The sequence below is a fragment of the Henckelia pumila genome, chromosome 1, assembly GCF_033568475.1.
Source record: "Henckelia pumila isolate YLH828 chromosome 1, ASM3356847v2, whole genome shotgun sequence".
Taxonomy (NCBI): Eukaryota; Viridiplantae; Streptophyta; class Magnoliopsida; order Lamiales; family Gesneriaceae; genus Henckelia; species Henckelia pumila.
Genome location: NC_133120.1, coordinates 124,365,514 through 124,437,602, shown reverse-complemented (window position 1 = coordinate 124,437,602; position 72,089 = coordinate 124,365,514). Strand labels below are relative to the sequence as shown.

Here is a 72,089-nt window from a genome sequence, read left to right as displayed (position 1 = left end):
TCAACACCTCTAGTTAGGAAAACACTAATCCCAACATTGTGCTATCACATTCTAACATGAATCTCGCTTTAAGATACTCCAGTTGGCTCAAGTCTATACTTCAACGTAGCTGCTCACAATGTTCCCTAGACTGGTTACCCTCCCCACTCTCCCTGAAGCATAACCGGCTTCCCAAGGAATACTGGGAACTTAAACCATCATGTCTAGTACATTCTGCTGTCCACGTTTCTTAGTATAATCTCAACACTGTGCCCTGATGATAACTATCATCACTTGCAATTCATGACGCTACGTCATCTCCTAGCCATTGGCCTGCGAAATCACGCATACATTGCAATGGAAGTCATCTCGCCTCTGATGGTCTACATCATCTCGATCATAGGTTATTCACCTCATGAATCCCAATCGTTGGACATCCTCCTGATAGTTATACATACTCGCAATCACTGTACGCACATCAAGACTAAGGCAAGCTCCCACCAATATGCTCGACTGGGACATTCCACAGTGCACAGACATATGGAAACGCTTCCTATTCCATCTCGAAACTCGACAGTCATTGCACCTGGTATAACTCAACTCAGAGTCTCTGATAATACCATCAGCTCATACCAATCTCCCAAGGTTGAACATACTGATCCTGGAACTAAATCCCAATGGATTCTCAATAGTCAATTCGCTCCCTTGCCAAATGCATCAGTCTCAGCACTGAACGATCTAATTCGTCGATTCCCTAGTCAATCCTGGGAAATACTTGTGCTCGAAGTAACTTGCCACACAATGCGTCTCTGATTGTAGTTTATTGCTACAACGCAATATTCTTTGACAAACAGTCTGCATAGATGTGATTCACTGACTCGATAGAACAAACTCGATCCGTCACGATCTTGCGAAATCTTCAATCCCATAGGCAAACCTCGTTGGCTACTAAGTCGATCCTTGACTATCTCAATCACATATCGCACATCACTCGCTGGAAGATTAGTGACACATCCTGCTGGATCTCAAGAATTTGACCCCAGCTAATGTCATACCTCACGATTAGACAACTAACGTTCCTTGCTAATGTCCATTAGCATTTCTAACTACTCGTCGGATCTAAACACAACGGTATACATAGATGTCATCACTTAACCGAAATGTCCGGTCAACAATCTCACTATTGTTGTTCAATGGAAAACTCTCACATGAAACAACAACATGATCCTTTCATGACCTATTGCTATCACTAAGCAATTGATTGGATCAATATCAGCTTCCTTCTTAAAAAGAATGCACCATACCGGAAACTACCAACTCCCTTTCTTGTCTCCACTGTCAAGTTAGCACCTAACTTGATCATACAAGTCCAATTGCAATCGTTCCAGATTACAGCAATCCCAGAAGATTCATCTCTGGTGATCATTGAGACTAAATAACTCAAATCTCCGATTTCTCTGAGATGGTATTCAGTACTCTTCCCATAAGCATTACTCGACAAAATACTATCCCAAGTATTTCTTGCATGCATATGCTCTGATACCAAAATGTAGTGACCCTACCCGGATCCACTAACTAATCAGAGTTAAGAGCATAATTAAACATGCATTAAATAAATCGCTGCGGAAGACTTAAATAAAAACAGATCGGCAGAATACAACCGGTTAAACCAATTCGATTTATACAACCCAATCGAATAAATAGCCTAAAGGCAAAACCTACAGCTAATCCTGCTGTCTTCACTGGTCACTGGCTACTCCAAGCTCCTGGTGCTCAATCCTGCACCTACACCTGCCCCGTCGAATGGGGTGTCTAGATACACAGAAAAGACTGGACGTGAGCTCTAATCTCAATACGAAAACACTGGGTAAAACATACAAATATGATGCATGCAAATGATAGGGTATCCATATCTTGGATAACTGTATATAACTGCTCAGTAATGGCGCCTAGGACATGAGTGGTACAACCCGGGGAGCAAACCCTGTCGACACTGCTCATTCCTATAGGACGTGGACTGTGTCCCCAGATGCTAACTACCCATGACCCGTCAGTCACTGGGCCCTAGACATCAACCGTCCAGACAGGGCTGAGCGGCCCTACATGGCTCATCTCAAAAGATGGACAGGCACAATATGATATGCACATGCTGCACAATAATATGACACATAAATGCAACATATAAGCATGCAAACCCGCTGGCTATCTCAGTCTGTACTTACGTACCTTACTACAGGCAGTTCCTAGCAGTCTCACTCTAGGTTCCAAGCCTATATCAGCTCTACAATGCAAATACTCATGCATCAATAATTAAGCTCTAAAAGCCTTAACTAAGCTATTGCATACTCCTAAATAATTTAAGGAGACCATAGCTATACCTGCGTCTGTCGTCATCCCGCTGATGACAATTGCCTCAAAACTTAGGCACATCTTCGCCTCGACGTCGGGATCACTATGCCACTTCCGGATTCCCAATAGGATGCCTAGAACTCCCTAGATCTTAGTTAGAAGGCCTAGGAATTGAGAGAGGAAAAGGAGAGGTGCGAGTTGAAAATAAAATTTCGGACCTCTATTTATAGGCGAAGTTCGGGCCGTCCGAACTCGACTTCGGATCCTCCGAACTGGTTCGGATCCCCCGTTCCTGACTTCGGAGCCTCCGTTCCTGTTCGGAGCCTCCGATCCTGACTTCGGATCCTCCGAAGTCCCATCAATGATGTCCCCCATGATGCATTATCTTCGGAGCCTCCGATCCGAGTTCGGATCCTCCGATCTTTGGTTCGGATCCTCCGATCCAGTTCGGAGTCTCCTACCCCGGTTCGGAGCCTCCAAACCATCCGAACCCTCGGAACCTTTCCGACCATTTTCGAGTGTCCTGAATCCATTTCTGGACTCCGTTAACCTTTTTGGAATTTCCTTAATCATGTTTTACTTAATTTAAACATGATTACACGATTAATTACTCATTAATCATCAATTCTGGATACGGGTTACTACAAAAACACTGAAACTTAGAATTTCCAACAATTTTCCCTTTTCGCGATGCTATTAGTTTAGCAAATTGATGGCGATCGTTCAGTTTAGCTATGCGATTACAAAACACCGAAACTTAGAATTTCCAAAAGGTTGTGTTTAAACCTAACCCATATTTATGATCCTTATATATGTAAATAACTTTAGTAAGATAACCACATTAGACAATGATAGGATCGGCTGAGTTTGTAGAGGGGGGAGGGGGGGTGATTACACACTTAAAAAATATTTTGAGCTACAATAGCTCTGTTCTTGAAATATTGAGCACCGATAAATTAAATCGAGTTTGATTTAAATAACAAGCAAAAAACACTCAAAATAATCCTTCATAGAAACCGATTTAACATTTTGTAAGTCATTTGAATACAATGCAAGTTAAAATGATGAAACAGTTTGATTGAAGCTTTTTATCAAATATTTTGTATGCAACATTTAGGTATATGAAGAACACATAAAATGCTTCAACAATGCATCTTTAAAAAAGTGGTAAAAGTAAAGTAAATGCGATAAAGAAATAGACACGAGTTTGTTTATGGATGTTCGAAGCTCAATCTCCTACGTCACTTCTTAATCCTCTTCGGTAGGATAGCACTAGAAGACTTTGATTTATACAACCCATTTGTACAAACCCACTCCAAGACTAGGACTTACCCACTGCCTATCTTAGAACTCCTAGCCACTCGATTGTAGGCCGAAACCTCACAATCCGCATAATGTTTAATGTCTTTTATACCAAGACTACAAACACAATCTTTAACATCTTTGTGTTAAGACTCTCACTCAACTAATTTTTCAAAGTACATCTATCGTATGTGTGTGAGTGAGCTCTCTTAAACTGATATACAAAGATATTAAACATAGAAGAGTGCTCTAAAAACTTGATTTGGTGTGAAGAAGTTGGCAGTGAACGCTCATCTTGATTATTGTTCTTCACACCTTGGGTTTTGCTCTCATTCTAGCTAATTTTTTCAAGTAGGCTGACCATGCTTTTAATCCCCTTCAAAATATTGTATTTGATCTTCAAGATTTTTTATTTATAGGCTCCAAGAATGATATAGCCATTAGACACAAAAATAGAGTCGTTAAGAAGATTTTTGTACTGTTTCTGGAGCTAAACTAAACTTGGAGTACTGTAGTATTTTGGGTAGCAGTTGAGAAATCTTCAGTTTGGATAGGTAAACTGATCTTGGCCAACTTCAGTTTTGGAGTGAGACTAAACTTGGAGTTCAACTGATATTTGGTGAGAAAATGATCTTGAAGCTCAACTGAACGAAACTAAACTTGGAGCTCAACTGAATGAAACTGATCTTGGAGCTCAACTGAAGTACTGTAGCAGTTGAGAAAACTCAGTTTCGTAGCAGACTAATCTTGGCATGATCCGTTGATATCTGGGCAAAGCGATGAACATGAAAGTTTTAGCTCTTTATCTTTGATTTCCACAACATCAAAAATTACTCAATTTGGATTTCATATGAGATAGTTAAGCTTGAAATACCAGATCTGATCCAAAACAATTGAGCACAAAAACTGTAGTGATCCGCACCGTGATCACCTACTAATCAGAAGCTTAAGCATGCATTTAACTTAATCAAATAAAATATCAAAAATAACAGCGGAAACTTAAACAATAATAAAAATATTGTTTACAACCATATCGAATAAAACCAGTGTATTAACCCAAATAAAACTGAAACAAAAGCTTAGACAATAACCCTGCTGGTCCTCCATCGCCTAAGCTCTCCTGGAACCACCCGCATCATCCAGCCGCAGACCTGCCCCATGGAATAGGGTGTCCAAATACAACAAAGTACGGAACATGAGCATGATAAGCTCAGTACGAGAGTATGAGTATACGGTGTTATGTGTGCATGTATGCAAGTGAACTGGGTACCAAGACTCTCAGGTCAAGAAGCAAGCTCATAGACCGGGCCCAGGGTATATAGCACGCTGCGCCGTCGCATCAGGAGGTGGCTCATATACCCAGTGGATAATGGTGACCTGATACTAGTACATGTGTCCAACCATAAGGTGACCTGACACAAGACTTACGTATCCAACCATCCATAAACTCGTAGGGTGAGCGCCCTACTACAGGATACCTCTAAGGTAAAAGCTCAATATGCTCATGTATGCAACATACAGTCATGACATGCTGTATATATAAAGGCATATTGAAACATCCTAGACTTATAAATTTCTAAAATGCGGAAAATTTAAAAATTTTTCTTTTTCTTTTAATTTTAAAATAAATACTAAGTAAAATATTTATATATATATATATATACATATATGCCCATACATATATGTACAACCATAAAAGAGATTTAAAAATTTAATAAATAATCATGCAACATAAAAATAATTACTAAAGCGTCTGAATCATGCAATACTTAAAATAATTCAAAACAATTTAATCAACAGTGCATACCCTAAAAAGTTGCATAAAAATAATACTTAAATCTCAACACTGGAATAAAATCTTCAAATAAAATAGTGTTTAAAATATTCATGCATAGACCACTAGCACGATGCAGACTACGGTCACGGGGCCACTGCAGCTTCGCTCATACGTCCTCACCACCGGTAGGGGTAACCTGCTCCTCTACGTACTCACCTGCACCATATCAGTGTAGTGAGCCTAGAGGCCCAACATGCATACTAACAAGGGTTTAAAATAATTTAATACACTTTCATACATAATACTTAACCTATAAATGCATGAGCATGCCTCCAAAAATAATAACATAATTGTTGCTTAAAGAAATCACTGAATTATACGTAACATACATAATATCATACATACTTGAGTTGTTGAGCACTTATTTTCTTAACATCGAATGGTCCTATCCGTAAGTGTGACTCATACTTATAGTGCGACTGATCAGTCTAAAAAACCATCGTACGAGGCTGGTGGCGAACCACCCATACATAAATGGCAGAAACTGCCCATACATAAATGGCCACACTACTTCAATTTCCACCTAAAATATTTTATTTGCTCAACCATAGAACTTCAATCATAGCATAAAAATTGATTTCATGAATGCATGTACTTTAAATAAATTGTGTGTCCTTCATATATATTTAATTTAAAGTTCTTACTAACATATAAATATTAAATTACTTCAATGCATAAAAATAATTAAATATATATTCAGGACACATGCAATTTTCTCATGGATGGTCTTGGACTGCTGGCCCTAACACTCAAGCCCATTTACTTAAATCTGGCCCATTAACACTGAAACTGGCCCAATAACATACTTAAGCCCAATAAAATTTATTCTAAGCCCAATTAAATAATTAAAGCCCATTAAAACACTCTAGGCCCAATAACAACTTAAATTGGCCCATTGGGCCCAAAAAGCCCAAAGACTGGCCCAATAACTTTCATGGGTCCTAAAGCCCATAAAGATTAGTGGGCCCACTTAATTAAATTAATTAAGCCCACATAAAATTAAACATAACCCAAAATAATATTTAAAAGTGGCCCATACATTAATTAAATCTAGTAGTCCACATAAAAACCCATTAACTTATTAATTCATTTAAAATTAAAATACCCGAGCCCGGCCCACCGAACCCGGACCCGGACCACCTGACCCGACCCTAGACCTACCAGACCCGACCCTGACCCCAAGCCCCGACCCAGCACCCCAGCCCAACCCAAAACCCGAAACCCCCCCCCCCCTAGCCCTTCTACCCGCTGCGCGAGCAGCAGCCCTTTAAGGGCTGCTGCCGCCTTGCTCCGGCCATGGCTGGCCGGAGCGCCGCCGGCAGGACCTTCCCAGGGTCCTGCCGGTCCTAACCCAGGTCACACCCCGCTGGTCCATGGCCCTGCGCGGACCAGCCGAGCCCTCTTCCCCATAACCCTAATCTGCAACCACCTAGGACCAACACATGAACCCCTTCGAACCTTAGCCCATTCCAGCCTGAACCGTCTGACCCCAACCGACCCTAAGGCACCCTAGGACACCTCTGGACCGAGCCATCAGCCTTAGACCAGTCCATATCCAAAAAAAAACGTGAACATGAAACAAACATGGAAAAATTCGAACCCTTCAAACCATTTTCTGAAAAAATTTGAAAGTTTTAATGCATACACAAATCACACAAATTATAAAACTGATAGGCACGAAAAAGTTGAAAGAAATTCATGCCTTTCACCGAAAATGGAGAGAAAAACGGGCGTGAGACGACTCCGGGACGACGGGACGATGAACGACCAAGTTTGAAGCTTGAAGAACCGCGGCTATGGCTTCCTAAGGGTTTCTGTCAATGGAGTAGAGGAAGAGAGGTTGAGGTAGACGCTCGGTTGAGAGAAAAGGGGAATGAGGCGTGGAAAGGGGGTTTGGGCGCTTAGTTTGGTAGATTAGGATTATAATTTAGGTAGATAATATGTTAATAACTAATTAGGAGATATTAACAACCTAAAAAGATCTCCTAACTAATTTAAATACTAGCTAACTTAATAAAATATTTAAATCCCGAAATAAAGAATTAAGGGAATTTTAAAGATAATAAAAAGTCATTAAAATGGCTTAATTTGGATAAAAATGGACTCCTAAAATTATATAAAATTAAATACTTAAAATTTTGAGATAATAAAACTCAAAATAATATTTTAGGGCTCTAAAAAGGCTCATGAAATAAATTGGATAGAAAGTTGTCATCTCGTCCGTCCCTGGTCCCGTCTACGCGATCAAATAATTAAAATATTGAAAATCATAAAAATTACTAATTATGGGTTAAATGCTTAAAAAATAAATTAAATCATGCACAAATAATTCACATAATTATTTAACCCATAAATCTAAAATTTAAATAATTAAATATCCTAATTATGCATGTGGATTTACGTATTTAAAATACCGGGTGTTACAATTCTCCCCCCCTAAATTGAATTTCGTCCTCGAAATTAAAGTACTTACCCGAACAACTCCGGGTAGTGAGTCCTCATGTCTGCCTCGGTCTCCCAAGTAGCTTCCTCCTCTGAGTGATTCAGCCACTGGACTCTGACCATCGGTATGACCCGCGTCCTAAGCCTCCGCTCCTCCCTAGCCAAGATCCGCACTGGCCTCTCCTCATACACTAGATCTGGTGGCAACTGTAAGGGCTCGAAATCCAATACATGCGACGGGTTGGAGACATATCTCCGAAGCATGGATACATGGAAAACGTTGTGCACTGCCGCTAACCCTGGTGGTAGAGCTAAACGGTAGGCCAACGTGTCAACTCTCTCCAAGATCTCGAATGGCCCTATAAATCTCGGATTAAGCTTGCCTCTCCGTCCAAAACGCACTACTCCCTTCATCGGTGACACCTTCAGGAATACGTGATCACCTACAGCGAACTCCAAATCTCGTCGTCTGGCATCTGCATAACTCTTCTGACGACTCTGAGCAGTCTTCATCCGGTCTCGAATCTGAGTCACTATGTCAGCTGTCTGCTGCACAATCTCAGGACCCAGCAAAATACGCTCACCAACCTCATCCCAATGCACAGGGGATCTGCATCTCCTCCCATACAATGCTGCATAAGGAGCCATACCTATAGACGACTGAAAACTGTTGTTATAGGTGAACTCCACTAATGGCAGTCTAGTCTCCCAAGAGCCCCGAAAATCAATGACACAAGCTCTCAGAAGATCCTCGAGAACCTGGATCACTCTCTCAGACTGACCATCTGTCTGGGGATGAAATGCTGTACTGAACAGAAGCCTAGTCCCCATGGCCGTGTGCAGACTCTTCCAAAACGCAGATGTGAATCTCGGATCTCTGTCTGACACAATAGACACTGGTATGCCATGCAGTCTAACAATCTCTCTGATGTAAAGCTCTGCATACTGTGTCAAGGTATAAGTAGTCCTCACCGGCAAGAAATGAGCTGACTTGGTGAGTCTATCCACAATCACCCAAATCGCTGTACAACCTCTGGCACTCCTCGGTAAGCCAACTACAAAATCCATCGTAATATTCTCCCATTTCCATTCCGGAATAGGAAGAGGTCTAAGAAGTCCTGCTGGACGCTGATGCTCTGCCTTGACTTGCTGACAAGTCAAGCACTCTGACACCACTCTCCCGATGTCACTCTTCATCCCGGGCCACCAATACAATAGCTGCAAGTCTTTGTACATCTTCGTACTTCCGGGGTGAATGGAGTACGGAGATGTATGAGCCTCTGCTAAAATCTCAGCTCTCAACTGATCGACGTTCGGTACCCACATCCTACCACGGTACTGAACGATACCATCCTCCACTGTATACAAGAGATTCCCTCTAGCCTCATCTCTCTGTCTCCATCGATGTAACTCCTCATCAGTAGACTGTCCCTCTCTAATCCGATCTCGCAGAACTGGCTGCACCGTCAACACTGACAAGCTCGGTGCCTGGCCACTCGGATAACACTCCAAGCCAAAACTCTGAATCTCGCTCTGTAGTGATAACTGTACGGTCAAACATGATACCACTGACGACTTCCGACTCAAAGCATCGGCCACTACATTAGCTTTACCCGGATGGTAGCTAATGTCACAATCATAGTCCTTCACCAACTCCAACCATCTGCGCTGTCTCATGTTCAACTCCTTCTGTGTGAAGAAGTACTTGAGACTCTTGTGGTCTGTGAAAATCTTGCACTTCTCGCCATACAGATAGTGCCTCCAGATTTTCAAAGCGAATACCACTGCTGCAAGCTCCAAATCATGCGTCGGATAGTTCTGCTCATGAATCTTCAACTGTCGCGACGCATATGCGATAACTCTGCCACTCTGCATAAGTACTGCGCCCAAACCAAGCTTGGACGCGTCGGTGTACACCACTAACTCCTCATGTGGCACTGTCATAGCTAACACAGGTGCTGAAGTAAGTGCACCCTTCAGTTGATCAAAGCTCCTCTGACAATCTGGACTCCAAATATACTTCGCGTTCTTCTTGGTTAAGGAAGTCAAGGGTACTGCAATAGAGGAAAAACCCTTGATGAACTTCCTATAGTATCCTGCTAAACCCAAGAAGCTGCGAATCTCCGAAGCATTCTTTGGAATCCCCCAATCCCTCACTGCCTGCACCTTGGACTGATCAACTGCAATCCCATCTCTCGAAATAATGTGGCCAAGAAATGCCACTTGCTCAAGCCAAAACTCGCACTTGCTGAACTTGGCATACAATCGATGCTCCCTCAAAGTCTGCAAGGCTATCTGAAGATGCTGTCTATGCTCCTCGATGCTCCTAGAGTAGATCAAAATATCATCAATAAAGACTATGATGAACTGATCTAGATACGGCTGAAAGACTCGGTTCATGAGATCCATGAAAACCGCTGGAGCATTGGTCAACCCAAAGGGCATCACCAAGAACTCATAGTGTCCATATCGTGTCCTAAAGGCCGTCTTAGACACGTCTGAATCTCTGACTCTCAGCTGATGGTAACCAGATCGCAGATCGATCTTGGAGAATACCGAAGCTCCCTGCAACTGATCGAATAAATCCTCTATCCTCGGTAGTGGATACTTATTCTTCACTGTGACTCTGTTGAGCTCTCGGTAGTCGATGCACAATCTCATGCTGCCGTCCTTCTTCTTCACAAACAATACTGGAGCTCCCCATGGAGAAAAGCTAGGACGAACAAAGCCCTTCTCCAACAGCTCCTGAATCTGCTCCTTCAACTCTCTCATCTCTGTAGGAGCAAGTCGATACGGTGCCTTAGAGATAGGCACAGTATCCGGCAACAACTCAATACTGAACTCCACCTCTCTCACTGGTGGAACTCCTGCAACATCGTCAGGAAAAACATCTGGATAGTCACGTACCACCTCTATATCTGATAAAGATCTGCTAGAAACGTCTGAGGTAGTGACCACACTAGCAAGAAAGCCCTGACATCCATGGCGCAATAATTTCCTCGCACGAAAAAGTGATATCATCTGAGGAATACTGCTAGACTGAGATGCAAAGAAAGTAAACATCTCACCTCCCGCTGGCTTCACTGACACTGTCCTACGTCGGAAATCAATCGAAGCTCCATTAACTGACAGCCAGTCCATACCCAAAATCAAGTCAAACCCGGTCAATGGAAGAACCACTAGATCTGCTCGAATGGAGTGTCCCTGCAACTCCAATTCCAGGTCCCTGATAACACTAGTGGTAGTGATAGTCTGTCCGGATGGCATGGTAACATCGTAACCACAGTCGACAACCTCTGGTGTAATGCCTATCCGTCTGATAAAATCTCGGGAGATAAACGAATGCGTGGCTCCTGAATCTAGCAACGCAAACGTGGAGTTGCCTCCAACTAGAATTCTCCCTGCACGCAGAAGATTCCCAACAATTCATACCACTACGCTCCCAAGGTTAAAACACTACAATCCTTAATTCTAATCACAAAGAAACAAAATTCTTATTCTAGCATGCTGATAGTTAAACTCAAGTAACAGGCATTCAGATATAATCGCAATAAACAAAAGCAAAGAATTGAAAAAGTTCTAGGGGTTAGGTATACCGGTGATCAAGGAGGTATCTGGGTCTGCCTCCTCTGCCTGCATCACATATACTCGCCCACTGACGTTCTGCCTCTGCAGGCAGTTGGCAATCTGATGCCCCGGCTCTTTGCAACGATAGCAGACTCCTGCTCCCATAAGACACTGCCCGGAATGCATCTTCTGACACTTCGGACATACTGGATATCTCCCTGGAGTAGGGGCCCCGCCCCTAGTCTGCTGCTGTGGCTTCCCCTGAGGCCTCTGCTGATTCGGGCCCTTAGATGGCCCTGCAAACTGCTTCTTCGCAGGAGGCTGCGAAGATGGTCGCTGATACCCCGTCTGCTGAAACTGCCTCTTACCCTGCTGCTCTCTCTGGATCTCTCTCCGACCCTCCTCGGAACGCAAGGCCCTACTGACTGCAGACTCATAAGTAAGTACGTCTGCCATGCGAACATCATGCTTGATATCCGCCTTCAAACCTTCCACAAATTGCCTCAACTTCTCTGGTGGACTATCAGAAATCATAGGCACAAAGCGACAGCCCCTCTCGAACTGTCTCACATACTCGACCACTGTCTTGTCCCCCTGACGGAGACTCATAAACTCCCGGATCATGCGACTGCGCACATCCTCAGTGAAGTACTTGGCGTAGAAGATACGCCTGAACTCGGTCCACGTCAGTGTAGGTAGATGGACTCCTCTAACTGCACCCTCCCACCAAAGGGCTGCATCTCCTCTCATCATGTACGTCGCACAGCTCACCCTGTCGGTGTCTGTGATCCCCATATAATCAAAGATGGACTCAAGAGAGCGAATCCATCCCTCAGCCACCAAAGGATCGGTGGTACCAACAAACTCCTTGGGCCCCTTCTTCTGGAACCTCTCAGCAACGTCCTCCTCATGGGACAGTCTGGGACGTGCAGCCTGCTGCTCCAACAGAGCAGTAATACCCGCCATCATATTAGCATTGGCCTGCTCCAATGCTGATAAAGGATTATGCGGAGGTGGCGGTGGAGGCGGAGGTGGAGGTCCCCCACGTCGGTTCACTGGTCTGGGAGGCATTCTGCACCACCACATATTACTTTACGTAAATCGTCATGCATAACTAAGTGGTTTAAAAGTAATGCTAACTTAAATTCAAAGAATTAAATCATGCTATAAACACTTAAAACTTACAGACCGGTAGCGTGGATTTCTGAGCTAGCATAGCAGTAATGACCCCTCCAAGGACCGTGCTATGATACCAACTGAAACATCCTAGACTTATAAATTTCTAAAATGCGGAAAATTTAAAAATTTTTCTTTTTCTTTTAATTTTAAAATAAATACTAAGTAAAATATTTATATATATATATATATATATATATACATATATGCCCATACATATATGTACAACCATAAAAGAGATTTAAAAATTTAATAAATAATCATGCAACATAAAAATAATTACTAAAGCGTCTGAATCATGCAATACTTAAAATAATTCAAAACAATTTAATCAACAGTGCATACCCTAAAAAGTTGCATAAAAATAATACTTAAATCTCAACACTGGAATAAAATCTTCAAATAAAATAGTGTTTAAAATATTCATGCATAGACCACTAGCACGATGCAGACTACGGTCACGGGGCCACTGCAGCTCCGCTCATACGTCCTCACCACCGGTAGGGGTAACCTGCTCCTCTACGTACTCACCTGCACCATATCAGTGTAGTGAGCCTAGAGGCCCAACATGCATACTAACAAGGGTTTAAAATAATTTAATACACTTTCATACATAATACTTAACCTATAAATGCATGAGCATGCCTCCAAAAATAATAACATAATTGTTGCTTAAAGAAATCACTGAATTATACGTAACATACATAATATCATACATACTTGAGTTGTTGAGCACTTATTTTCTTAACATCGAATGGTCCTATCCGTAAGTGTGACCCATACTTATAGTGCGACTGATCAGTCTAAGAAACCATCGTACGAGGCTGGTGGCGAACCACCCATACATAAATGGCAGAAACTGCCCATACATAAATGGCCACACTACTTCAATTTCCACCTAAAATATTTTATTTGCTCAACCATAGAACTTCAATCATAGCATAAAAATTGATTTCATGAATGCATGTACTTTAAATAAATTGTGTGTCCATCATATATATTTAATTTAAAGTTCTTACTAACATATAAATATTAAATTACTTCAATGCATAAAAATAATTAAATATATATTCAGGACACATGCAATTTTCTCATGGATGGTCTTGGACTGCTGGCCCTAACACTCAAGCCCATTTACTTAAATCTGGCCCATTAACACTGAAACTGGCCCAATAACATACTTAAGCCCAATAAAATTTATTCTAAGCCCAATTAAATAATTAAAGCCCATTAAAACACTCTAGGCTCAATAACAACTTAAATTGGCCCATTGGGCCCAAAAAGCCCAAAGACTGGCCCAATAACTTTCATGGGTCCTAAAGCCCATAAAGATTAGTGGGCCCACTTAATTAAATTAATTAAGCCCACATAAAATTAAACATAACCCAAAATAATATTTAAAAGTGGCCCATACATTAATTAAATCTAGTAGTCCACATAAAAACCCATTAACTTATTAATTCATTTAAAATTAAAATACCCGAGCCCGGCCCACCGAACCTGGACCCGGACCACCTGACCCGACCCTAGACCTACCAGACCCGACCCTGACCCCAAGCCCCGACCCAGCACCCCAGCCCAACCCAAAACCCGAACCCCCCCCCCTAGCCCTTCTACCCGCTGCGCGAGCAGCAGCCTTTTAAGGGCTGCTGCCGCCTTGCTCCGGCCATGGCCGGCCGGAGCGCCGCCGGCAGGACCTTCCCAGGGTCCTGCCGGTCCTAACCCAGGTCACACCCCGCTGGTCCATGGCCCTGCGCGGACCAGCCGAGCCCTCTTCCCCATAACCCTAATCTGCAACCACCTAGGACCAACACATGAACCCCTTCGAACCTTAGCCCATTCCAGCCTGAACCGTCTGACCCCAACCGACCCTAAGGCACCCTAGGACACCTCTGGACCGAGCCATCAGCCTTAGACCAGTCCATATCCAAAAAAAAACGTGAACATGAAACAAACATGGAAAAATTCGAACCCTTCAAACCATTTTCTGAAAAAATTTGAAAGTTTTAATGCATACACAAATCACACAATTATAAAACTGATAGGCACGAAAAAGTTGAAAGAAATTCATGCCTTTCACCGAAAATGGAGAGAAAAACGGGCGTGAGACGACTCCGGGACGACGGGACGATGAACGACCAAGTTTGAAGCTTGAAGAACCGCGGCTATGGCTTCCTAAGGGTTTCTGTCAATGGAGTAGAGGAAGAGAGGTTGAGGTAGACGCTCGGTTGAGAGAAAAGGGGAATGAGGCGTGGAAAGGGGGTTTGGGCGCTTAGTTTGGTAGATTAGGATTATAATTTAGGTAGATAATATGTTAATAACTAATTAGGAGATATTAACAACCTAAAAAGATCTCCTAACTAATTTAAATACTAGCTAACTTAATAAAATATTTAAATCCCGAAATAAAGAATTAAGGGAATTTTAAAGATAATAAAAAGTCATTAAAATGGCTTAATTTGGATAAAAATGGACTCCTAAAATTATATAAAATTAAATAATTAAAATTTTGAGATAATAAAACTCAAAATAATATTTTAGGGCTCTAAAAAGGCTCATGAAATAAATTGGATAGAAAGTTGTCATCTCGTCCGTCCCTGGTCCCGTCTACGCGATCAAATAATTAAAATATTGAAAATCATAAAAATTACTAATTATGGGTTAAATGCTTAAAAAATAAATTAAATCATGCACAAATAATTCACATAATTATTTAACCCATAAATCTAAAATTTAAATAATTAAATATCCTAATTATGCATGCGGATTTACGTATTTAAAATACCGGGTGTTACACATATAAAACATGCAATCACATAATCCATGCAAACACATAATACATGCATACTCAATCTGGATATCTCGAATAATACTTCCGTACCTCATACACTAGGCAAGCTAGACCAGCACTATGTCCAAGCCTACAGTCCGCACTACAATGCAAAGTACTCATGCATTACCACTTTATTCTAGAAGCCTTAACTACGCTATAGCATACTCCCTATTTACTATAAGGATCCAGAGCTATACCTGCGTCCATCGCCATCCCACTGATGACGATTGCCCCAGAACTTGGGCACCACTCCACCGTAACCCTGGAGCGCCTTGCCAACCTCCGGACCAAGCCTATGAAGGCCGGAAACACCCCAAAAAGCTCCTAGAATGCTCTAAAATCGAGAGAGAAAGAATATGATTTGGTGTGAAAAATGAGGCTCTCGGATGGCCTATTTATAGGCCACGATCGGAAGCTCCGATCATAGGATTGGAAGCTCCGATCGGTGCATGTTTGCCACGTTTTGGACGGCCGAGATCGGAAGCTCCGATCGCAGGATCGGAAGCTCCGATCTCCTGCATCTGGCCACGTGTTTAAATCTCCCTGACACCTATTTCTGGTTGAGATCGGAAGCTCCTATCTCGGATCGGAAGCTCCGATCTGCCCGGAAGCTCCGAACTGTTTGTCATGTTTCCGAACTGGTTTTGGGCCCCCAAGACCCCCGGGACCTACCTCACCATTTTCGGACGTTCCGGATCTGATTTTCCACTTATTTTTACCAAATAAGGACTCCTTAAACATGTTTTGACACTTTTAAAATTATATGTCATTTTCTAACATGTTTAAAATCACTTAATCTTGTAAAATGGAACCGGGCTACTACATTCTCCCCCTACTTAAGATATTTCGTCCTCGAACAATCTTAAGTACTGAATGCAGTAAAACACTGAATAAACATCTTTTATTCATATTGATTCATTTTACAAGTTACAATCTGAAAATACAACAATTCAAAATAACTCTGGATAATCTGTATGCATACGACTCTCAAGTTCCCAAGTGGCCTCCTCAGTGCCTCGACGCTGCCACTGAACTAGAACAAGAGGAATGATCTTGTTGCGTAACACCTTATCCTTATGACCTATGATACGCAAAGGTCTCTCCACGTATGTCAAATCCGAGTCCAACTGTACCTCAAACAGCTGTAAGATATGACACTCATCCACCACATACCGTCGTAACAGTGAAACATGGAACCCGTCATGGATTTTTGACAAATACGGTGGTAACGCCAACCTGTAAGCCAAATCTACAACACTTTCCAGAATTTCAAATGGACCAATGAACTTAGGAGATAGTTTACCTTTGTGACCGAATCTAAAAATCCTGCAAAATGGTGAGACTTTCAGGAATACTTTCTCACCCACCTCAAACTGTAAAGGTCTGCGTTTGACATTCGCATAACTAGCTTGTCGATCCTGCGCAACCTTAATTCTCTTCTTGATCTGTCCAACAATATCAACAGCCTGCTGGACTAACTCTGGTCCCTCAACTTGTCGCTCCCCCACTTCCTCCCAGAACAGTGGAGTACGACATCGTCGCCCGTACAACGCCTCAAACAGAGCCATCCCAATACTGCGATGGTAACTGTTGTTGTATGCGAACTCAATCAATGGCAACTGATCTTGCCATGCTGGACCAAAATCCATAGAACATGCTCGCAACATGTCTTCAAGAGTACGAATCGTGCTCTCTGACTGCCCGTCAGTCTCTGGGTGATATGCTGTACTCAAACTAAGAGTAGTACCCATAGCGCGCTGAAGACTCCCCCAGAACCTGGAAGTAAACCTGGGATCTCGATCGCTGACGATGCTCACAGGCACTCTGTGCAATCGAACAATATCCTGGATGTACAATCGTGCCATCCTATCAAAACTAAAGTCTCGGTTATAAGGAATGAAATGTGCTGACTTGGTGAGTCGGTCCACCACAACCCAGATAGCATCACAATTCCTCGAGCTTACCGGTAAATGGGTCACAAAGTCCATCGTGATCAACTCCCATTTCCACTCAGAAATAGGTAAACTGTGAAGCAACCCTCCAGGTCGTCAGTGATCTGCCTTGACCTGCTGACACACCAAACATCTAGAAACATATAGATACACACTCCTTTTCATTCCTTTCCACCAGAACCTGGTACACAAATCCTTGTACATCTTGTTGCTCCCCGGATGAATACTCAATTTAGAACGATGAGCTTGGGATAAAATCTCCTCCCTTAGAGTATCATCCTTCGGAACAACAATATGGCCAGATAAACAAAGAAAACCATTTGACTGATAATGGAATCCAGACGAACTATCATCCCTGGCTAAACGAGCCAAACGCTGGGTCTTCGGATCAGCCATCTGAGCATCTCGAATCCGAGAATACAAAGCAGGCTCAGATAAGATCGCAAACATCTGGATACTCTGCATACCTTTCTTATGCTTGAAGGTATACCCTGAAGAACAACAATCTTCAATTGCACTTGCCACAGAACAAGTCTGTAGTGCGGAAAGTCGCACCTTGCGGCTCAAGGCATCAGCAGTGAGATTAGCAGCTCCTGGATGATACTTGATTTCACAGTCATAATCCTTAAGCAAATCCATCCAACGTCTCTGTCTCATGTTCAATTTTGCCTGAGTAAACAAATACTTGAGACTTTTGTGGTCTGTGAAGATCTCAAATCTTTCTCCATAAAGATAATGACGCCAGATCTTCAATGCAAATACAATAGCTGCTAACTCAAGATCATGCACTGGGTAGTTATTTTCGTGAACTTTTAACTGTCTAGAGGTGTATGCAATCACATGCCCATTCTGAGTCAGGACACATCCCAGTCCCTGAAGAGAAGCATCCGTGTACACTACATACCCTCCAGATCTAGACGGCAAAGCCAACACAGGCGCAGAAGTCAACGGTCTACGAAGTTCACAGAAATTCTCCTCACATTCTGAGGACCACTCAAAATTCACGCCCTTCCGAGTAAGTTGTGTCAAAGGTCGAGCGAGCTGCGAGAAATTCGCGATAAAGCGACGATAATATCCTGCTAGACCCAGAAAACTACGGATCTCAGTTACCGTCGTCGGATGCGACCAGTTCATTACAGCCTCAATCTTGCTCGGATCCACAGAAACTCCATCTCTGGATATAATGTGGCCAAGAAACACCACCCGATCCAGCCAGAACTCACACTTACTCAATTTGACGTACAACTGTCTATCCCTCAGAGTTTGCAATACCAGCCTCAAATGGTAAGCGTGTTCATTTACATCATGTGAATACATCAAGATATCATCAATAAATACAACGACAAACTTGTCCAGAAATTATCTGAATACATGATTCATTAGATCCATAAATACATCCGATGCATTAGTCAACCCAAATGGCATTACTAAGAACTCATAATGCCCATACCTGGTCCTGAATGTTGTCTTGGCTATATCTTGATCTCGAACTCGCATCTGATGATATCCAGATCTCAAATCAATCTTCGAGTAGACCGAAGTACCCTGCAATTGATCAAACAGATCATCTATACGAGGCAAAGGATACTTATTCTTGACCGTTACCCTGTTCAACTGGCGATAATCAATGCACAAACGCATAGACCCATCCTTTTTATTCACGAATAAAACAGGTGCTCCCCAAGGAGAAACACTTGGATGAATATAACCCTTGTCCAACAGATCCTGAAGCTGCTGCTTCAACTCACGCATCTCTGATGGAGCCAGACGATACGATTCTCGAGAAATAGGCGAAGTCCCTGGCATCAGATCTATACTGAACTCAACTTCGCGTACTGGAGGAATTCCTGAAATTTCTTCTGAAAATACATCTGGGAATTCGTTCACAACAGGAATAGCTTCTATACCAATACTTCCAGTGAATGTATCAACTGCATAGATGAGGTAGCCTTCCGCGCCAGATTCCAAAGCTCGACAAGCTTTCAAAGCTGATACCAATGACATCTGAGGTCGCGCTCCCTCACCGTAAAAGAACCAGCTATCATTGCCAACCGGATGAAATTTTACCAATCTCTGGTAACAATCCACTGAAGCTCGGTATGTAGTTAACACATCAATTCCCAAAATGCAATCGAAATCCTCCATTGCTAATATCATGAGATTCACCATCAAGACATTCCCTTCGAACTCTAAAGGGCAACCCATCACTAGAAGCTTAGCCGACGCAGACTGACCCATCGGGGTAGAAACAACAACCACTGTGTCTAGTGAAATGTATGGCAACTTATATTTCTTAACAAAACGTGCAGATATGAAAGAATGAGATGCACCAGTGTCAATGAGTGCAAAAGCAGGTATATCAAATAACAAGAACGTACCTGCTATAACTTTCTCATTCTCATCCACCGCCTGATCATGTCTCAAGGCGAATACTTGACTGAAAGCACGAGGTTTCAAATTAGAACCCCCTGTCGATTGTCCCTGTGGCCTCTGCTGCACTGAAGCCTAAGAACCAGAACCTGAGCCAGAACCAGCTCCCCCGGCCTGTGGACAATCCTTCTTCAGGTGGCCAATTTCTCCACATCGAAAGCATGCCCCTGAAACCTTCCGGCACCTGTTGGCAGGATGATTCCCGCCACAATGCTTGCAAGGACCTTGATTCTTTCTGCCGAAACGCATCACCTCCCAGGATCTTGAGGAAGAAGAAGTAGAACTAGACTTCTTGAATGACTGAGCACGCGGACCCAAGGAACTTGCGGGTCTAGATGAGTAGAAGGATCTGTTACGGCGGATGCTGTCCTCTGCCTGGTGACATCGGCTCACTAATCCCTCGTAAGTCATGTCATCTCCCACAGCAACTCGGTCATGAATCTCCGAATTAAGACCTTGCAGGAATAGATTATACTTCGCCTCCGTGCTATCAAAAATCTGGGGGCAATAGGGCAGTAACTCAAAGAACTTCAACTGGTATTCCTCGATCGACATCGATCCTTGCCGCAAACCCAGCAACTCACTTGTCTTCGTCTGTCGGAGAGCAGGAGGAAAATACAGCTTCCGTGCGGAACTCATCCCAGGTAGCAACTCCTGGGGCTGCAATAAAAGGCGCAGAAGTAGAATCCCACCACTTCCGAGCTCGTCCTTCGACCAGGAAATCAAGAGTCTCCATCCGCTGCTCCTCAGTGCATCGGAACTCCCGAAAACAAACTTCCATACGTCGTAGCTAGTTTCCTGCATCCTCCGGTAACTCTCCTCCGACTAAAGGCTTCGGACCCATCTGCATAAACCTATGCATGCTGAAACGCCTGTGATCATCATGGCGATGGTGATGATGGCCCCGACGATGCTCTCGATCGTCCTGATCACCCCAGCGTCCACCTATGCTGCCGTGAATACTCTCGTCACCATGACCCGCCATCTACACGATGATTAAAAGTTAATCCCAATTTCAACAATCTAGATCCCAAGATTACTATGCATGCTCTGATACCATAAATGTAGTGACCCGCACCGTGATCACCTACTAATCAGAAGCTTAATCATGCATTTAACTTAATCAAATAAAATATCAGAAATAACAGCGGAAACTTAAACAATAATAAAAATATTGTTTACAACCATATCGAATAAAACCAGTGTATTAACCCAAATACAACTGAAACAAAAGCTTAGACAATAACCCTGCTGGTCCTCCATCGCCTAAGCTCTCCTGGAACCACCCGCATCGTCCAGCCGCAGACCTGCCCCATGGAATAGGGTGTCCAAATACAACAAAATACGGGAAGTAAGCATGATAAGCTCAGTACGAGAGTATGAGTATACGGTGTTATGTGTGCATGTATGCAAGTGAACTGGGTACTAAGACTCTCAGGTCAAGAAGCAAGCTCATAGATCGGGCCCAGGGTATATAGCATGCTGCGCCGTCGCATCAGGAGGTGGCTCATATACCCAGTGGATAATGGTGACCTGATACTAGTACATGTGTCCAACCATAAGGTGACCTGACAAAAGACTTACGTATCCAACCATCCACAAACTCGTAGGGTGAGCGCCCTACTACAGGATACCTCTAAGGTAAAAGCTCAATATGCTCATGTATGCAACATACAGTCATGACATGCTGTATATATAAAGGCATATAAAATATGCAATCACATAATCCATGCAAACACATAATACATGCATACTCAATCTGGATATCTCGAATAATACTTCCGTACCTCATACACTAGGCAAGCTAGACCAGCAATATGTCCAAGCCTACAGTCCGCACTACAATGCAAAGTACTCATGCATTACCACTTTATTCTAGAAGCCTTAACTACGCTATAGCATACTTCCTATTTACTATAAGGATCCAGAGCTATACCTGCGTCCGTCGCCAGCCCACTGATGACGATTGCCTCAGAACTTGGGCACCACTCCACCGTAACCCTGGAGCGCCTCGCCAACCTCCGGACTAAGCCTAGGAAGGCCGGAAACACCCTAAAAAGCTCCTAGAATGCTCTAAAATCGAGAGAGAAAGAATATGATTTGGTGTGAAAAATGAGGCTCTCGGATGGCCTATTTATAGGCCACGATCGGAAGCTCCGATCGGTGCATGTTTGCCACGTTTTGGACGGCCGAGATCGGAAGCTCCGATCGCAGGATCAGAAGCTCCGATCTCCTGCATCTGGCCACGTGTTTAAATATCCTTGACACCTGTTTCTGGTTGAGATCGGAAGCTCCGATTTCGGATCGGAAGCTCCTATCTCGGATCGGAAGCTTCGATCTGCCCGAAGCTCCGAACTGTTTCTCATGTTTCCGAACTGGTTTTGGGCCCCCAAGACCCCCGGGACCTACCCCACCATTTTCGGACGTTCTGGATCTGATTTTTCACTTATTTTTACCAAATAAGGGCTCCTTAAACATGTTTTGACACTTTTAAAATTATATGTCATTTTCTAACATGTTTAAAATCACTTAATCTTGTAAAATGGAACCGGGCTACTACAAAAACAGTCGAGTGAATATGGTTCAGTTGAGTGTTATATCTCTTGATTCGTTGATTTCTAGGCAAAGTGATAAACATGAAAGTTGTAGAACTTTCTCTTAGATTTCCATGTAATCAAAAATCACTCCATTTCGAGTTTGGATGAGAGATATATACTAGAAATACCAAACTGTGCCTGAAATTCTTCTATGTAGAATTTTAGTTCTGGACCAGAAACTTCAATGTAGTTTAGCAGCTCTTTATGCTCTGATTCAGACTTTGACTTGTGAATATTATTTGTAGATAATTTTCTTAGCTTTCTAATGCATGCTGAATATTCCCATTTGGATAATCAAGCTGTACGATATGGCCAAAATACGAGAACTTCTTGAGATCAACTGCTTCTGTTTCTTGCTCAACTGATCCAATTTAGTTTGGTCTTGAGACGTCTGTTTAATCTAGATAACATCCGTTTTTGCTCAACTGACGTGAAATAAAATATGTTCCAAATTTAGTTTTCTATGCACTCGTCTTGGCGGCTATTCATTTTCATCAATGAGCTGTGAGATATCATTGAAAAAGTAGAGCTCACAAGAAAATCAGTTTAGCTAAATTTCAGTTTTGGCTTTCATAATTTCATACTAGAGTAAATATGTTAGAAACACAATAACAAGTTTTGTTATCATAAAAATCAAGATTTTTTATGTTTCATAACCCAACAGACAATCTTGTGTGACAGACATGTTAGTAGGGAGAATCGACTTCACTACTAGTTTATCTACTCTACCAACTCGGATATTTTTAAAAGAAAGATATCAAATTTAATGATGTGCAAATTTTAATTATCGTTGTCGTATTTTTAATAAACATGTAAACTTATATATCCCAAAATGCTCCAATTTTTTCCATGATATTTCTCATTGCAGTTTGATATGTTTAACAATATATTTTACATAAATATCTAATACACTTATATAAGTTAGTAAATGTTATACGTATCACATATATTTTTAAATAGTTTCTCTTGTTACTTAATATGGGAAAATTGTGATACGGTTTCATGAGTCTATATTTGATCCATATTTACAGTGCAAAATAATAGTTTTGAAATAAAAATTAATATTTTTTTAATAGATTAGGTAAGGTCGGAGATCCGTCACACAAAATTGATAGACATTCCCATAAAAGTTTTTGTATTATACTGATTGGAATTTTTTTTCAGTTTCTAATTAATAAAACTTGTTATATTTTTAATATTGATTTTTTGTTCAAGCTAGGAATCAAAGTTTTTTTAAAAGAATTTGGACGAAGGTAATCTCATAAAAAAGTGTTTGAAAGAATATTAAAATCCTTGGTGCCAAATAGGAAAGATATGTGCGATTGTTTATTAAAAATAATGAAGTTATTCTTGGAACAGATCATCAACCATTCAGATCAGAACACAAGAAGGGGTTCCTTTTCCATAATATTATGACAAAGTACAGTGGCTACAATAAATATATGCAAATCCTAAAAATATATATATATATATATATGAGTAATTTTCAGCTGCCCAACCATTCCTGCCCAACTCGTCCCCGACCACTAAAACCCACTACCGAGTTTTAGTTATTTTTTTTTAAAAAAAATTCGTATCACTAAAACTCACTACCGGATTTTAGTTGTCGGGATGAGTTGAGTATCATTGGTTGGGCAACTGAAAATTTGTAATATACTATATATAATGTAGTTTATATGAAATCACGTCCACTTATTGGATTTATTATGACGTCTAATAACATAAATTATAAATTAAAATTATATATATGTGTTGTGGGACCCCAAAAACTTTTCGTAACACTTTATCCACTATCACACGTAAATGTGGCAATTTAAGGATTGAGATCCTTAATCAATGACTCGTCGAAGCTATATTTTCAAGATTTGAGCCATTTATAATAATTTGATTTATTCATCCAAAAATATAAATATTTAATAATTTTCAGCGTGATAATTTCGAAAAATCAACTCCAAATAATATTTTTTTTAATTTATATGGAATTATATATTAATAATATTATTATAATTATTTAAAAAATAATCATTAATGGAAAAAGGGAATAATGCTGTCAGCATTATAATGTGGAAGTCTTCAAAGTAATGGATATTTTAATGTATCCACGATTTTTTTATTTTTATAATTCTATTAATGATGTATTCGTAGCCTGTCTTTAGTGCATTTATAACTTTTTATTTATTGTACGTAAGTTTATGAGATAGATTTTCGATCGGACTCAACTCACAAAAAAATATTATATTTTATACAAAAAAATATTATTTTTTAGTGTATATTGATCGAGTCACTTGTCTAAGGGTTACACGGATCTCATCTATATATATATATATATATATATATATATATATATACAATCCTGTTCCCCTGCACCCAAGGGTGCAGGGGAAATTGGGGCGCCAGCACTGCTGGCGCCCCATTGTGCATTTGTTTTTTTTTTTTTAAAATTTCCATGTCATTGTTTTATTATTTTATTAAGTTGGAAAAGTCAACAAATACTTGCCCTAAATTTCAGATCGCGATAAAAGCATAAATTTGAGAACAAGAAGAAGCTCAGGACGCTACTAAGCTCAGATCTCGACTAAGGTAAGATCTCAGATCTCGACTCTATGGGAGAAACGAAAACCCGTTCGGAGTAAGACGACGCTGCTTCATACACCAACGGGGCGTGCATTTTCCGGGGAAGACGATGAATCGAGCTGGTTGCACGACGAGTTTAGGTTTTACCTTTGCGAACTCGGAAAACAAAATTTTCGCTACGGTATTCTTGCTAATTCTTTATTTTCCGAGTTCAAAAGCACGGGGACCAAATTCATTTTGGTCCCTCATATTGCCCTAATTTATTTGTACGTTTAGTTGTATTCGCACCATTCGGCTCTCGAGCTCGATCATCGGTTATTTTTTTTAATTTGTATAATTCAGATGCATTGCTTGTTGGTAAAATTCTTTAGGATGGACAGGGGATAGTAAAGTTAAATTTACGAACAAGATTTGGAATTCATGCTCAATTATATATGCTCAATTAATTTTCGTTGCTGCTGGATAAATATACAATCTTGCTTTTCTACGTATGAATTTGGAACTTGTGTGCTGGAGTACTGTCTCATATGATTTTCTTACTATGTTGTAATGCCTCATATGATTTTCTTCCTATGTTGTCTAAGATTGTTGTTCAATCAATTTTTGTATACCCGTTTGCATAATCTGTAGGTTGTTGATAACCACCATGTTAAATTTTGTATTTTGCATAGGCAAGAAAATTAAGAATAATTAAAAGCAGAGGATCGATTGCATTCCAGAAATTGTATTTACTTACAGTCAATGATGTCAGGTATTTGTAAATATATATATATAACTTGAATTCCAGAATAATTATTATCATTGTTCAATTTTTTTTTTGTGAATTTATTATAAATTATTATATTAATTAAAATGATTCTATATTTTACAGAGATGGAAGAAAGCAGCGAAAATGATCAGTCATACATCCCTCAAGTTGGAGACGATCGAAAGCCAAATATTGGAATGAGATTCGAATCATTGGAGGATGCATATTCGTTTTACAACCATTATGCACGAGAGTCTGGATTTAGCGCGAGAATGAGTAATAGCAAGAGAAGTAAGAAGACGAGTGAGGTTATCTGGAAAAAATTTGTATGCTTTAAACAAGGGCAGACAGATGAAGTCCGATGGAGTAAAGAGGCAATAACTGATAAACCAAGAAAAGAAAGAACTCGTCGAGACATTCGATCTGGATGTGAGGCAAGGATTTCAGTTGTGAAGGAACAAACTGGTACAGGATGGGTTATCAGTACTTTCGTAGAAAACCATAACCATCCACTTGCTACTCCTTCAAAAGTTCATTTGTTACGTTCACATCGCAATGTTTCTGCATCAAAGAAAGCATTGAGTCAACAGTTTGCAGAAGCGAATGTGCCTACTTGCCAACAAATGCGCTTATTTGAGCTAGAATATGGAGGGCCAGAAAACGTAGGTTGTACGAAAAGAGATTTGAGAAACCATCAAAGAAGCTTAAGGGAGGAGCATATGGGTATGGATGCTGAAACATTCATTGATTACTTGCAATCGGAGAAAGACAAGTGTTCAACTTTTTTCTTTGATTATGAAACTGACTCTGACAACAGATTTAGCAGGTGTTTTTGGGCCGATTCTGTATCAAGGAGGGCAAACATTGTCTTTGGAGATGTGGTGGTGTTTGATACAACATATAACACCAATAAATATGGGTTGATATTTGCACCATTTGTAGGAGTTAATCATCACTTCCAGACCATTCTATTTGGTTGTGGATTTCTGAGTGATGAGAAAACAGAATCTTTTGTTTGGTTACTAGAGAAGTTCCTACAAGCAATGCCTAGTGGTGCACCAAAATTGATCATCACTGATCAAGATCCTGCCATGACCAAAGCCATAGCACAAGATTTTCCCCAAACAGTGCATCGATATTGCCTGTGGCATATTTTAAACAAATTTCCAGAGAAATTGAGTCCTGTGATTTTCCGTGAACATTATCAAAGCATTAGGAATGTCATCGTACATTCAACAACAATCGATGAATTTGAAGAGTCATGGAAAGGGGTTATGGAGTCTACTGACTTGGTCCAAAATGATTGGCTGAATTTGATGTATGAGTTGCGACACAGGTGGGTGCCAGCTTATTTCCTACATGTATTCTCTGCTGGAATTTCAAGTAGCCAAAGATCAGAAAGTTCACATGCCTTTTTCAAAAGGTACGTCTCGAACAAGAATGCATTGATGGATTTTATTGTCCGTTTCAATAAGGCACTACGAAACCAAAGACACAATGAGTTAGTCGCAGATCATGTGGATATGAATGAACGGCCCAAGGTAACATCAAATTTGCCAATGGAAACTCAAATGGTGAAAATTTACACAAAAATTAAATGGTTGGAGTTTCAGAAGGAAGTAAGTGAGAGTCATCGCTATTATGTGGAACAAGTATCTACTGGAATCGAGTTTTGGGTCTACCATGTAATTAATTTCCAAGGTTCTTCTTCTTCGAAACCAAGGGTGCTTTCCCATGACGTCCAAAGAAATGATGTATATTGTAGTTGTATGAAATTTCAGTTTGATGGTATTCCGTGCAGGCATTTGCTAGCATTTTTTCGTGTCAACCAAGTTTTTCACTTGCCAGAAAAGTATATTCTCAAACGTTGGACACAAGGCGCTAAAGTTGGAGAATTAATTCCGCTATCTGAGCATAATGTGATAGACGATCCAGAGAGATGTTTGATGTCAAGACATTGGAATTTATCGTTTAGATCTTCTGCTTTAGTAGATGCTGCATCTATGACTAAAGAGGGGACAAAATTCTTGCACGAACAATTTGATCTTATTGACTGCAAAATGAAGGAGTTGAATATTAGCATACCATCTCGTGCTCATGAAAGTGAAAGCAGTAGAATCATGAATGGGCCCATTGGTATCATTGATCCTTGTGTAATAAGAACAAAAGGATGTGGGAAGAGATTGAAGTCATCGAAAGAGAAGTCAATCTCGAAGGGTAGGCAGTGTCGTGGATGTGGAAAACGTGGTGTGTCTCATGACAAGCGCAATTGTCCAAATTTGCTAAACATGTATGAATTCATTAATGTTGTTTGTTTGTATTTTTTAAAAAAGATATTAATTCGATTAATATTGTTTCTTTGTTTTCTGTTTAATAGGTCAAGTGAAAACAATGATTACAGGGATGACAGCTCAGATCAAGATGATTTTGCTTCGATAGATGGTAATTTAATGGCTTAGTAATTTGTTACATTTAATTGTCTCATTGACGTTACATTTTGCTTCGCACGTTGAGACATTCGTGCGTGCAAGCCGAGGAGCTCATGTACACTATATGTAGTTGTATTTCACTTGGTTCTCATGGCCTTTTGTGTGTGTGTGTGTAGGTTTATTTAGCAATTTTAGTTATGGTTCTCATTTCTAAACAAGCCTGTGCAAGCAAGTGAGTGGGAGTAAAATGTACGCAAGGTTGGAGAAAATTTCAAAAGTTTGTAAGATTAAGGAATATGGTCTTTAGATGTTTATATGGCTCGTATCCTTAAGATTTTGCACCTGAGAACTCGGGGTTCTTGAAGGATTTGTAATCTCGTCTAAGTATATCGACTGTACTTGTAAATAAAATTTTGGTTAGTGCTTTTTATATTTTTAAGTTAAATGTTTTTTATTATGTTTCTTTATTTCTTCTTTTTAAAAATTGAATCCAACGTTAAATTTTTACTCCATAACTTGGAAATAAGGTTAAATTCTGATAATCCACGAGGGAACTGGGAAGTATTCATTTTCCATCTTCACTTTGATATTGTTTTCTGCCATGAACTTGATAATGATATGATATTCTACTGTCACAATTAATTTATTCCGATACAAAGTACGGCATCTAACAAAAATATTTTTTGAGTCTTACTAGCTCATTAGTTATCCTTCGTCGTTTGGGATAAATTTTCTGGTGACACATAATATGGATAGATAGAAAAAGATATTTAATAGAACATTTAATAAGACAAGATGGATACATAGATAATAAGTTTGATAGTTCTACACTGAAACATAAACAATAAAGCTTTGCCAACATATTGGGAATTATTTTCTGCAAACTAGCACCAAAACAAGTCCAACGATAATCAAAAGCAATCTTATCTTCAACTTCTTGGCAGATTCATTCTTAGCAGTTAAGCTTTTGATTATCTCATCTTTCTTGCGAACTTCGTCTTCCAGATTTCTCAAGCCTTTCATTATTGTAACGTTATCGCCCTTCAATTCATTAATTTCTTTCTTTAGTCCAGGTATTATTTGTTTCGATCTGCTGCACATCTCTGGATCCCACCAATGAAATGCACCACAATATGCAGTTGTCTGCACAGAAAAAAATTATATTTAACTTGTTATTGCATATACATAACATTCTAATTATTTTACAAACAAAAAATGGTCTCTTACACCATAATTAGGACATGCACGAAACCGCCTCCCTGGGTTATTCAGCGTCCATGATGTCTTTACAGGGAGTTCAACACCACAATTACAAAACATAGGTCTTGGAGCACTTGAATAAGTTGAATCATACCGACTCATGTTAAATCTGAATAACTTCAAGAAATTACTGAAACAAAAAAATCTACAGGTTCAAGACATTTTCTGAAATGCTTGAGTAATGAGTAACTCATTATAGGGTTAACTTACAACTACAATCACAAGTGTTTCACCACACAAACAAGCATCGATATTCAAAAAAATCAAAACAATTAATTGTGGTTAAACCAATCCCTTGGGCAGATTTGTTTCATTACTAGGCAAAAAATGGTAATTGGCTCGGTGGAGAAGGGGTATTATAACATAAGAGTAAATGGGGCACAATTAAATTTGCGAATGACCGAAATTATCCTCTTGCTAACTAAATTCCAATTTTACCAAAGGTTGGCAAATACGACTAAATTTAAAGAATATGAGTACGAATTTAAATTAAAACCCCAAAGATATGAATTTAATTAGGGCAATATGAGTACGAATTTAATTCCCAAAGAACCACAGACGAATTTAATTGTCAATTAAAAAATAACAACCGACGAAAAATCCCAAAAAAAATATTCATACTCATTTTGGGAGATAAATAAGAGCCAAAATGAATTTGGTCCCCATGCTTTTGAACTCGGAAAATAAAGAATTAGCAAGAATACCGTAGCGAAAATTTTGTTTTCCGAGTTCGCAAAGGTAAAACCTGAACTCGCCGTGCAACCAGCTCGATTCATCGTCTTCCCCGGAAAATGCACGCCCCGTTGGTGTATGAAGCAGCGTCGTCTTACTCCAAACGGGTTTTCGTTTCTCCCATAGAGTCGAGATCTGAGATCTTACCTTAGTCGAGATCTGAGCTTAGTAGCGTCCTGAGCTTCTTCTTGTTCTCAAATTTATGCTTTTATCGCGATCTGAAATTTAGGGCAAGTATTTGTTGACTTTTCCAACTTAATAAAATAATAAAACAATGACATGGAAATTTAAAAAAAAAAAAAACAAATGCACAATGGGGCGCCAGCAGTGCTGGCGCCCCAATTTCCCCTGCACCCTTGGGTGCAGGGGAACAGGATTGTATATATATATATATATATATATATATATATATATATATATATATATATATATCTTTTACTTTTGAATGTAAGTATATCTTTTTTTGAAAGTTTTGTCTAATGTATTTTTGAATTTTTTGGATTTAGGGATGATAAGTTTTTTAGATTTGAGGAGAGTCTTTTATTTTTATTTTTTAAAAAAAGTTCGTGAAGTCATAATGGAGTAAAGATGATTTTTGTTTACTTCAATTTTATATTTGTATTATAATATACAGTGATCGAAATACATTTAATTATGTGCATATGCTTGTAATAAATTATTAATTGTTAACTTAAAATTTAATATCCTATTAATAATTACAAATATAGTAATTTCAAAAATTATAAAATTCACTCAAAGTGACCAAATGATAGTTTTTTTTTTGGGGGAAAATTAAACGATAGTTGTTCTACACCTCAAATTGGTTAATAGATAGTATATATAATGTTGATAATAAAAATAATCTTGTATTTATAAAGTATAGATAATGTTGATAATAAAAATAAATAAAGTATTATTTTCACTCCAAAATTGTTAATCAGACGTCATTTCACTCATTTATTTTAAAAATTGACCTTAATATCCCTACATGTTCTTCCTAATTTGTAAAGCCAATTGATCTATTTAAAATTTGGATAATGCTAAAGGTACAACAAATATCGTGTACAACGATATTTACAATAATTATATCGTGATATTTGCTATTTTATCGCGAGATTTTGTATTCAATTTATCGTGAGATTTTGATATATTTAATTTTTGTATTGTGTTGTAAGATGTGTTGTACAAAATTCGTTGTACATGTAGCATTGCTCTTAAAATTTACATACTTTCTTATGTATTAGATATATTAGCATGAATATAAAATACAAATTACATATATAATATATACTTAAAAGTTAATCATTTTTAATAAAATTATTTTTCGACGTAAAAAATATCATATTATTATAATATATAAAACTTTATTTTAAAAAAATTTATTTTAAAAAACTTTAAAAATTATGCCACTGAATATTTTAATTATAAAATTAATTTTATGCTTTTTTAAATGATAATATATTATATGCAAAAGTATATAATTATACTACACATACATATATATATATATATATATATATATATATATATATATATATATATATATTTTGATTCAGTTATACTGTCATGATATTATATTTTTATAATTTTTTTTAAGTTTGTTATCATTTGTAATATTGTTTTCAAGTGTGTATTATATAGTTTATATGGTTATGTGATATGAATCTAAAAAGTTATCGAAGATTCATATTGTTTCAAGATTTCTCTCATAATTTGTCATCAAGATTAGAAGGAATTGGGATCAATGACAATCAAGTTGGGGAGCAAGGAAGCCAAGTTGGAAAGCATGGAATTCGTGGTGGAGTACTAAAATTTTATGAAGATTCTAGAGAGATCAAAATCCAATCTCCACCGTCCAAAATGTATTTTAGGATGTTATGAAGCTACGGTTAAAATTTCAGCTTGATCCGACGGCTAGATTTTGAGTTATGATTTGTTCAAGAATAATGCACAATTCGGACAGCTTCAGAGCCTAGGCTCCAGTTTCAAGCGCCTAGGCTCCGGTACGGGATTTACACACACTCGGCATGTAGTGTGTGTTTTCGGATTTTTGTGTATTATTTTATTATTTTGAGTATTTTTGATTATTTTGAGTATTATAAGTCTATTAGAAAACTTTTATATAATATCTTTTGATATCTTTTGTATTATTTTACTTTATCTTTTATTATTTTGTAGTTGTATTATAAATACAACATATACATTCATTATTGAATACAATACAATAGATTGAAAATTATGAAAATTGATTTTTATCAATTATAATTCTTTCTAGAATTATGTCAAAGCTATGCTTTGTTTATCAAATCAAACTTATCAAAGTTTAACCACTTTGTGGAGTTTGTCAATTGATTATCTTCGTGGATTGTCAGAAACAATTTTTCTGAAGGTTCCGTTGTGATTAATTGTTTTCTTCTCGTGATTATCTGTTGCTAATTTCAAGTAAATTAGAGGTGGATATCCGAAAACTTACTTGTTCAAAAGATCGGGACAACATTATAGAATTTGTTTGTTATTGAATTGAGGGTACGATTTTAATATAGTCGTGTTTGCCTTTCATGCATCCAAGATTCTTATAATTTGGTATCAAAGTTTAATGTTCCATTGATTCAAGTAAGTCGTATCTTTCTATTTGTTATTCTTATCTGTTCTTTGTTCTTCTTATCCATTCTTCATCGTTCTTCGTTGGAATATTTCCTTCGTCGAATTTCTGTGTCGTTTCTTTCAAATTTGTTATCCAAGTCTCGTGTCTTGTGTTACAAGTTATAAATTTAAAAAAAAACAAAAAAAAATTCGAAAATTCAAAAAAAAAAAAAAAGAGGATTTCAAAATTGGTGAGAAAAAAGGGGTGAAAAAAAAAGAGGAGAGAAGAAACGAGAAAACTTGTGGCTAAATTTCTTGCAGGTAAAGGGCAAGATTTGAGGACAAATCTTTTTGAAGAAGAGGAGTCTGATATGAATCTAAAAAGCTATCGAAGATTCATATTGTTCCAAGATTTCTCTCATAATTTGCCATCAAGATTAGAAGGAATTGAGATCAATGACAATCAAGTTGGGAAGCAAGGAAGCCAAGTTGGAAAGCATGGAGTTCGTGGTGGAGTACTGAAATTTTATGAAGATTCTAGAGAGATCAAAATCCAATCTCCACCGTCCAAAATGTAGTTAGAATGTTATGAAGCTACGGTTAAAATTTCAGCTTGATCCGACGGCTAGATTTCGAGTTATGATTTTTTCAAGAATAATGCACAATTCGGACAGCTTCAGAGCCTAGGCTCCAGTTTCAAGCGCCTAGGCTCCGGTACGGGATTTACACACACTCGGCGTGTAGTGTGTGTTTTTGGATTTTTGTGTATTATTTTATTATTTTGAGTATTTTTGATTATTTTGAGTATTATAAGTCTATTAGGAAATATTTGAAAACTTTTAGATGATATCTTTTGATATCTTTTGTATTATTTTACTTTATCTTTTATTATTTTGTAGTTGTATTATAAATACAACATATACATTCATTATTGAATACAATGCAATACAATACAATAGATTGAAAATTATGAAAATTGATTTTTATCAATTATAATTCTTTCTATAATTATGTCAAAGCTATGCTTTGTTTATCAAATCAAACTTATCAAAGTTTAACCACTTTGTGGCGTTTGTCAATTGATTATCTTCGTGGATTGTCAGAAACAAGTTTTCTGAAGGTTCCGTTGTGATTAATTGTTTTCTTCTCGTGATTATCTGTTGCTAATTTCAAGTAAATTAGAGGTGGATATCCGAAAACTTACTTGTTCAAAAGATCGGGACAACATTATAGAATTTTTTTGTTATTGAATTGATGGTACAATTTTAATATAGTCGTGTTTGCCTTTCATGCATCCAAGATTCTTATCATTATGTATATTACTTGATTTTACCACCAATTAAATAAAATTAGGTGAATTTACTTCAAACTAATACAATCAAGTTAATAATATAATTAAATCAAGATAATTGATTTTTTTAAAAAATAAACTAATTAAAAAAAATTAATTTGAAACTTTATTTGATTTCTTATTCAATTCTGCAGGAAAAGTAATGACTAAAATTAAAAGAACATGCATTTTAAAATTAAAAATAAAATGATAATAAGATAACCAAATTTAATAGCACATGTAAATTTAACTAATATTTTATGTCTGATTTTATTTAATGAAATCTTTATATATTTTGTAAAGTAGAGATCTAAATAAAAATATATTATTAAATTAAAATTAAAGTGTAGATTTATTATTATTGTATTTAATTAAACGTAAAATTATAAATTTTGAAAAATAAAATAAAAATTTATTATAGTTAACATGAGAAAGTTTAAGTTTGGAAGGTCAATCAATCAATATTATCTATATAAAAAAAGTCATATGTGAGGGCACTTTTGTCAAACAAAATAAAATAAATATAAAATGGGGTGTGATTAACAATTTTTTGAGTGTAAATAACATTCTCCTAAAAAATAATCTTATTTGTATTTTTAGTCAGTAATATAAATTAATATGTGAAACACAAAAAATGTTGCGGACATCTCACTTGTGAAATCCAATTCGAACAATACAAGATATTATTTTTTATATCAAAAATATTATTTTTCATTACAAATCAAACTCTAAGTATCTATCGTTAAACAGTTTCATGTGATACCTGCTCTTTATCAAATGTAAAAATAGATTCATAGAAGTGGACAGTTTTTACATATTTCATTACTTAAATATGTACCCAAAAGCTAGAAAGGTGGAAAGAATATATAGAAATTCCCATTTCTTTTTCATTTCCAAAAAAACCCAGAAATTGATTTAACCGATGAAACCAATTAAGAGATCTTGCGTAGCTTTTATGTCTGAGGTTTGAGAGAAAAGAGTGGGGGGAAAAAAAATTACAGAGAATATGAAGAGACGGATGTTGACAAATTTCATGTCACAGAAGGTCGTTTTTGTTAGCGTGAAGATTTCTTATCTGGGATCTCTCCAATTCTCTCTCTAAAATAAAAAATATATATAATATAATAATGGGATTTTGATTGTGTAGTAGTAAATACATACAGTTGCAAGAATCCTTTTTTTGTATGTAAATTTTTTTTGTCTCCCCCCCCACCCCCCCCCTTCTCTCTCTAAAGTTTCTTGCTTTCTGTGTTCCCCTCAATAGAGAGGGGAGAGAGAGTGGCCCAGCAGATCGAAATCTAAAATATTTTTGTTAAGTTTGATGAGGATCTGAGGTTCTTCAATGGAGTTACCGAACCAGTCACTTCAATGTTTCATTTGACAATTATTAGGATACTTTTGTTTCATGTGTGACTATGTTTTTTTCTTCCTATTTTTGTTTGGCCTTCTTTAGAGTTGTGCATATATTGGAAAAAGACTCTGAATTGGGCATGATCTTGGGTTCTTTTTTTCTGGGAAATACTGTGGGATGATTCGATTTTTACGAAGGGTTTCTTGAGGAGAGGTGGTATAGGATGTGGGTCTGAGGTAATTTTTATGCATCTCTTTTATTTAGTTTTAATGTTTTTGTGCAGAGATTTACTTGGTTCTGACTATGGCTTCAAGGAACATAATGTTTATTTAATTCGGAGTTATGATTTTTTATGATTAAAACCCAGGTTAGTTGACTCGTGATTGCTTTCAATATATGCATTTGAGTTCTGTATTTTATTGGTTTCATTGGCGAGAATGATTGGATTTTTGGATTTACTTGAATGGATTGGTGCTCGGGAATTTGAGGTGTTCATTTTGAGGTGTTCATTGAAGTTTAATCGATTACTTCGTGGGGTACTTGGTTTTGACGTGTGATTATTTGTTTAGGATCTGGTTTGTATGTGTTAGTATACGTAGCGCAATTTTGGCTTCTGATTTCCATTTGTTAATCTTTGTTGGTTATTCTGATTTTCGGTGAAGTGCGTGAAAACGTAAATGTGCCTGTGTCACATATGTTGCTCCAGTTACCATGGTTTCTCCAAGTACAAACTGTGGCTGTGTTATGTATATTGCTCCAGTTATCATGGTTTCTCCATTTCTCCAAGTACAAATTGAATTTACTTCATCAAAGAACGCCACGTCCTAACATGCTTTGCTAAGTACGGGATTATTTTTGTGCCTTCTCCTAGTGGGAGAATGACCTCATACACATTTGTAATTCGAAGGCTTGCTAAACTGTTATTTAGTTGTTGGGCAATTTTGATAGCCCAAATTTGTATATTTTTTGGTTGGGTTTTCTCCAAGCGTGAGATATTGTATCACATTTGTCGTGGGAGAGTCACAAATTTCATTTGAAATTTTCCTCAAATGGTATTTCTTCACCTCGCAGAAGCATTAGATTGCTGTGATGAAATATCCAGTATCTCATAAATGTAAAGTCGATTCATCAATCATTTATATTTTGTAGTATGATACTCATGAACCCTAGACATCATTTTAGGCATCCTTGACACGTGTTCATGTGATTGGCATTTGCGTACAAACAAGGTACTTTGCCTGTTTTACGCTTATCTATCGAATAATGTGAGAGAATCAGATTTAGATCCTGTGATTCCATCTAGTCTACTAATGACTATTGAGTTAGTATGTGCAAGGTGCTTCCCATTTGTCTACCTTGTCCCAGAATTGCACCCCTGTGCGTGTACAGGAAAAGATTCTCGTTTTTATTGCTAAATCTACAAAAAGTTTATCATCTTCATTTTTCATTCATATATGAGTCTGTGATGAATAGCTAGGAAAGTAAAATTCTTTTCGTATTTCATGGGAGAACTCAGAGCATGGTCTTGATCCCCTAAAATTTGTGCTGCCCCTTGCAATTGATTTATATTCCTCTCTCTAAAGCTAGTCGCCATGTATGCTCAAAAGTTCTTGCTTGCACAACACCACCATACCATTTTCTCAAATTTATATATATATATGTGTGTGTGTGTGTATATATCATAGATTTAGTTGTTTGAATTGCGTGAGAGATAATGTAATATTTCTACACTTGTCCTGTTCTATTCCACAATCTGTTTATATTGCATAAATATAACCATGAAATTCGATGCAGACTTTACCGAATCTCGGGAACAAAATTTCTGGATTTGAACTCTCCTTGCTATGACTGCCGGATATAATGTGGTTTAAGGCGCATTGATTGACCTTTACAATGTCTGAATTAATTATCATGGCAACGACAATGCAATCATTGCATGTCTGTCAATATTGTATGCATTGTTCTCTTGATTATGTGAATTGAAAAACAGCATGTGATCCTTTCAATTTGTTGTACAGCCTATAAGCTGAGTGTCTTTCCCTCGACTAATTTAATTTTGTTTCATTTTGGTTCCAGTTCGTTTCGTTTTTCTTACAATTTCACGAAAACTGATCCGCCGTTGATAATTGACATAGTTCAGAAGCCCAAATAGGAAGTTTGGGTTTTTGATTTCGTTGTTTTGGTCGTTTTAATTATATATAATTTCGACCATTTGTGACTGAAAAGCATTCCTCTTTTTTTATGGTGGGATTTTCAATTTCAGAGAGAATAGATTACCGAGCATTTAATTTTCTGGTTAATGTCATGTCTGAGGTGTCGCCTTCAAGTAAAGAAATTTCTTCGCACCCATTTAATATGAAAGTTTGTATTTGGTAAACCAGACTGCCTTTCTTGGTTTAAGAGTCTTGGCTTCATGTTTGTGATACTATAGCATGCAAAGCCGCTTTTATTGAAGTTAATTAATTGAAGAATGTTGATCATTCTCTGTTCATTAAGTTTTGGAAATTCATAGTTGGATAGCCAGTTGCCTTTCCATTCCATGTTTAAATTTTTGTTTGTTTAGCTTCACTGGCGAAGTCTTGTTCTCAGCACATCGAGTGCTTCAAACTAAAGAATAATTGTATGTCATTTATTTCTGGTTTTGTAAGTAATTAACATTTTAAGCAGTTGATAATAACAGTGAATTAGAAAACAAATGGGCTGTGTTTGTGGTTTCATATACAACAACGTGGAAATAAAAATTAATGTTCTATTGTAGGAATGGGAACAAAAGTACAGTACGAAAACTGCTTGCCAGGATATTACTCCATGAGAGACCTTAATGAGGATTCTAGCAGTAGTAGTTGGCCTTTATTTTACGGAGAAAATACAGCAACAAATGGGCAGTATTTCAATGGATTCACTCCGAGGATTACAATAGATGATCATCCAGGGTATGAAAAGGATGTGTTGAAGCGGAAAATGCTTGAACACGAGACAGTTTTTAGAAATCAGGTAACGATTTCTTTAGTGTTCGAGTTTATTTATCGCAAAAAACAACTCATAGTAATGATATGAAGTTTTATGTTATATCCCTTTATTTATAGTTCTTTGTGTGAATTTGGCACACTTCATCCTATCTAAGTTGTTTTTTTTGGCATCCAGGTGCATGAACTCCACAGACTATATAGAATTCAAAGAGACATGATGGAAGAAGCGAAAAGGAAAGAATTGCATCAACGGGCTTCAATAGAGCCATCATCATCGTCGAGTCATCGAGGGTCTCAAAAGCCATCAGAAGATGCTCGAAAATGGCATATGGGAGGATTTCCTATGACAAATTCTGCTTATGGTAGAACAACTATTTTGGGGGTCGAGGTTGCTAATTCTCCCATGAGTTGTACTATGGGTAACGACACTCAGCCCAGTCAGTTTCCATTCAAGAACGGGTCTTCTTCGAAGGATCGTGAAGGATTGGATTCAAGACCTTTGAAGGTGAGGAAGAAGCTCTTTGATCTTCATCGTCCGGCTGAAGAGTATGCAGATACTGAAGAAGGTGGAAACTTTGAGGACAATTCAACAACTTCACCAAAAAGTAGTGTGAAGATAATTCTCGATAATCGAGCTGGTATAAAGGTTCCAATAAATGCTTCAGCTTCCGATTGTCGTTGTAGGGGCTCGATTGGGTTGGCTGACTTAAATGAACCCTTTCAGTATGAAGAATCAACAGCTCCTTCACATTTTGATTTCCACGGTTGTCAATCCACTAATGGAGACACCAAACGGATGAATCAGTCTGCTAAATCAGGTGCTGGACATCTAGGAGCAATCCATGAGGGATTTTTGTTAAACTCGTCTATTGGAAGCAAAGTTAATGAGAGGGACCGGCTCTCCTTCTATGAAGCAGGTAAATGTTTGAGAAAGTTTCTTTTTATTTTTCAAAATTATTCGTCCTTGTCCTTGTTAAATATGCAAGTTAAACTCCATTGTTGTGTGAATTTATTTAAGTTGATCGAAGAAGTTTCTTTACTTGCTACTTCCCTACCGAACTACGCAGTAAATTGGGAGTAACATTTGAAATTAGTGTATCAATCATATGAAACCATTCTGTTACAGTAACCTTCTTCATCGTTTGTGATTTTTCATGCAACCATTGCCATATTAATTATTGTTAATATTAATTAAGATACTGTCTTTTTCAATCTTTCAGGTAATGACAAAAGCAACCTCAATTCTATGAGTCAAGCACTGCGACAAGATAAGTTTCCTTTGCTTAACCAAGTTAATCACCCTTCTGGATTATATCCGTCTGTTTGTAGTAGACAAGATCCTTGGAGAGACAATCCTCACCATGGTGCAGATTTTTCGGAAAAAAGCCGTGATCTCTCCCACGCATTCTTTAGTTCCTCTTCTTTTACCAGTTCGCGTGCACATCCTGTCACATCTTTGGCGAAGACGAAAAATGGCTTTACTCAAAAGTTAACTACATTCGAACCCCCTTTCAATTCAGCTGTGGCAGTGGATAGAAGTTTTCAACGATTTTCTCAGACTCGGGATGAGCCCTTTTTTGGTGGAAAGTGGCGAGTTGATGCTAGCTCTAGATTGACTCCAGGTTTAGAAAGTGAAGGGAAGATTGTAAATGGATTTTACCATGGATCTGCCTCAGGATCCAAAGAAACACAAGCTCTCTTGCCGTCGGCTGGCTTTGATTATCTCAAATATAGTAAGGATGATAAAGTAGTAGTATCTGACCGCTCAACTAATCATGGATTTGGGATTTTTGCAAAGCGCGAATCGTGTCATGAATATTCAAAGCGTGCCCTAGATATTAACTTGAATGAGGTGGTTTCAAGCTCACCAAATGAGCTAGTGGTCGTGGAAGATCTCAATATGACTCACGGAAAGAGTAAACCGGAATATCATCTGCCAGCATTGCCTTGGCTTCAACCTAAGCCAGTTAATGGGAATAAAAGATGCTCGAATCATGTTCCGGATTCTTCCAATCAATTGTTTCGTAGCCATGAGACAGTTGGAGATCTTAATCAACCAGTCACAGCGACAGATACATTGGCTCCAAGTGATTGTCGAGTAATCGAGAAGAACTCGAATGCCGAGACTCAAAATGTTAAGAAAATTCTCGGGTTTCCCATTTTTGCAGCGATTTCTCCAAAAGAGGAGCCGATATCCCATGTTTCTGCATCTACTATTGTCAATTATGCTGCTGAGAAGAAAATCGTCAGCACCAAAAGGGAGAACAGAATAATTGATATTAATGTCGAGTGTGAGCCAGAAGAGCAGATAGCTGATGAAGAACCGACAGTGGAAAAGCCAATAAAAAACACATGCTACATCGATTTGAACTCCTGTGTTAGTGATTGTGAAGATCCTCCCGTTCCCTCGTTTGAAAGCGAGAATAAGAGTGTCAAGGTAACTTTGGAGATAGATTTAGAAGCTCCCGTTTGCCTTGAGAGTGAGGATGATGATGCAGAGGCCGAAAAAAACGTGCCAGAAGATGTATCATTTCCGGTATCAGATAATAACGCAGAACCTATTCACGATGAAGTTCTTCGAAATGCAGCAGATGTGATGCTTGCCATGTCATCATCTTGTCCACGTGTCAATATATCCGAAGCTTCCTTGTCTGAGTCGCTAGTCTGGTTGGTAAATGCCATGTCATTATGTGCAGTCGAACTTGAACATGTATCTGGTAAAGAATCACGAGCTGGAGTTGCCTTCCCACGGCAAGAGTTTTCCAAGGAGACAGATGAATTTGAAGCCATGACTTTGCAATTGGTGGAAACTAAAAAAGAAGATTACTTGCCTAAGCCCTTTGTACCCGAATTGCCGATAGAGGAAGACGAGGGAACCAGCAACATGTTAGTGACTAGATCACGCCGGGGTCATTCGAGGCGAGGAAGGCAGCGAAAGGATTTCCAGCGGGACATACTTCCTGGTCTAACATCGTTGTCAAGGCACGAAGTGACCGAGGATCTTCAAACTTTTGGAGGGATAATGAAAGCCACAGGCCATCAGTGGAATTCAGGATTGACACGAAGAAATGGGACCAGAAACGGTGGTGGTGCTCGAGGTAGGCGACGGGTGGTGGTTGAACCTGTCACTACCACCACCGTTCCAAGCACGGTTTGTGCTCCATTGGTGCCCCAACCGAATGACATTGAATCTGGTTTGGAAGACAGGAGCCTAACCGGGTGGGGAAAGACGACAAGACGCCCCCGAAGACAGAGATTTCCGGCAGGCAACACCCCTACTGTTGCATCAACATAATAAGGAGAAGAGGCCCTAGTTTCTTGATTATGGAAGTTTTCGATAATTTCAAGATTAAGGTTGTTTGTCCTGTAAATGTCATGGTAGATCATAATTCCAGTCTTTCTTGATTGCTGACTTTGGTTTACCTACTTGTATCATTTAGATATAAAGTTAAACTCTTTTCATCTTTGGGAATATATATGATCTATACACAATTGTTTTGAATACAAGCTGTGTCTGTATTCCCATGGGAATACAGATTAGGGTGTTCATTTCGGTTTGGACATTCCTTTTCGGCTTAATCCGATATCTCAGCCGTTTTATTTAGGTTCGATTAGATTTGGATTTTCATTATACGGTTCGGTTTTTTTTTTTTGGTCCGTTGAATTTGAATATATTGAACAGTCTAGTTGTTTTAAAATACTAATCATTATTCTTTAAAAAAAAAAAAATACTAATCATTATTTATTCAAAAAAAAATACTAATCATTATTGTATTTCTTATAAAGCTTAAAACCAATAATAATTTCACATTTCCTGTCAAAAAAATAATAATTAGTGGTTGGGTGTGTGTAGCGAATGAAATTTGTTATATAATTTAATACAATACGATGATCTTTTTAGAATAAATATTGTGTGTTATATCTACTCATATTAAATATACGGATCGACTACTACTGATATTCTGACATGTTATGTTGCAATCATATTTTGCTCGTTTCGCACTGTGTTTAATTGACATCTTTTATTTGCCCGTATAAGAGAAGACCTTACAACTATAATAGATTTTTAAATCTTTGGCAATATTTAAAAGATAACTCGTAAATGTCGTTCTTAACATGTATAAATTTTGATAATTCCATAGACATGTGAGCTTGTAGAAAATTTTAAATGAAATTTAAATTTCATCAATAGAAGTATTTATCGTAAATGATTAGCATTAATTTGTAGACGTAATCACGTTTATTTTTCAGAACAATAATTGTATGGATGCGAGACAATTTTTTGTTAAGAAATTTCCATTGTCGCAATTAAATTACCTATCATATGTTTTTGTTTGTAAAAGTATGAGCATTGCAGTGGTGGAAAGGATAACCGAAAACACATTTGCTATCCAAAATGATTAAAAAAATGCATTGATAATTTGATTGTTTCTTATACTTTAAAAAATTCACATTCATGTTGAAAATAATTTAACATTTGAAATAGTAAGCTCGATATTTTGTGTTTTCACTTTTTCTGAAAAAATTTCGTTAGTGGTTTAATTAAGTTTGAGAACCAACATAAAAATGAAATAAAAAGTTTGAAAAAAAAATTTTAAAACACGCAATGTTTCAAATAAAAAATAATAGTTACCGGAGAAGATACATATAATAACAATATAATTGATAATGAATACATATTTTTTTGAAATAAAAATTTTTCTTCGCCGATTTTCTATGTAGGAGAAAAATTCGATTGATGTAGACAGCTTAAGGTTTGAATCTTACTTTTGAAATATGATCCAATAGAAAAACAAATTAAAAGAAGAGTCAATTATGAATAAATCCCCAAATCCAAACCTTTCTTTCTCCCAACTTCCTCCTTTAAAGATTCTTTCTTTGCACTCCCTAAGGATCACAAAACTTGATTATTTTAATATTTAATTCTTGTACTCAATATGGGTTGTTTTGTGCTTAGATCTGAAGGTTTTATACTTATATCTAAAGATCTCTGTGCTTATATCTCATGTTTTAATGCTTATTTTGGAACAAAAAATTATGTGCAAAAATGGTATCAGAGCCTTAGGTTAAATATTCAGACTTAATATTATTCGTTAACTCATACTTTTCTTTGTTGAGGAGAAGTTTTTTTTACAAAAGATGACTTCAAACGAAGGTTTGAATCAAGAGGATTTTATTTATATGAAATCCTATAAACAAGTTAATCTGTTCACAATAGATTACTTACGACAGAAGAACCACATAGTGAGTTTCAGGTTGGAGAAAATTCACATCCAGCAGGAACCAGATCAAGAAGGAGTAAAATCCCACTCCATCAAACTCCTTACGGAAAAACTGTTTTAGATCCAATACATCCTTACGGGGTTATGTTAAACCTTGATGTTTTGGACTTCAAAAACAGAGAAGATCTTATAGATGATTGGACGTCAGCTATGAGAATTGCAGCAGGGACATTAGATCTCAATAAAAAAGGATTCATTAAACTTCTAGAAATGAGTCTAATGGGATCTGTCAAGATTGCTTGGGAGATGACTATGCCAGATACGAAGGAATCAATCTTAGCAGGAGAATCCCTCAGCGAAATTGGAGAAAGAATGACCACCCTATTTAAAGCACAATTCATAGGGGTAGACTATTTCAACAATCAAGATACAGAAAAAAAGAGAAGATACACTCAAGCTCTGTATAGCCTCGAGTTATATGATATCTGTTTAGTTGATGAATACATTATGTTATTCACTAAATACAGATGGAATTCAGGAGTCGAGGAAAATGTAGCTATTCAGCTATTTTTCGCAAAAATGCCAAGTCCCTGGAGAGAAATGCTGATTAAAGAATACGTTCCAGGTCATCTTGACACTTTGGCAAGACGCGCGTCCTTTTTGAAAGAAAAATTGGCAGAATGGTGCCATATGGCAGCATTACAGAAGAACTACAAGAAAATAAGGGGTATAAATAAACGTACACCTTTATGTTGTAAAGATAATGATCTTCCAATGATCATTGGAAACAGATCACAGGGATTTAAAAGGAAAAAATTCAGAAGTAATCCCTACAATAAAAGAATGAGAAGTTCTTGGAAACCAAGAACATTTTGGTCCAAACAAAAGGCCAGATCTTATAGGTCAGGAAGAAGAAGTGGACCTACAAGAACATCCCCAGTAACAAGCTCATCACAAAGCAGGGGAAGAACACCATCAAGAAGAACTTTCAGGAGAACTCATACAAGAGCAAGTGAAAGTTTCAAGGATTGCAACTGCTGGACATGTGGAGCAAGAGGACATATATCTACAAATTGTCCAGAAAACGAGAAAAAAGGAGTTAAACTTTTTGAAGCAACACCAGATATGGATGATGCGGTCTTCTTTCAAGATCTAGTCCAAGTATATCAATTTGAGGATATCCCCTCAGATGAAAGCATATACGAAGAAGAGATATTGTTTAGTCAAGAAGATTCTGAGGATGGATCAGAATCAGAATCAGAATAAAGAAGAAGTGTTTCGGCATGAAACACATGAAAGTTTGGCTGGATTCTTTAGCCAAACCACGATATCTCATAATATGGTCCAAAGGATTATGAGAGAAAATCCAACGTTACAAAAGTACCAGGGATTTTCGGCAGGACAAGTAGAAAGAGTCTTAGGCAACCTAGGGCTTAGACAAAGAAGACATAATTTGATTTACAAAGTATCCAGAAGGGAAATGGCAATCCCCATGGAGTTAACAAGTAATCAAATAGAGATGCAGTTAATTTCTTTTGAAGAAATAAGAGAGGAATTGCAAAAGTTGAAAGGTGAGGTAGCAAAGACGATGTCTTGGATTCATATTGGAGCAATCCAAATAATGATCAAGGCAACTTTTAAAGAAGGAATAGATTCACCCATAGATATCGTAGTATGCGATAAAAGAATGGGGAATATTCAAGATGCTGTCCTGGGTACTATCTCAGAAAATCTTTGTGCAGAAAAAATTGTAGGAGTTATCTATCCAAGAATAGCCTACAATTTAGCTGACAGGGACTTTAGTCGAGCCTTGACGTTGCATCAAAACTTCAAGGAAAAGAGACTAATGAAGGAAGGTAATAGACCATATTCTATTACATATCAAATTTCATATGCTCTTTCTAATACTCATCATTCTGAATTATTTATTAGAAATGAGTTCATTGAAATTCCAGAGATCTTTGGGAAAGTTGCTCATGCAATATACCCAGAAAAAATCGAGTTTCCTTTAATTCAGGAAACAGACATTCAAATCCAAGATAGACCGGTTCTATACAGAGACCTTAAAATAGAACCTCGAAGGTTATCTTTTCAAGGAAACCGAATGACAAGTAGGAGATGGGACAAATCTCCTATTCAAGAAATTCCACCAGAAGAAAAAGAGTTTTCTATAATAGGAAAACTTAGATCTCCAGAAGGATGGAAAGAAGTGAAAATAGTATTCGATATTACAAGTCATCGGAACCAGTTCCCTTGTAACTCGATATACTATTTGGAACAACATGAAAAAGGAACTTACCAAGGATTAATAAATATTGGAGAATTGGAAGTTCAAATATGTGGAATTCCAGGAAAAGAAGTGGATCAGCTCATTCTTGGCCTAGAGTTTATGGAGGACCATAAACCATGGAAACGCCTTGAAAAAGGAATAGAGTTCATGGCAAAAGAAAAGACTTGGAGGATTCAATAAGAATTCTACGAAATGGAAAATCAGGAGAATTGGATAAGGGACAATCCCTTAATCAGATTCGAGAACTCTGTTTACAAACAGAGGAAGAAGCAGCTGTTGAAATTAGTAAGTCATAAACATGATTTACTAGATCGCATCGAAAAGGTAGAAAGGAGTAACCATACTCTACCTTCTGAAGCCTTAGGAAGACTAAAGGTGAATAGTCTTAATCGGATTACTGAGTTACAACACAGTCTGTTAAAAATGGCAGGGCCATTTAGTAATCCCTTTGACAACAAGTCCTTTCTCCATATACATTCCGATAGGAATGTTGTATGAACAGTATAAGGCTGAATACTTTGCAGCTTATATTGATTCGGGAGCAGGAATTTGTACAGCAAAAAGAGGAGTCTTCCCTGAAAAATGTGAAGAAGATTTGCCAAAAATTGCTGGACGAGATTTCTCTCGAAGAATTTTAATTCTTTGCAAAGGAATAAAACAAGCAGAGATCCTTATAGGAGGAGCAGGTCAGACACCTTGGTACAAGGTAAAAACACCACCAATCTATTTCTATGATACAGGAGCTGATATCCTGTTAGGAAATAACTTCTTACAAATGTTTAAGAAGTACACACAAGACAATGAGTCAAGAAGACTTATGTTCACTACAATTTGTGATCATAAAATTATCGTTCAAAGATTCAAAGTTGCTTTTTATCGACAATTGCCGATAATATTTCGCAGCCAGCGTGGTGATAAGGGACAACTTTTTCACCCAAAAATGAAAGATTCAAGAAGGTTTGGAGAAACCATGTTGAAAATAACAACAGAACAAGAACTCCAAACAGAGGATATTGGAGCTTCTCAAGGTAACTCTAAATCATATAGATATAGAGTTAGAAAATAAGGTATCCCTTGAAGATGTCAAAAAGAGGCTCAAAGAAAGTTATAATGAGCATCCTTTGGCATGGTGGGATAGAAATCAACTCAAAGCCTGTCTTACTCTAAAAAAAGGCAAAGAGTATGAATTCGTCAGATATAAGCCTATCCCGATGAACATAACAGATCAAAGGGATATGAGAATGATTATCAAGGAACATTTGGACCTTGGTCTAATCAAAGAAGGAGTTTCACCATATAGTAGCCCAGGTTTTCTGGTCAGAAATCATGGTGAAATAAAAAGAGGGAAACCCAGGTTAGTCATTAACTACCAAGGTATTAATAAAATCCTGGAGTTTGACGGGTACTTCATACCTAGTAGAGAACATCTAATTAGCTGTGTACGAAATGCTAGAGTGTTCTCAAAATTTGATTGTAAGTCTGGATTCTACCAGATAAGAATGGAAGAAGGCAGTAAGAAATTCACAGCCTTCTCTACTCCACAAGGACACTATATTTGGGAAGTTATGCCTATGGGATTGGCTAATGCACCCCAGATATTTCAAAGAAAGATGGATAACCTTTTTAAAGATTATTTCAACTTTATGTTTGTTTATATTGATGATATTCTTATAGCATCAAAAAATATAGACGAACACGTTAAACACTTAGAGATTTTTTCTAAAATTTGTAAACAAGAAGGACTGGTGTTATCTGAAATGAAAGCAGTCATAGCAACAAGGAAAATTGAATTCCTCGGTATTGAGATTGATGAAACTGGAATAATTCTACAACCCCATATTGTGGAAAAGGTAAAGAATTTTCCAGATAAACTCAAAGATGTAAAACAACTCCAGAGTTTTCTTGGAGTACTTAATTTTGCAGGAATGTTCATTAACAATCTAGCAATGTACAGAAAGGTGTTCAGTCCTTTATTAAAAAAGGATGCTAGGTTTATATGGACCGATGACCATACTAAAGGGGTAAACCAATTAAAAGAGATATGTAAGAATCTCCCAAAAATGGCTATACCCGTAGATGAAGATGATCTGGTATTATTTACGGATGCCAGCGACGATTGGTGGGCGGCAGTCCTTACCAAAATCACTCCAGATGGGGAAATACCATGAAGATACTGTTGCGGTCTTTTTTCAGAATCTGAGGCATTAGATGACATATCAACGAGAATGAATTTTATGCGGTTAAAAGGGCTTTTGAAAAATGGCCATTATTTTTACTTGCTAAAAAATTCACTCTGAAGGTTGATAACACCCAGGTAAAAGCTTTCCTAAAGAATAAGATTGAATCTAAACCTGAGAAAGCTAGGTTATTAAGATGGCAAGCTTTATGTCAAAATTATATTTTTGATATTGTTATTATTACATCTCATGAAAATATTCTTGCAGATTTTTTAACAAGAGATGGAAGGCAGTGACGTGGATTTCATCCTGAAAATGCAGAGGCATCTCAGGGAACACCTTGGGTTGCTTCAAAACGAGTTCAACCAGTTAGCCATTAATGCTGAAATGGCCGGCAGGTTACAACAAGCTGATCGGATCAAAGTATCTAATCGAATTACAGGATGTATGCAAGCTCAAACACAACTATGGGCTGTTATTCAAGGGCCAATTGTGAAGGCTATAGAGAAACCATTGGTTTCTTATAAACAAGATATACTAAAACCATTGGTTTTACAAGAACAAGAAATACAATCACCGGTTGTAAAACAAGATGTTGAGGAATCTAAAACTCAAGAAACAAGAGCTAATCTATCATCAGCCTTTGATGATCTGGATGAAGCAACAATTGATGAGGATAACTCATCAAGTCAACCCTCCGCCTCTGGGGTAAAAGAGGAAGAGATCAATCTTAGGCCCAACACTGACAAGGGCAAATCTAAGATTGATACTAATCCATCTATTATTTCTCCATTCCAGGTTTATCAACAGAAGTGGGAGAAATTGAATACAAGAAATAAAATCAACCCGAACACTTGCAGGGTTGATGTTGCAGGAATATATCCAAGGGTTTGGCTAAAAAACAATGTCAATCCTAAAGATGTAAAACTCTGGTATGAATTTGGGGCTTTGGCCTCAGTTTATACAACGTCACCAAGCTTTCTGGAGATATCACAGTTACCAAAATGGATTCAGGAAGCAGTCCAAGAAACATGGGCAAATAATGATCATTTGTCCAGAGGAGATGTGCTTGAGTTATATTTTTTCAGTGCAGCTCCAAAACCAATAGTGAAAGGATCACACGAACCCTTTCATTTTATCAAGCTGAGAAGACCTGATATAAACAGTCATAAATTTATCAAGGATCCTAAAACTGAAGAAATACCCTTGGTGTCCACTTTCGGGGAAAATGAGATCTCAACCAGAAGGGCATGGGGTATTTGGGTCTGTCTTACTGAGATGGACAAAGTCAAGTTTCCATTCAAATTTTATCAAAATTCTGTGAACGGATCGTTCCTGTTGAACACAATGACAGGAAAAACTACAGCATTTGCGGAAGAACTCTTCGAAAAGAAGAGAAATATTTTGTGGAACAACAAGCTGTCGGGGAGTAAAGAAACTCGCCGAAAATTTTGTAACATGGCTCATATTGGACGATGGTCAGAGAATATCTGCCCAGAATGCCCAAATCAGAAGGAGCTAGAATTTGGAAAAACCTTTAGACCCCGAACGGATCGAAAGGATTTTTCCGAGACAAGCAAAGGTGGACAAGGACCACCAAAGATGCATTTTCACAGGGGTCTACTTCAAAAGCAAAAGATGCCCCGACAACAATAAAGCAGGCATGTGAGGAGAATAAAGCCAAAAGAAAGTGGCAGGCATGTGATTCCTCCACTAGTAAAAGATGCCATCAATAATGGCATAAAAAAAAATTCAAGACAGCTGCCTCCTCCACTAGTAAAAGATGCCATAAATAATGGCATAAAGAAATACAAGACAACTGTAAGATTCCCTGAAGTTTCTCGGTGAAACGAGTGGAACTACAGCTATAAATACAGGCATTTGAGGAAGCTGAAGACATCGATCATTCCCTTCAGTTTTCTTACGAATAAAGTTGTTGTAATATTTCTCTTTCTATTGTAATAAGTTTTCGTTGATGTATCTCAAGAACGAGGCTACTATGAGTAGCTAAACAAGTTGTCTTCTCCTCTTCAAAGGAGTTGATTTATGTAATAATATTATGTCTGAATAATTTTTCTAAAGTCTCTTGTTCTTTCATGTTCATATTTTATAATTAAATTTATATACCATACGCCTTAAGGTAGAAAATGAATTAAGGCTGTGCTGGGTGTCGTTGAAGGAGCTTGTGCAGAAACCATCTGTTGCGACTGCATGGTTGGAGTGTGAGGAGCACTTCGTAAAACTCGACAGGTATGACCCGACGACATTATGGTCAAAGAGGTATTTAAATTTGATTCACTTTACGAAAGCATGTTGGACCCTAATCTAAAGTATATAGGCTGGAAACCTTGCGCAACCAATAGTTCTTCACGATATGAACTGGTTCGATAGGTAAAACAACGCCAAAGTACAAAAGATTAGTTAAATACTTGTTTAATCAAAATTGGGGACCACTAGGGAGTGCAAACTAAAAAATTTGAATGTAGGGAGTTAGGAGAAATTTATGTTTAGGTTTAGGGATTTTAAAATAATTATCCCTTAAAAGAACTGTAGCAATATAATCAAGGAAGAGTAAAAAAGATATGAAGAAGTATAAGGTTAAATAAAATGTAAATTCCATTTGAAGTTTAAAATTTGAAATTAATGAGATAGATTCGCAAGAGATAGAAACAAATATGATCAGAATATATGGTAAAACAATCTGTAAAATGATGGAAATTTAAATTTAAAGAACTTGAAAAATAAAATATAGATTGAATCTGTGAGTTTAAATGTAAACTGATTGAGAAATGAAGACAATTTAAATTTAAAAAACTTGAAAAATAAATATAGATTGCATCTGTGAGTTTAAATTTAAACAGATTGAGAAATAATCGTAATAAATTTGTTTATATCTATTGTGATTCTCACACCTTATTTTCAAATTTTAAACTTCAAATTCATTTTGTGTGGAAGCCGAAAATAAACATAGAAAAGAAATTTAAAATTTGAAAAAATAATTTAAAACATTAGTAAGGATAAACATACATTTTCTGGCTATATGATTGAGAATGAACACATTTTTGACAGAACAATAAATGAAATTAGTAAAGATAAAATGAGAAAAATGTACCTGAGCATATGAAAATCATTTCACTAAAAAACAAAATTTGAAAAACAAAATATAGATTGCATCTTTTCTTATTCTCAGTCATTAATTTCAAGTTTTAAAATTCAAATGCAATTTACATACATATGTAAACTGCATTAGATAGCATTTCTGTAGTAACTCGCACTGTGATCACCTATTAATCATAACTAAGCATGCAATAATTTTAATAAGAGCATAATAAAAAATAAACTGCGTAAACTGATAAAGTTGTACAATCCCAAAAGAAGAAAGCTGCAAACTTAATTATTACAACCAAATGGAATAACAAGATTCTCAGTACCAACATCCTTGGAATGATAAAAAAAACACTGCAAAGATAAACTTCCCACGCTAACAACCCCGACACCTAGGATCTCCCAGCATCTCCTACGCTATCCAACCGAAGACCTGTCCCATCGAATAGAGTGTCCAAAAATCACAAAAATAAAATACATGAGCGAACTACGCTCAGTACGAGAGTATGAGTATACAATATTATATGTGCATGAATGCAAGTGTACGGGTACCAAGACTCGAGGTCAAGAATCTCTGGTCAAGAACAGACTCGGGCCCTAGGTATGTAGCACTCTGCGCCGTCGCACCAGGAGGTGACTCACATACCTAACAGTGGATATAGGTGACCTGATCACGAATCTACATGTCCAACCATCCACTAACAGGATAGGGTGAAAACCCTACTACAGGATATTACAAGGATACAAGCTCAAGATGATCATGCATTAAGCATAATAATGTGACATAATATATGTAGATAAAATCATGTCATATAATAAGTGCAACATATAATACATGCATACTCAGTTAGGGTATCTCGAACAGTACTTTCGTACCTTAAATCTACTAGTCAAGCTACACCAGCTTCTATTGTCCAAGCCTATAATCACAAGATTACTAAATCACTAAACCATATCTAAAAGTCTTAACTAAGCTAATTGATACTCCCAAACTATTTATAGAGAACTTAGGAATACCCCAGTCTGTCGTCAGCCCGCTGATGACGACTGCCCCAAGACTTGGGCACCACTTTGATGTACTCCCGAACCAAGTCTAGGAAGGCTGAAAACGTCCTTAAATACACAAATAGGAGGAAAGAAATTGTGATTTTGGTGTGAAAGTATGAATCTTGGAGGGACTATTCATAGACTGAGATCGGAAGCTCTGAAGTCCTCTTCGGAAGCTCCGATCTCCTACGCATCCGAACTCATTGACACGTCGATAATGCCAATGGTCTAACTCTGTTCGGAAGCTCCGATCACGTTCGGACGTTCCGATCTCGAACGTAGCCTCCGAACCATGAACTATGCTTCCGAAGTGTTCGGACCCTCCGAACTTGGGTTTGGACCTTCCGAACTTTCCTTAACTAAAAATCATAATTTTCCCCAATTAAATCTAAATTAAGTCCTTAATCTATATTTAATCAATTTAATCCTGAAAAATGGGATCGGGTTACTACATTCTCCCCCACTTATGAGATTTTGTCCTCGAAATCAGGTCTTAAGTAATCAAGATTATACACTGATTCAAACATCCCTTTATTACAACTAAAATTGTACAAATTGCATTACTTAAATCAAAAGTACAATCAAAACAACTCAGGGTGTTCCAAATGCATGCGACTCTCTAACTCCCAAGTGGCTTCCTCCGTGCCTCTGCGCTACCACTGAACTAGAACGAGAGGAATGACCTTGTTCCGTAACACCTTGTCCTTATGATCCAGGACACGCAACGGTCTCTCAACATATGTCAAGTTAGTTTTGAACTGTACCTCTGATGGTTGTAAAACATGAGACTTATCTGCCACATACCGTCGCAACAGTGACACATGGAACACATCATGGATACTAGACAGATACAACGGCAATGGTAGTCTGTAATATAGATCTCCAATACTTTCCAAGATCTCAAAAAGACCAATGAATCTCGGAGATAGCTTTCCTTTGAGATCGAATCTTAAAATCCTGCGAAATGGCGAAACTCGCAAGAATACCTTCTCGCCCACCTCAAACTGAAAAGGTCTACGCTTGGTGTTTGCATAACTGGCCTGATGATCCTGTGCAGTCCTGATACGCTTCTTGATCTGATCAACTATATCTGCAGACTGCTGTACTAACTCTGTTCCTCTACCTGTCGTTCCCCAACTTTTTCCCAGAACATTGGAGTACGACAACGCCGCCCATAAAATTCCTCAAAAGGTGTCATCCCAATACTGCGGTCGTAGCTGTTGTTGTACGTGAATTCAATCAATGACAAATGATCTTGCCAAGCTGGACCAAAATCCATAGTACAGGCTCGCAACATATCCTCAAGAGTACGGATAGTGTGTTCACTACAACAAAAATGGTCATTAACAACAGTTAAAAGACAACGCTTTTTACAAAAAGCGTTGTTAAAAAAGGAAACACAACGCTTTTATAAGAAAGCGTTGTCTTTATTATTTTAAATGTATAAAAGACAACATTTTATTTGTCATCCACAACGCTTTTTAAAAAGGGTTGTGGATGACGGTCATCCACAACCCTTTTTAAAAAGCGTTGTGGATGAGCGTTATTTTTAATTTTTTTTACAACGCTTTTTTTTAAATAAAAGCTTGAAAAATAAAGAAATAATTCTAATAGAATATACGAGAGCTATCCGCCACTCTCAAAGAAATCGATTGAACCCTCGATCCCCATCAAATCTCTCACCGTCTTCGCGACATGCGCCGACCTCGTCACATCCCAATCTTCAATTCGTCTTCTGCAGTTTTCAACAGGCGGCCGAGTGATTCAGGCCACTACAATCAGTGTTCCGACGGCGGCTAATCGCTGGAGTCTCTGCCGCTTCTCTGCTGAGTATCGGTGCCAATTTAGGCATCATTACGAGCTTTCTTCTGAGATTCTCTCCGGAGGAAGCTCGACATCTAAAGATCGACGCACTCTAACATCTTCACAATGCTTTCCATTTGTTGCTAACTTTCTTGATTCTACCGCCTATCTCTTAGGTATCCCGCTATTATTTGCATTTGATGAGGTGATGCAATTATCTCGATATTGAGTTCCAGAATTTCAATTGTTTTTTTTTGGTATCGTTTGTTGTGTGTTTCTGTTTTTCTTTGGTTCTTATGCTTGTGAATGTATCTAATTTTGGATCGGTGAAGCATTTTTTAGCTTTCTCTGTGCTAGATCGTGTTAGGTGACAGAGATCTGCGATTTTGGTTGTGTACGCGTGTTCGTTGAATGAATTGGTGTGTCTGTTGTGTACTTGTGTTGATTGGGCGATAAGAATATCCTTTTGTTCGTGGATCCGTGAATAGTCGGGAGTATATGTTAGTGTGTTACGTAAGAGAGTGTATGTTCAGTGATGTAATGTTGTATCTTAAGCATTTTATTTTTTCTGGAGAAATCAAAGCTTGTGCATGACATGTTCTTCCTATGTAATATGTGGTCTTGGATCAAAATAATTTTGTTTGATACTTCAAAGCAGAATTTAAACAAAAAAAAAGTTGATCATGGCTCCAGCTGCAGTAGGGGATTCAATTAAGCCTAGAGGTATCTTTTTTGTTTATTTAGCAACTATATATATGCTACTGCGAGTGTTTGTTGCTTCCATCCCTCAGCTTTCTTGTGGCGTTTTGGCATGTATGTGCTTTTCTGCTTAATCTCGTCGATTAGATATTCCAGTCTCAGTTTTATGTTTCCCTCATTTTCCTTGATTCTTTTGAATATTGCTTTTTCCGTTGAGCCTAAGACTCCGTTGAGTCGCTATTTTGCTCCTACGAAAGAAATTTTCGATAGTAAAGAAGTAACATCTCAACTCTAGTTTCGTTGATCTGATCCGACTACTCCAAACACGGGCCTGTTGAACGGCTGAATTGTTTTTGTCAAGAGGGTTCAGAAGTCTTTAATATGTTGCAAAGTCTTGGTTTTCTTCCTGGTTGGTATTATTCTGGTCCAAACAGTCTCAAGCCCTGTTATTCCCAACGTGTTGAAAATGAAGAAGAGTCATTCCTGTTTATAGCCAAAGCCTTATAACCTTACCGGATTTTGTTAACGGGTCACTTGTTTGTATACACAACGGTCGTAAATAAATCCATGTATGCAAATTTTTTCAATTAATGTGATTTACTGATTTCTTTATGACCTATTAAAAGCTGAGGTGCATATAGGTAGTACTTTTTAGCACATATCGGATGAAAAACATGCTGCTAGTGAATCTTGGCCCCTGAAAATTGATGATTATTTCCCGTGAGCACTAACTAACTTGTATTCCTATTTTTTTATTCTGATGTTTATATTTATCTTGATCCAAGATACTGTTACTGTTGATTTGGAACAGATATGCAAACAATGATTATGCTTGCTGGACTGGATTTTATACAAGTCGACCTGCATTGAAAAGATATGTTTGTTTGCTGAGTGGTTATTATGCTTGCTGGACTGCAAACAATAATTTTTTTTTTGCTCAGGGACAACTCCTAATTATGTGTTACAATGATTTAGTCATGAAACTTGTTATCTTAATTGCTTTATTTAACAATATGCTATAGTTTTTATGTATATATTCGTGAAGTATAAGAACATAATACGAAAACCATGACAAGAGACTGACATGCCATGATATCCAGCTACATTTTGCATGCTGGCAGCAATTTTTTGCATTTTTTTGGATATATTTTTGGCTTAGTGCATTACTAACTTATGTTCTACATGTCTAGGCAGCTAAGCAACTTGAATTTCTGAGGGGAAGAACATCTAGCACCAGTACTGATGTCTAGGCACTATAGATGACTATGCAAAACTACTGGCCATTGGAGTCACTGAGGTGCATTTCTATGATATTTTGCACTATAATCACATCACAACATCTTGCCTTGTGCTTATAAATGGACCTATACTTTAAAATCCTAGGAGTATTATCAAATGGTTTTATATTTGCAGGCAGAAACTGTGGTGAATTCAGCTTTGTCATGTCTGGTTGGTTGTAATTTGGGGAGGCAGTGTGCTGAATCCACGGTGAAACTTATCCAGGTCAGGTGGCACTTAAACTTTGTTTTTAATAATTTACAGTATTTGTTTTATGTTTGTCATTATCATTTTAATTTATTCATATTTGTTTTATGTTTGTTTTTATTTTTAATAATTTACAGTATGGAGATACAAATTAAAAGAAAAGAGATTGTTGCGACTTTAATGAAAGCTCGAGATGCTAATATGTGCTGAAGTGAGGAATCAAATGGATTTAGCATTCTGAGATTTGGTATGATCGCCGACTCCGGTTTGAGGCAGAAAGCATAGCGCAAATGGCCGAGATAAACATGAAGAATTCGATTATTTGTTATATTTGAATGATTTATAATATTGAAATATTGTATATTATATTTAATTTTCAAAAAATTTGAATATTGAGTGATAATATTGAAAATTTGTGAATTATATTTTTTTTTGTTTTTTATTTGAGAAAAGACAACGCTTTTTAAACGTTGTCGTAGGTGGAAAAAGCGTTGTCGTTACTAAAAAAGACAACGCTTAAAAAGCTTTTGAACTACGACAACGCTTTTTTGTGACAAAGACAACGCGGAAAAAGCGTTGTCGTTTTTAGATACGACAACGCTTTTTCCGCGTTGTCTTTGAGCGTGGTCTTTTACAACACTGGCTACGACAACGCTTTTTTGAGGACATTAACAACGCGGAAAAAGCGTTGTCTTTGGCCGTTTTTCTTGTAGTGGTTTCGTCTGCCCGTCTGTCTCCGGATGGTATGCGATACTCAAACTGAGTGTATTCCCCAAAGCACGCTGAAAACTCCCCCAGAATCTGGAAGTAAATCTAGGGTCTCTATCGCTGACAACGCTCACAGGTACACCATGGAATCGTAAAATATCCTGAATGTACAAATGAGTCATCCGATCAACAGTGAAATCTCGATTATAAGAAAGGAAATGCTCTGACTTGGTGAGTCGATCTACCACAACCCAGATAGCATCACAGTTCCGCGAAGACATCGGTAAATGGGTCACAAAATCCATCATGATAAACTCTCATTTCCACTTCGGAATCATTGAGCTATGCAGTAATCCTTCCGGTCGTCGATGTTCAGCCTTAACCTGCATATCAAGAATTTAGACACATACCGATACACACTCGGCTTCATTCCTTTCCACTAAAATCGAGTCCGCAAGTCCTTGTACATCTTGTTACTCCCCAGGTGAATACTCAACTTGGTACGATGCGCTTGAGATAAAAGATCCTCTCTCAGAGTATCATCCTCCGGTACCACAATACGACCAGATAAACACAGAAATTCATCTGGATGGCAGTGGAATCCAGACTAACTATCAATTTTGGCCAATCGAGCTAACCATTGAATCTTCGGATCAGACATCTGAACATCTCGAATCTGAGAAAGGTGTTGCGTATTTTTGTGCCCGCAAGTGCACGGAGTCAAGTTTTAATAAAGTGTGAGTAGAGTATGATTTCCACGAAGAGTAATGTGTTAATTATTCAGTGCTTGTAATTAAAATATTTTAAACTTTATCTAGAAAGTTAAATTAGGAGTTTTGGTTTTCAAAATTAAATAAATAATAAATTATAGCAAAGCTCGCACACAACTTCAGAAAATATCATTGGGATAAAATGGTCTAGAGGTTTTTATTTCACCCGGTTTCGACAACAACTACTCCTAATTAAATTATTTTCATGAATTCTATTCAATTAATAGCCAAGAACACTTAATTATATTATTTTCCTCTCCTGAGCAACAAATATTGTGTATCAACTAAGATTCAATTTCAATATCCCTTTTAAAAATTCAGTCTTAGTGATATGTGTAAAACGATGTTCTTCCTAAAGATCCGTTAATTCTATATACTCTCCCGAGCTATATAAACAATTAACGATGTAATTCTTATTGGTCCTATTCAAAATCCCATCTCCCGAGCAATGATTTCAAATAAATATAACAATTCAATTAGTGATCATTAATTAATTAAAACGACAATCAATACTAGAAAAAATAATTAATTTAGAAGAATTCAATATAATAAAAATCAAAAGTCGTAGAAGAGTCTACACCAGGTTCCATTAACCTTTAAACTAATAAAATTTAGTTCATAATTAAAATATTATCAAAACAAATCATGTTTAGAAATCTAGACATCAATTCAATAATAATAAGCTCAAAAGGAAGAAAACAAATCCGAATATTTGACGCCGTGTCCGGTCAATCGATTTTCGTCTTTTGTTGTTTGATGTTCTTCACGTTGATTCCAGATTTCCCTCTCAAAAATTCACGTTCAGCTCTCCAATTTTTATGTTGTTGTGCGGAGGCTGCTCTCTCTAATTGTGTCTCAAAATCTCCTTTTATATGCCCTAAGAATCGTCCAATAAAAGCCCAAAATAATCCCCAAGTTTCCTTCTAAAATCAAACTCTGAACTTCCCAAAATCGCGGCAGCGCGGGCGCTCAATTGGATATGCGCGGGCGTGCATAAATCTCTGACCCAATCCTACGAATTTCTTCACATCGCATGGGCGCTCAAGTTCTTCCGAGTGGGCGCGCATATATCTCTGTCCTTTTATTTTCCAAGCTTCCCACTTGCAGCGCTATTGCGCTCATTACTGCGCTTGAATCTCTCATCCAGCGCTACTGCGCTCCAAAGTAGCGCTATTGCTCTCTCTCAAGCGCAGCGCAATATAGCGCTATTGTGCTTCTCTTCTTCATTCCATGCCAGAACAAGCGCTGCTGCTCTATATTCTTGCGCAATAGTGCTTACATTCTTCATTCAGGGCGCAACTGCTCTTCTTCCTCGCACAGGTGCGTTTTTGCAGCGCGCGACAATTTTCAAAATATCATATCTCACAATCTAACCGTCGGATTGAGCTGAAATTTTGAATGAAACTTTAAAGCATCTCAAATTCATTATGAACGGTGGAGATCGGATTTGGATTTATAAAACATTCCCAGTAATGTTCTGAATTGTTTTGCTCCATAATTCGTCTTTTCCGCTTCTTCTTGCTACTTTTCCTCCATTCCTTGCATCTCACAAAAACAACAACAAATTCACATAATATCCACTCGATATATCACAAAATCCAAGTCAAATCATATATAAATTAAGTGATAAATTGCACTTATCAAATTTCCCCAAACTTAAACTTTTGCTAGTCCCGAGCAAAACAATAATGAGTAATATAGTCGGCCTCCGAATTTTATATTCCAAGATTCAATACATATGTATGCTAATTTTCTCAAGAGCTTTCGTGTGTGTGATTTGCCATTCTTGTCTATCCTCCTCGCTTTCGATACACTAATGCAACATGTTTGTTTCGTAGAATCATCAATTTCGCTCTCTAGTTTCAAAACACTCTCTACCAAGTTCAAATTCTACTCACTAAGATCAAAAGAACTTTTCAATTTTATATCACAATTTTTCATAAAATCACCGGATTTTGCACCCATTTTTATTTTATTTATCCCCATAAATTACCCGCAAACTTATCTATAGCTAAAGATAGGATTCGGATTTCAATCTCCTCGTCTATAGCTCGGATGGAGCATCAAGCTCATTTTGTCCGCAAACTTAGCCATGGATTGGTGATTAGGATTTCAATCCCTTTCCAGGCCCGGATGAAGTTGTTAAAAAATTATTTTATTTATTCTGTTGCTTTTGAAACTTTTTAGCATTCCATAAAATTGCCTAAATCATTTCTAAGCTCATATTAGTCTATCTCGGTTTCAAGTATAAATCACCAAAGTTAAGAATCGAATCATCCAATCCACTCACAAAATCACAAAGCTTCTCTAATCACTAAAGTGTCAACAATCAAGGAATTTGTGCAAATTGATGAGAACTCAAGATTAAATATAGCTAACAATGACTTTTTTTAGCACAAAAAAATTTTTCATCATAGGCCAACACAATTACACATCATGCCTTTAACTCAAACTAACTCATCAAAAATTTTCAAAATTTTCAAAACTTTTAAACACCCCCCAAACTTAAAATGTGCATTGTCCTCAATGTAAAAAAGTAAAATAAAACCAAGGACACATACCTTGGGCACCAAGCGTCAGTACTCGACGCCATCTTTATCGTTCAAAACTCTTATTTAGGGGTAACACCAAAACTCCTGCAGCTCCAAAATTTCCACCTACACAACTCAAAATTATTATTGATGTCTAGTCTCAACATGCTAAAATAATAATAAAACAAAAACCACTAAAAGAAAGTAAAAATAAATAAATAAAAATATTAGCTTGGGTTGCCTCCCAAGAAGCGCTTAGTTTATAGACCATAACCCGACTTTCACCGGTTCTAGCCCGGTCCCGCTTTGTTGGAGGATTTTCCCTTTTTCTTCACCCTCCATACATACTCAACGATCATCTTAAACTTCAATTTCTTTTTCATCTTCTTCTTTGCCACCTTCGGGTCATTCTCTCTTGGAAATTCTATAGCACTAACAAATTTGCAGCAACATTCCATCTTCTTTTATTGTTCAATCATGAACACTTTTTCCGTGGATGGATTTCCAGCCTTCTTGAACACATTAAAAATCACCTTCTCCCCTTCAACTCCCATCTCCTTTCTTTACATCTATCTTGGCGTCAGCAGTAGCCAAAAAATGTCTCCCCAAAATCAATGGCATCTTTCCATCTTCCTCCATATCTAGCACAACAAAATCTGTAGGAAAAATAAATTTATCTATTTTTATCAGAACATCATCAATGATTCCAAGCGGATATGTGATAGATTTGTCAGGAAGCTGCAATGCGATTGTTGTGGGCTTCACCTCGCCAAGTCCTAAACTCCTTAAAACAGATAAAGACATTAAGTTAATACTAACTCCTAGATCACATAATGCTTTATTAAAATTAGAAGAGCCAATAATGCAAGGAATCGTAAAACTCCCTGGATCTTTTAATTTATGTGGTAGCTTCTTTTGCAGGATAACACTGCACTCTTCAATCAAGTTCACAGTCTCGAACTCCTCCAACTTCCGCTTCTTAGACATCACCTCTTTCAAGAATTTGGCATCGTTCGGCATTTGCAGCAAACCGTCGGCGAACGGAATGTTAATGCGAAGTTTCTTGAAGATCTCAAGAAATTTGGCAATTGTTCATTCAACACTTTCTTCTTGAATCTTTGCGGATACGGGAGTTTCTGCTTAAACATGGGTTTCTCTTCAGATTCATCCTTCAACTCAACAATGTTCTCATCAACCACCTTCTCCTTCTCTACTTCAGATGTAGGTTCTTGGACGACAACTTATTTTCCACTCCTCACCTCTATGGATTTGCAGTGTTCTATGGGATTCACCTCAGTATTGCTTGGGAACTGACCTCTGTTGTTATCTTTCAATGCATTCGCCAGCTGTCCAATTTGAGTCTCCATAGATTTCATCATGACGCCCATATTGACCACATGCGTCTCCAAACTATCAAGACGAGACTCAGTTCTCGCCATCTGATAGTTGTGTTTTTGTTGCATTTGTTAGTATCATTTTTGTTGTTGTTTTGCATTAGTTGCATGTTTTATTTTAGCATTTTGTTCGTATTGCATTTTCTGTGTTTGCATGATGGGATTCTTGTTTTTGTGGTTAGGTCGCTTATTTTGCGGACTAATATGGAACTTCGGAGGAACGGAGATTTGAAGCAAGGGAAATTCAAGTCAATTTCTGGAAATGCTCTCTCGCTCGATCCGCAAGAGTATGCAGATCGAGCGAGCGCTTATATTTTGAGGACAGTAGGATGGAACTTCTCTCTCGCTCGATCCGCAGATGTTTACCGATCGAGCGAGCCCTTTTTTTTTACGTGAGGCAGTAGCAGTTGAAATTTCTCTCGCTCGATCCGCAGAATGTTGCGGATCGAGCGGGCGTTTTGTTTCGGGAAAAAAATTTATTTTTGAAAACTTTGTTAATTTAGTTCCTAGCCTTAATTAGACTATTATTCCGTTTTAGTAGGATTTTTTATCAGACTTGTGGAGACACATTGGAGGCTAGGTTTTTTTTCTTGAATTCTTAATTCTAGTTTTCTTCTTTTTCTTTGAATTTTGTGAATTTTGCTATGAATCGTTGTAACTAAACTCTTTTACTTGGTTGAGGGAGACGAACCCTTGGTATATTTTATTTATGAGATTTGATTTGTAGTGTTTTAATCTTTATTAAGTATCAATTTTTGATCTATTTTATTTTATGTTTGTATGCGAGATTTTAGGATTGACCATCTTAGGATTTTGTATTGCAAGCGATAGCTAAATTAGAATTTAAATCCGTAATTGTTTGAATAACCTAATTTGCGAAGCAACTACGTGTGATAATTTCTGCTGTTGAATTTATTATCTCGTAGGGTCAATTATTGGATAGGCTAAATATAACCGCTGGTGTTGTGTTGTCTAGTTTCGTCAGTTTTACTAGTTTGAATGCTACCGTGGATTTAAATCTAGATTGCTGTTATCGGGTTGGTCCATTGGTAAGGATTAATTAAGAATGTTGTTTTCTAATTAACTAATATTACGGTGAAACAAAAATTGAATTTTCAATGACGAATATTTAATAAGATTAATTATTTTAGAGAATCGATGATTGAATGAATGAATATCAAGGGTGTAGTCGACCGATATCAAGTCTCGTCTCTTATTGAATTTCTCTAGTATTTTATTTAAATTTTGCATGCTAGTGAATTTTAATTGCTTAAAGTTTTTAGTAGTTAATCCAAACTTGAAAACCCACATTTATTTTATTTAGAACACATTGAATTTACCTTTCCTCATGGGAACGATCCCTACTCACACTACTATATTTTCAGTGATTATCTGCTTGAGTTGGGTAATTTGGGCGTGACACGATAAGCGTTACCACCATCCTCTTACCAGATTCATGCGCAAAAGTACTAACCACGTCCTCCAAAGGAGGCTTCCCTTCTCCCTTATTTGCATAAGAAAAATTTTCATGATTACGCAATTCAGGATGATAAGAATTTGGGAAAGGGGTACCTCGATAGCCTCCATAACCTCGTTGATTGATGTACTGAGCTTGTTCAGGAGGATGAGATTTCTCGATGGCAACCGACACACCTGCTGACTATGCGACACTCACCTTGTTCAATGCAGCTACTTGTGTCGTCAGTGCAAATAATTGGGCAGAGATAGAAGTCATAGGATCAACTCCATACACTCCAATAGACTTTTTGACTCTCATACGCTCAGACGGTCATTGAAAACTATTGATCATCATTTGCTCCAGCATATCATAGTCCTGAATGGGGTCCTTTGAGAAAATGGTGCCTCCAGCAGCAGAGTCCACCGACATCTATGTAGGCGTGTTCAAACCATTTTAGAACCACTCAATTTGCTCACAATCTGCAAAATTATGGTTAAGACAACGTCTCAATAAATCTTTGTACCTTTCCCAGTCTTCATATAATTGCTCTGAATCAAGCTGCCTGAAGGTGTTGATCTCAATCTTCAGCTGGGTAGACTTAGCAGGTGGAAAATAATTTTCAAGAAATTTGACTGTCATGTCCTCCCATGTAGTTATGCTTCCCAACGGCAGTGATTGTAGCCAACTCCTCGCCTGGTCCTTGAGAGAAAACGGAAACAAACAAACGTAGGCGAATAATATCTTCAGGAACACCATTCATTTTTATCGTGTTAGTAATTTCTAAGAAAGTTCTAAGATCTAGGTGAGGATCAGAAGTAGCGCTCCCATTAAATTGATTTTGTTGAACCATATTGATTGATGCCGGCTTCAGCTCAAAATTATTAGCATTTATGGTTCCTCGAGCAATTCCAGATTAGTGAGCCTGAATAGTAGGCCTGAAGTGATCTCTAATAGGAACCAAGGGAGCTTGTTGTACGTTTTCTTCAGCCATTCTATTTAATTCTTCTTCTCTTCTCAACCTTCTCAAAGCTCTTGCAGTGCGTTCGATCTCCGGATCAAACAGTAAAGAATTAGCTCTTTGAGATCTTTGCATACACTGCACGCAAGAAGAATTAGAATTCAATTAGTAACTGAAAATAAAATAAAGAAAAACTCTAAATTAAAATCTAGACTAATTGGTAACAAGACTAAAATAAAATCAAGAATTTACTCCCCGGCAACAGCGCCAAAAATTTGTTGCGTATTTTTTTGCCCGCAAGTGCACCGTGTCAAGTTTCAATAAAGTATGATTAGAGTATCGTTCCAACGAGGAGTAATGTGAAAATAATTCAGTGCTTGTAATTAAAATAGTCTAAACTTTATCTAGAAAATTAAATTAAAAGTTTTGTTTTTCAAACTTAAATGAATAATAAATTATAGCAAAACTCGCACACAACTTCAAAAAATATCAATGAGATAAAACGGTCTAGAGGTTTTGATTTCACCTGATTTCGACAACAACTACTCCTAATTAAATTATTTTCATGAATTCTATTCAATTAATAGCCAAGAACACTTATTTATATTATTTTCCTCTCCCGAGCAACAAATAATGTGTATCAACTAAGATTCAATTTCAATATTCCTATTAAAAAACTAGTCTTAGTGATATGTGTAAAACGATGTTCTTCCTAAAGCTCCGTTAATGCTATATACTCTCCCGAGCTATATAAACAATTAACGGTGTAATTTCTATTGGTCCTATTCAAAATCCCCTCTCCAGAAAAATGATTTAAAATAAATATAACAATTCAATTAGTGATTAATTAATTGAAACGACAATCAATACTATAAAAAACAATTAATTTAGGGGAATTCAATCCAATAAAAATCAAAAGTCGTAGAAGAGTCTACACCAAGTTCCATCAACCTCTAGACTAATAAAATTTAGTTCATAATTAAAATATTGTCAAAACAAATCATGTTCAGAAATCTAGACATCAATTCAATAATAATAAGCTCAAAAGTAAGAAAACAAATCCGAATATTCGACGTCGTGTCCGGTCAATCGATTTTTGTCTTTTGTTGCTTGATGTTCTTCACGTTGATTCCAGATTTCCCTCTCCAAAATTCACGTTCAGCTCTCCAATTTTTGTGTGGTTGTGTGGCGGCTGCTCTCTCTAATTGTGTATCAAAATCTCCTTTTATATGCCCTAAGAATCATCCAATAAAATCCCAAAAGAATCCCCAAGTTTCCTTCTAAAATCAAACTCTGAACTTCCCAAAATCGCGGCAGCGCGGTCGCGCATAAATCTCTGACCCAATCCTTCGAATTTCTTCACATCGCGCGGGCGCTCAAGTTATTCCGAGCGGGCGCGCATATATCTATGTCCTTTTATTTTCCAAGATTCCCACCTGCAGCGCTATTGCGCTCCAAAGTAGCACTATTGCTCTCTCTCAAGAGCTATTGCGCTTCTATTCTTCATTCCATGCCAGAACAAGCGCTGCTGCTCTCTATTCTTACGCAATAGCGCGTAAATTCTTCATTCAGGGTACGGCGCAACTGCTCTTCTTCCTCGTGCAGGTGCACTTCTGCAGCGCGCGACAATTTTCAAAAAATCATATCTCACAATCTAACCGTCGGATTGAGATGAAATTTTGACTGGAGTTTTAAAAATCTCAAACTTCATTATGAACGATGGAGATCGGATTTGTATGTATAAAACATTCCGAGTAATTTCTTAAGTTTGCTGGTCCATAATTCGTCCTTCACCTTCTTCTTGCTACTTTTCCTCCAATCCTAGCTACGAAAAATTCGCGATGAAGCGACGATAATAACCTATCAGACCCAAAAAACTACGAATCTCGGCAACTGACGTCGGACGCGGCCAGTTCAAAATAACCTCAATCTTGCTCTTATCAACTGAAACTCCCTGACTGGATATGACATGGCCAAGAAACACCACACGATCTATCCAGAACTCACACTTACTCAGTTTCGCGTAGAGTTGCTTCTCCCAAAGAGTCTTCAAGACAAGACTCAGATGATATGCATGCTCATCCACACTATGTGAGTACACCAAAATATCATCGATGAATACCTCCATGAACTTGTCTAAGTACTCCCTAAAAACATGGTTCATTAAATCCATGAATACAGTCGGCGTGTTAATCAATCCAAACGGCATTACCAAGAACTCGTAATGCCCGTATTTCGTTCGGAATGCGGTCTTGGATATATCCTGGTCTCTCACTCGCATATGATGATAACCCGATATCAAATCAATCTTGGAGTATACTGAAGTACCCTGCAACTGATCAAATAAGTCATCAATACGAAGCAAAATATACTTATTCTTGATGATCACGCGGTTCAAATGACGATAATCGATACACAGTCGCATGGACTCATCCTTCTTCTTCACAAAGAGAACAGAAGCTCCCCACGGAGATACACTAAGCTGAATATATCACTTATCCAAGAGATCCTTTGTAGTGACCCGCACTTTGATCACCTAATAAACAGAAACTTAAGCAGCATTTAACTTAAGAAAACAAAATAATCAGAAATAACAGCGGAATCCATAAGCAACAATTAAAATATTGTTTACAACCATATCAAATAACCAAGTGTATTAACCCAAATACATTAGAAATAAAAGCTTAGACAAATATCCCTGCTGGCCATCAATTGCCTAAGCCCTCTTGAAATCACCCGCTTTATCCAATCGCAGACCTGCCCCATGGAATAAGATGTCCAGACACAACAAAGTACGGGACGTGAGCATGAAAAGCTCAGTACGAGTGTATGATTATACACTATTATATGTACATGTATGCAAATAAACTGGGTACCCTGACACTCGGGTCAAGAAACTAGCTCAAAAATCGGGCCCAGGGTATATAGCACATTGCGCCGTCGCCTCAGGAGGTGACTCATATACCCAGTGGATAATGGTGACCTGATACTAGTACAAGTGTCCAACCATCATGGTGACCTGACACAAGACTTACGTATTCAACCATCCATAACTCGTAGGGTGAGCACCCTACTACAGGATACCTCTAGAATAAAGGCTCAATATGTTCATGTATGAAACATACAGTCATGATAAGAATCACAACTCATAAGATAGAATAAAAAACTAAAGATGGTAAGAAGAACTCACGCCATCCAAATAACTCAGGAAAACACTGTCTCATGTCAGATTCTGTCTCCCAAGTCACTTCCTCGACTCCGTGACGACTCCACTGCACTTTCACCAAAGGAATCAACTTGGTTTTGAGCTGTTTCTCCTTCCGATCAAGGATCTGAATCGGTCGTTCAAAGTATCTTAGAGTCTCTTCAAGCTCGGCTTCGTCAGACTGAAGAATATGAGAAGGATCTAGATGATACTTCCGCAACATAGAGACTGGAAAACGTCGTGAATACCAGATAAATATGGAGGAAGTGCAAGCCTGTAGGCAAGATCGCCTAACTTCTCGAGAATCTCTTACGGTTTGATGAATCTCGAAGATAACTTCCGTATTTTTTCAAATCTAACAGTGCCTCTGAAAGGAGAAATCTTCAAGAATACTCGGTCTCCCTGATCAAAACTCAGAGGTCTGCATCTGATATTCGCATACTTCGTCTGTCTATCCTGAGCTGACTTCATTATCATCTGAATGATCTTTACTTGCTCTGTCATATCTCTAAGCATATCCGGTCCCAAATCAGGTGACTCAGACACATCGTCCCAAAACAAAGGAGATCGGCACTTATTTCCATACAAAGCCTCAAAAGGCGCCATACCGATACTCACTTGGTAACTGTTGTTATAAGAAAACTCGACAAGAGGCAAAGAATCCTGCCAACTAGTGCCAAAGTCTAGCACTACTGCTCGAAGCATATCCTCTAACATCTGGATAGTCCGCTTTGACTGTCCGTCGGTCTGAGGATGATAAGCTGTACTCAGATGCAATCAAGTACCAAGTGCCTCTTGAAGACTGTGCCAAAAGTGCGAATTGAATCTAGGATCTCGGTCTGAAACGATTGACTTCGGCACACCATGCAATCTCACAACGTTTCTAATATACAACTCAGCCATCTGATCATGACGATACATCATCTTGTACAAAATAAAACAAGCAGACTTAGTCAACCTATCGATCACTACCCAAATATCATCGCATCCTCAAACAGATCTTGGTAGCTTCGTGACAAAATCCATCGAAATGTGATCCCATTTCTATTCAGGAATAGATAGACAGTGCAACAGACCACATGGTCGCTTTCTCTCTGCTTTCACTTGCTGACAGTTCAAACATCGTGATACAAACCTCGCAACATCGCTCTTCATTCTCTTCCACCAAAACTGATTCTTCAGATAGTTATACATCTTACGGCCTCCAGGATGAATACTGAACCGACTGCAATGAGCCTCTCGGAGAATACGCTGCCTCAACTCCGCAATATCAGGCACAACAATATGGTTATTCATAAACAAAACATCATCTCTAACCTGGAATTTGGAGTGATGCCCAGATCTGACTTTCTCTACTGAAATCTGAGTGCTCGGATCAGACTTCTGTGCTTCCTTGATCAAAATAAATAACTCTGGCTCGGCTTGAATAGCAAATACTCTGATAGTCTTTCTATCTGTTTCAAAATCCAAACCATAAGTGCAACAATCATCGATCAACTGAGAAACACCGATAATAGAAAGAGATAAAGAACAAAGCTTTTGGCTCAAGGCATCTGCAACTGCATTCGACTTTCTCGGGTAGTATTTGATTTCACAGTCAAAATCCTTCAACAGATCTAACCATCTTCTCTGTCTCATATTCAGTTATCCCTGTGAAAACAAATACTTAAGGCTCTTATGATCAGAAAAGATCTCGAAAGACTCACCATACAGATAGTGACGCCAGATCTTCAAAGCAAATACGATCGCAGCGAGTTCAAGATCATGAACCGGATAACGAGTCTCGTGCGGCTTCAGCTGCCTCGATGCATAAGCTATCACAGGCTTATGTTGCATAAGAACACATCCCAAGCCTTGGTTCAAAGCATCGCAATACACGGTAAAACCTCCAGTACCTGATGGAATAGAAAGAATCAGAGCACTGGTCAGTCTCCTCTTCAGATCAACAAAACTAGCCTCACAATCTGCAGTCCAGATAAAAGGCGCATTCTTCTGAGTCAGCTGGGTAATCGGCTTGGCAATAGAAGAGAATCCCTCGATGAATCGGCGATAATAACCAGCTAAACCCATAAAGCTTTGGATCTCAGGCACTGATGTCGGTCTAGGCCAATTCATAACTGCTTCAATCTTGCTGGGATCGACAGAAATCCCATCTTCGGAAATAATATAACCGAGAAAGACAACTCAATCCCACCAGAACTCACACTTAAACAGCTTGGCAAACAATTGTTCAACCCGCAAAATCTGCAAGACGATCCTCAAATGCTCTGCATGGTCAGTACGGTTCTTTGAATAGATAAGAATATCATCGATGAAGATAATAACAAACTCATCCAAATAACGCTGAAATATACGGTTCATCAAACCCATAAAAATCGCTAGAGCGTTAGTCAAACCAAACGGCATGACTATAAACTCGAAATGACCATACCTCATTCTGAATGCGGTCTTAGGAACATCTTTCTCACGCACTCTCAGCTGATGATAACCCGACCTCAGATCAATCTTCGAATAGACAGAAGAACCCTGCAGTAGATCAAAAATGTCATCTATTCGGGGTAAAGGATACATGTTCTTTACCATCGCTTGATTCAGTTGACGGTAATCAATACAGAGCCGCATAGAACCATCCTTCTTCCGAACAAACAGAATATAAGCACCCCAAGGTGGTACACTGATGTATCCCTTGGCAATCAAATCCTCAAGATGTTCTTTCAATTCTCTCAATTCGATCGGTGCCATATGATACGGAGCTTTGGAAATAGGTTGAGTACCTGACACTAAATCAATGCTGAATTCAATCTCTCGAATAGGCGGAAATCCAGGAATCTCCTCTGGAAAAACATCAGCAAATTTTCTAACCACTGGTATATCAACAATTTCAGGGCTAGATTTCAGTACGTCAACTGCATAAACCAAAAATCCCTCTGCACCTCTCTGTAACAAACGAGTCATTGATAAAACAAAAATCAAAGGGATTCTAGATCAAGAACCCTTACCGAAGAATTTCCACTCGTCTGCCATATCAGGTCTGAATCTGAAAACCTTCTGAAAACAGTCGACGGTTGACCTGTACTTGGTTAAAGCATCTATACCAAAAATACAGTCAAAATCTGACAGCTCAAGTACAATACAGTCAAATTCTAACAAATTCTCCTCAAAACGAAGTTTACAGTTCCTGACTATCTGACAGAAACAATTCCTCCATCCAAAGGTGAAGTAACAGCTACTACAGTAGGAAAAAGCTCAGTAGGCAAAGCATACATCAACACAAATTTTTCAGAGATAAAGGAATGAGAAGCACTTGTATCTATCAAAACATGAGCAGAATAACCAAAAATTGAATAGTTACCTGCTATAACATCTTCACGTGCTGCCTGAGCCTGATCCTCTGTCAAAGCAAAGACTCGTGCCTGCTGTCTCGAAGGCTGGTTCGCATTCGGGTTACCTCCCCATCTGTTTTGCTACTGAGGCTGGAAGGAGTGAACCGCAGAATTCTGCCTCTCAGGCTGAGCTGTAGGTCTAGAATAACTCCCACTCTGAGCTCGGTCTTTACCTCGCTGAGGACACACCTTAGCAAAGTGTCCTAGCTGCTGAAAGATATTGCAGTTCCCAAAAACTCCTACACACTGATCTTGGGAGTGTCTACCCCCACACTTGTTGCAGAACAAAGATGAAGATTCAGAACTCTGTCCTGAACCAAACTGCTTGGAGCCACTAGAGCTAGAAGAACTGATCCCCTGCTTCTTGAACTGTTTCTCTTTGGCTCTAAAATGATCCTTTATGTTACCCCCACTGCTTCCTCCTTCTTACCTCTGTGGTTGGTTTTGATACTGTCTCTCCTGCTGAGGTACCATCTGATTTCCTCTCTGTCTCCAAAAACCTGCTTCAGCTCCCTTTTCATGATTCATAGCATCCGCAAAGTTATCAGGCCTAGCATTGTTTACCAACGTGAAGATATCGGGGTTCAAGCCGTTATCGGCTTTTGCTTCTTCATTGTCGGCAATGTGCGGTGCAAATCTCAATAAACTGTCAAACTTGGCTACATACTCCTCGATGTTCAAGTTACCTTGCCTTAGATTGGCAAACTCGGCTCCATTATCCTTTCGGTACGAAATAGGGAAAAACCGCTTATAAAACTCAGATTTGAAAAGAGTCCAAGTAATAACTATACCTCGATTCTCCATGGCTCTCTTCGTCGTGATCCACCAGTTCTTAGCAACACCACGAAGCTGATGAATTACTAACCTAGTTCGGCGGTCGCCTGAATAATCAAGGGAATCGAACAACTGATCAATGTCGTCCAACCAGCTCTCACAGTCAACAGGATTCTCTGTACCCAGCAACAAAGGCGGGTTAAACGACTGAAACCACTTTAGCAAGGTTTCAATAGGCATCGCTGTGGCATCCATCTGATTAGTTTTTGTACTAGCTTGCTCGTTCAGAGGAGTAACTGGCGGTGGGTTTCTGTTAATAACTCGACGATGACCCATCTGATAATCAAATTAGGACACGAGGTATCTCAATTGCTAAAAATCGGTGCCCTTTCAACCTCTCAGAATATCGGATACCAGTCGATAAACAAAAAAAATTATATCTCAAGTAGATCACGCTTTATAAATTAAAATCACATAATCATGTAATTCAAATACTTCTCAAATAATAAAGCATGCTCGCATGGAGATAAATAATCAAACAAATAACTCAATCACATGCGAGGAGCCAATACACGCGAACTCGATCTACCCCTCTCACTTCTAGTTCAACCAAGAACTTATTGCTCTGATACCACTTAA

The 72,089-nt window shown here is 37.9% G+C and overlaps 2 protein-coding genes across 4 annotated transcripts; both read left to right on the top strand.

Annotated features, from left to right (window-relative positions):
* Positions 1-25,911: 25,911 nt before the first annotated feature.
* LOC140873933 (protein FAR1-RELATED SEQUENCE 5-like) lies at positions 25,912-28,245 on the top strand. Its single transcript, XM_073277215.1, has 2 exons — positions 25,912-28,076; positions 28,164-28,245. Exons 1-2 carry the CDS (start codon positions 25,912-25,914, stop codon positions 28,243-28,245), a joined length of 2,247 nt encoding a protein of 748 aa, XP_073133316.1.
* Positions 28,246-35,146: 6,901 nt separating this feature from the next.
* On the top strand, positions 35,147-41,914 carry LOC140880170 (uncharacterized). Of its 3 annotated transcripts, XM_073284385.1 has the most exons (5): positions 35,147-35,165; positions 35,755-35,838; positions 38,230-38,465; positions 38,616-39,357; positions 39,661-41,914. In XM_073284385.1, exons 3-5 carry the CDS (start codon positions 38,232-38,234, stop codon positions 41,733-41,735), a joined length of 3,051 nt encoding a protein of 1,016 aa, XP_073140486.1. In that variant the 5' UTR covers positions 35,147-35,165; positions 35,755-35,838; positions 38,230-38,231; the 3' UTR covers positions 41,736-41,914. The 3 variants fall into 3 exon arrangements, with proteins under 3 accessions (XP_073140486.1, XP_073140476.1, XP_073140467.1); XM_073284375.1 differs by lacking the exons at positions 35,147-35,165; positions 35,755-35,838 and adding an exon at positions 35,202-35,707 and having other exon boundaries at positions 37,266-38,465; XM_073284366.1 differs by lacking the exons at positions 35,147-35,165; positions 35,755-35,838 and adding an exon at positions 35,203-35,707.
* The last annotated feature ends 30,175 nt before the right edge of the window (positions 41,915-72,089 follow it).

Coding starts and splice junctions, on each gene's coding strand:
- LOC140873933 (XM_073277215.1), top strand. CDS start 25,912: ATGGAAGAAAGCAGCGAAAATGATCAGTCATACATCCCTCAAGTTGGA. Junction 28,077..28,163: donor TGTCCAAATTTGCTAAACAT/GTATGAATTCAT, acceptor TCTGTTTAATAG/GTCAAGTGAAAACAATGATT.
- LOC140880170 (XM_073284385.1), top strand. CDS start 38,232: ATGGGAACAAAAGTACAGTACGAAAACTGCTTGCCAGGATATTACTCC. Junction 38,466..38,615: donor AGACAGTTTTTAGAAATCAG/GTAACGATTTCT, acceptor TTTGGCATCCAG/GTGCATGAACTCCACAGACT. Junction 39,358..39,660: donor GCTCTCCTTCTATGAAGCAG/GTAAATGTTTGA, acceptor TCAATCTTTCAG/GTAATGACAAAAGCAACCTC.